Raw genomic sequence first — 72,089 nt, 5'->3', positions numbered from 1 at the left:
TTAATTTGCTTTTTACATATTTTATTTAATTTTCTATAATTATATAATGCCTCATCACTACCTACCCTCTTGCATTCTTTTAAGGCTGTTTTTCTTTTATTTCTTCCCTTACAGCTCTTTTTAGCCATAGGGGTTTCCTCCTATTTCTAGCATGTTTGTTCCCATAGGGTATATTTTCTGCACAAGCCCTATTCAGGATGCTCATAAATGTCTCCCATTTGCTTTGTGTACTTTTACTACTTAGTACATCATCCCAGTTTATTGAAATAAGATCATCTCTCAACCGTTTAAAATTTGCTTCCCTGAAGTTTAGTGTCCTTGTAGCCCCTCTACTAGACATCTTACTAAAGAATACATGAAAACTTATTATTTTGTGATCACTATTCCCCAAGTAACCCCCAACTTGTATATTTGATATGCGGTCTGGCCTATTGGTTAGTACAAGGTCTAGTAGTGTTCCCCCTCTTGTGGGGTCCTGTACCATTTGTGAAAGGTAATTATCTTTCATTGTTATCAAAAATCTATTTCCTTTGCTGGAACTACAAGTTTCTGTAACCCAATTTATATCAGGATAGTTAAAGTCCCCCATAATAATTACCTCTCCGAGACTCGCTGCTTTATCAATTTTCTTTATGAGGAGATTCTCTACCTTTCCCATAATATTCGGCGTCCTATAACACACCCCTATCAGTATTTTATTATTCATTCTCCCCCCACTTATCTCCACCCATAGGGACTCTACATTCTCAGTACCCTCACATATGTTGTCACGCAGGATGGGTTTTAAGAATGATTTTACATATAGACACACACCTCCCCCTCACTTATTTGTACGGTCATTCCTGAATAGGCTATAACCATGTAAATTAACAGCCCAGTCATAGCTCTCATCCAGCCATGTCTCTGATATCCCCACTACATCATAATTTTTTTCCAACAATATTAACTCTAATTTCTCCACCTTATTTGTGAGGCTTCGGGCATTAGTGTACATGCACGTTACGTATGACTCTGTACCTCTATTCCCGCTTACTGTATTAACTGTCCTAACCCTTCCCCCCATACCACCCCCAATTTCATTACTTGTGCCTTGGTCACTATCTGCACTACATTCCCCTTCTATAAAGTGAATACCCTCGCCCCCCCCCCCCCTTTCCATTACTTGTTTAAACACTCCAGGTAGCTTTTTTTTCAAAAGAATATCAGGAAAAATTGCACCATAAAATGTATGGTGCAATTTCTCCTGAGTACACAGAGACCTCATATGTGGTGGAAATCAAATGTTTGGGCGCACAGCAGGGCTCAGAAGGCAAGGAGCGTCATTTGACTTTTCAAACGCAAAATTGTCTGGAATAATTAGTGTATTCCATGTTGTGTTTGGAGGCCCCCTGAGGTGCCGAAACAGTGGACCCCATTTTGGAAAATAGACCCCCCCATGGCATAAAAAAAAAAAAAAAAAAATATCAGGACGCACGCACGGATGTGCTGCAAAAAGGGGGGGGGGACTAGGTGGGATGGAAAAAAGAATTCCTGTCCAAAGTCGAGTACGGCTGCAGGACGCTTGCTGATCAGATACCTAATTGTTCAAGTTTTGTCTTTTTTTTTTTTTTATTTGGGATGCACAAAAAAAAAGCAAAAACTCAAGCAACAATTACGTTCCTGATCAGCACTTGGCGGCAACAGGATGGATCAGAACAGCAGCAGAATCACAGGAGAGATCGAGGCAGATGGGGGGGCAGCGGTAGATAAAGGGAGCATCGGTGGATGTGAGACGGTGGCTGGGAGAGGGTGGCGGCGGATGGGAGAGGGCGCAGTGGATGCAGGAGCGGCGGATGATGGGGGGAAAGGGGGGGACAGGGGGGAAGGGGAGGTGAGATTGGGGATAGTTACCTTACAGGATGGATCTAGGCAGCAGGATCACAGGAGATGAAGGAGGCAGCAGATCGGGGAGGGTTGGAGAGGGGGCAGCAGATCACGGTGGGTGAGAGGTGGGGGGAGAGCGGACAGCAGATCACGGGGGTGAGAGGTGGGGGAGCGGGCAGCCGATCACAGGGGTGAGAGGTGACGGTGCGGGCAGCCGATCACGGGGGTGAGAGGTGAGGGGAGAGCAGACAGCTGATCACGGGGCTGAGAGGTAGGGGTGCGGGCAGTCGATCATGGAGGTGAGGGGGTGGACAGCCGATCACGGAGGGGAGGGGGAGGGGGAGAGCAGCCGATCACAGGGGTTAGAGCAGCAGATTGGGGAGAGCGGCAGCAGATGGAGGAGGGCGGCAGCGGATCAGGAGGCTTTCCGCCGGTTTGATACAGTACAATGGCAGCGCGGCAACTTCCAGGTCCCATGCTCCGGTCTCATGACAGCATGGGACCGGAGCTTTTCGCCCTGCCATTGTACTGTATACACTGTGCTTGCGTGCTCCAGGACCGACAAGTGAAGCTGAGGGGGGCGGTCACTGGCCCCAGGTCCACAGTGATTGGAGAGATCGGTCACAAGGCCGGTCTCTCCAATCAGAGCTGCTGGAGGGTGATCTAGCTGAGGTCACCCAACTCCAGCCAATGATCAGTGCTATACCTGCACTGATCATGGCTGGATTTCAATGTTTCAGCCATTTTCAATGACTGAAACATTACAGTGGCTGTGATTGGCTGACAAACTCCGCTCAGCCAATCACAGCCTCCGTAGGTTAGGGGAGGAGGCCCCACCCCTCCTGAGGTCAGGCACAGGTCCCCTCCTTCCCGAATCTGCGGTTTGTGTGAACCGATCGCAGTCACCGGGGCTCCGGTGCCGCGATTTCGCCATGACGGATATATCAGTCATGGGTCTTTAAGTACCAGGGCACCATGACTGATGTATCCATCAAAGGTCGTGAAGGGGTTAATCACATGTTGTGGGGAGACCTCACATCTGCTCCCCTCCTATTTTTACTGTTGGAATCCTTCTATCCATGCTAGCTATAGTTTATTCTGTGTTGGTCTGTGAAGTGTGGTGTCCCAGACTCTCTCTCAGGAGGGCTTTAAACTAGAAGAAGAGGGGATGGGAGAAAAAACAGCAGACAAGAACATGCAGCAGAAGGACAAACTAATCAAGGATACTAGATGCCGTAAAGAGGACCCAAGACAGGGTACTAAGAAGGAAGCTGAGAAAAGGGGAGCAAAACTTCTTTCCTGCATGCTGACCAATGCAAGAAGCCTGACCAATAAGATGGAGGAACTGGAGCTGGTAATGTATGAGGAGAAATACGACATAGTAGGAATAACTGAGACATGGTTAGATGATAGTTATGACTGGGCGGCTAACCTGCAAGGATATGAATTGTTTAGGAGGGATCGTAAAAAAAGGAAAGGGGGTGGAGTCTGTCTATATATAAAGTCCAGTTTAAAGCCCAGACTAAGAGAAGATATTCAAGAGGGAAATGAAGAGGTGGAGTCTCTATGGGTGGAGATACAAGGAGGGAAAACTAATAAAATCCTCATAGGGGTTTGTTATAAGCCACCAAATATAACAGAAACCACTGAAAATGTATTATTGAAACAAATAGACAAAGCAGCAAATCACAATGAGGTGATTATTATGGGGGACTTCAATTACCCCGATATAGACTGGGAAACTGAAACCTGTGTATCTCAGAAAGGAAACCGGTTTCTGTCAGTAACTAAGGATAATTATCTGTCCCAACTTGTGTCGGGCCCAACTAGAGGGGCAGCCCTTCTGGACTTAATTTTAAGCAACAGGCCAGATAGAATAACAGACGTACGAGTGGATGGGCACCTAGGGAATAGTGACCACAATATAATACAATTCCACTTGTCCTTTAGTAAGGTGCCTTGGAGGGGGGTTACAAAAACGCTGAATTTCAGGAAAGCAAAGTTTGATCAACTTAGAGAAGACCTTCGCCAAATTGATTGGGACAATGTCCTCAAAAATGGGAGCACAGAAAATAAGTGGGAAATTTTTAAATCGGTATTAAACACCCACTGCGAGCTAGCCATACCATACAGAAATAAAAGGGCTAGGAACAGGAGAAAACCAATGTGGCTTAATAAGGATGTAAAAGGGGCAATGAATAATAAGAAAAAGGCATTTAAAAAGCTAAAACAAGAAGGCAGCGAGGAAGCATTAAAAATATATAGAGAAAAAAATAAAATGTGTAAAAAACAAATATATTTAGCAAAAGTAGAAACTGAGAGACTCATTGCTAAGGAAAGCAAAACAAATCCCAAACTATTCTTTAATTATATAAACAGAAAAAAGATTAAAATTGATGGTGTTGGCCCTTTAAAGAATAATGAGGGTAAAATCATAGAAAGCGATGTGGGAAAAGCAAATGTTTTAAATACTTTTTTCTCAACTGTGTTCACACAGGAAAAGCATATGCCAGGGGAAATGCAGAGTGATCATGTAAATGCCCCATTAAGTATGACCTGCCTAACCCAGGAAGAAGTGCAGAACCGACTTAGTAACATTAAAATTGACAAATCACCAGGCCCTGATGGCATTCACCCTCGGGTATTAAGGGAGTTAAGTAATGTGATAGACAGGCCTCTATTCCTTTTATTTAAAGACTCTATAGAAACTGGGTCTGTTCCACTGGATTGGCGGCTAGCAAATGTGGTACCAATATTCAAAAAAGGGTGCAAAAGGGAACCTGGAAACTATAGGCCGGTAAGCTTAACATCTGTTGTGGGTAAAATGTTTGAAGGGTTTTTAAGGGATACTATTATGGAATGTCTCAATGTTAATAACTGTTTAACTCCATATCAACATGGATTTATGAAGGATCGCTCCTGTCAAACTAACCTGATCAGCTTCTATGAGGATGTAAGCTCTCACATGGACCGAGGAGAATCATTGGATGTCATTTATCTCGACTTCGGTAAAGCATTTGACACTGTCCCACATAAAAGACTGCTAAGTAAAATGAGAAAGCTTGGGCTCGGGGAAAATGTGTGTAGATGGGTAGGTAGCTGGCTTAGTGGTAGAAAACAAAGAGTGGTTATTAATGGTGCATACTCAGATTGGGCCAGGGTTACTAGTGGGGTGCCACAGGGGTCTGTATTGGGCCCCCTACTATTTAATATATTTATTAATGATCTGGTGGATGGTTTACAGAGTAAAATATCAGTATTTGCAGATGATACAAAACTATGTAAGGTAGTTAACACAAAGGAGGACAGTTTGCAACTACAGATGGACTTGAGTAAATTGGAGAATTGGGCTGAAAAATGGCAAATGAGGTTTAACACAGATAAGTGTAAGGTTATGCACATGGGAAGGAGAAACAGATGCTACGAATACTTACTAAATGGGAAACTGCTGGGGAAATCAGACATGGAAAAAGACTTAGGCATCTTAGTGAATAAGAATCTAAATTGGAGTGCCCAGTGTCAGGCAGCAGCCACCAAAGCAAATAGGGTGATGGGATGCATTAGAAGAGGTCTGGGGGCACGAGATGAAAACATCATTCTCCCTCTGTACAAATCACTAGTCAGACCACACTTGGAGTATTGTGTGCAATTTTGGGCGCCGGTGCTGAAGAAAGACATTACTGAACTTGAAAGGGTTCAGAGGCGGGCTACTAAAATAATAAATGGAATGGGTGCATTACAATACATGGAAAGGTTATCAAAATTAGGTCTATTTACTCTAGAAAAGAGAAGACTTAGGGGAGACCTAATAAATATGTACAAATATATCAGAGGGCCATATAGAGATCTCTCCCATGATCTGTTTGTACCAAGGACTATGACAAGAACAAGGGGGCATTCTTTTCGATTGGAGGAAAGAAAATTCCTACATCAGCATAGAAGAGGGTTCTTCACGGTAAGAGCAGTGAGGCTCTGGAACTCTCTTCCTGAGGAAGTGGTGATGGCCAACTCACTGAATGAATTTAAGAGAGGAATGGATGCATTTCTTGTTAGCAAAAGTATAGAAGGTTATAAATAGCATAATCTTACAGGTAGATAGAAGAGCGACCAAGATTATTAGAGGAATGGGTGGGCTGCAACACCAAGACAGGTTATTAAACTTGGGGTTAGTTAGTTAGGAAAAACAAAGGCTTAGGGGGATCTAATCACAATGTATAAATATATGAGGGGACAGTACAGAGACCTTTCCAAAGATCTCTTTACACCTAGGCCTGCGACTGGAACACGGGGGCATCCGCTACGTCTTGAGGAAAGAATGTTTAATCATAATCATAGATGAGGACTCTTTACTGTACGAGCAGTGAGACTATGGAGCTCTCTGCCGTATGATGTTGTATTGAGGGATTCACAAGTAAAATTTAAGCAGAGCCTGATCGCATTAATTGAAAAATATAATATTACCAGTTATGTATATTGGATTTTATGACAGGGTGTTGATCCAGGGAACTAGTCTGATTGCCGTATGTGGAGTCAGGAAGGAATTTTTTTCCCCATTGGAGCTTATTTGACACATTGGGGTTTTTTTGCCTTCCTCTGGATCAACATGTTAGGCTACGGGTTGAACTAGATGGACTTAGAGTCTCCCTTCAACCTTAAAAACTATGAAACTATGAAAGTGGTGTTTAATGGTGCTTTTTACTTGGTGCAGTTGTGGAGTGTACCATTCTTGTTTTGTACTTCCTTCCTGCTCTTGTTTTCCTCCTGAATCACTTATTGTCTTATCCTGTGTGTGTGTGTGACAGAGTTTTGGTTTATCCCTTTATGGATGTGACACAAAATATTAAATGTAGTACTTTGATGTTGGGTGTATTAACTTTTGGATAAACGAACTTGAGAATGGGTGCGTGCCCACGATTAGTATTTGAAGCGTTTTGGATCGAATGTGTTTTCGCTATGTCTAAAACACTGTGTTGTACAGTACAAGCACAGTGGATGGGATTTCTAGAAGTCTCATGCCCACTATGCTTGTTTTTTCCGCAGCAAACAATGACCTGCGGTGCAGCTTTCCAAGCCGTAGCATGTCAATTGTTTGCTGCGGATTCGCATGTGAACCCTGATTGTGGGTACGAGTAGCTGTGGTCTCCTGCGGAGGAGATTCACGGCCCTGCAGGTCAGGACCCTTTGCGTCAAGGACTCAGTGAGTCCTGATTGTGGGCACATACCCTAAAACGGAAGATTCTGTAATAAAAGTTATATTAACCTTACTTTCATATTAAGGTTTAAAAAAATGTTCTATGAAACTCAGTCTTGTCAAAATTTTGGAAATTATTTTTGAGCTTAGTAAGGTATTGATTCAAATCTTCCTTTTCAAAGGGGGTTTACTCATTTATGCTGAGCACCAATACATAAATAATCACAAAGGAGCACTAATCCACATGCAAACCACCAGGTCCACTGGCAAAATACATGTAGCAAAAATGGAGTTAGCACTTACTGTAATAAAATTTAGAAAGATCTTTCATGCCCAAGGTGTGTGACATTTCTGCTAGAACACTAGAAAGCATTGCATCATGACAAGCAGTCATTTTGGTAAAATATCCACTTACCCACCAGGCCCACATAAAAAAACTATACAAAATATATACAGTAGGTATGTCTTCTCAAATGTATAGCATATCCTCAGGATAAGCTAGAAGTATCTAATATTTAGAGGTACTATGGGTGGGATCTGCATGTATCTGGAGAATGTGTTCCAGTCTTGAAATTTGTTTGAATGAAAGCATCACTTCCCCAATCATGCTATTCTGTGGCTAGGATATACTGGATGTCCAAGATGAGAATGCATAATAGACCAAAAAGAAACACTCCTAAAAAGATACATTTGATTCAACTTTTACAATACAAATGTTAAAATGCTATGTGATATATTACATATAACTACAATTCAGACATAGTCATGTGAGGTAGGTGCAAGAGAGGGCAAACAGCTAGTAATTGGATGGTGAGGTATTCTCTGTATCAGTCGAATAGCTAAGCAGCCAGAATATTATTAAAGGGAACCAGACATCAAGTTTTTCGTGTATAAGGTGCAGCCAGTGCAGTACTGGCACTATCAGGCACATTGTGTACATACCATTAGTGGGCAGCTCGGGTGTTTAGGCAGCGAAATCCAACTTTATAAAGTTTGAAAATGTGTGCACCTCTTTCCTAATGTCCAGGCAGGTTATGCACGTGTTCCCCGCTTCCTGTTCCTGGAGGGTTATGAACGCGTTCCCCGCCCCCCCTCCCCCCGCTGCCTGTTCCTCCCTCTCTCTGGTTGTATTTAAATTTCCCTCTTCAGTGACATGTCGTCGGAGTTGGCGCCTGCGCATAGCGCTTATTTCCGGCGCCATGTTTCTGAAGCCCGCAGTACCGTTCAGCCGGGTGCACGAGAGAGCGGCGCATGCGCCCTCGCTTCTTCAGATCCCGTTGTGACCGCGGGAGCGCGCGCGGTTACATCAGGAGTGGAGATCAGCTGACAGGAGGACGCGATTGCTACGCTACCAGCACAGCAGCCGCCTAGGACACTGGGGCTCAGGTGAGGTGAGTTCACAATGCTGTGTGTGCGCCCCTGCGTTGACCTGGGCTCACTTTCTGAATGCCAGGTCCCCGCAGGAAAGCACTCACAGCTGTGTGTCTGTGCTATGTGTGTGTGCAGTGTGTGTGATTCTGTGCAGTGTGTGTGTGTGTGTGTGTGCAGTGTGTGTGTGCGCGCAGTGTGTGTGCGCAGTGTGGTGTGTGCGCACGCTGTGTGGGTGTGTGTGTGCGCGCAGTGGGGTGTGTGCGCACGCTGTGTGGTGTGTATGTGTGCGCACGCTGTGTGTGGTGTGTGTGCGCATGCTGTGTGGTGTGTGTGCGCGCACGCTGTGTGTGCGCTGTGTGTGTGCGTGCACGCTGTGTGTGGGGTGTGTGTGTGCACGCTGTGTGTGTGTGTGTGTGTGTGTGTGTCCTGAATTCAGGCCTGACATTACTGGAGTTTCCTCCGGTAGCCAGTCCGACGCTGCACTGAAGTGTGTTTGTTTTTTTTTTCTTCCAGATGATATTGGATCCGGATTGGACGGCGCGGGACCCTTGACCCAGGATTACTGCGGAGGGGGTTCTTTATTTCAATAAAGATGGATTCACTAATTGCGTTGTGTTTTATTTCTAATAAAGATATTTTTCTGTGTGTTGTGTTTTTTTTATCTTTACTAGAAATTCATGATGGCCATGTCTAATATTGGCATGACACCATGAATGTGGTGTCATTTTTTTTTGGTAGGTGGGAGGGGGGGGCAAAAATTCCTGCATACAGTCCTAGATGGAGGATGCTGAGCCTTGTAGTCTGGCAGCTGCTGTCTGCTCTCCTGCATCCACTAGTGGATGGAGTATGCTGAGCCTTGTAGTTCTGCTCCCCCTGCCTCTCCTATACAGTCCTCCATATAGTAATGTGCCCCATATAGTCGTCCGTATAATCTAATGCACCTCAGTCCTACATATATTATAAAGCGCACCATAATACTAAGTGTCTGAAAACTTCTACATGGGGGCAACAGAACCTATTCCCAAAAAACAATTAATTTAAAATGTTTGTTTTTTAATTTAAACAAAGGTATTGAAATATTGAGAAAATGTACAAGAACTTGAGCAGCTTTGCAGACAAATAACTCAATGGCTATGACAGCACGCTGCATCTTTTTTTACCTGTGGTCACAAAAACACAGCTTCTGACCCAAAAAAATATGAAAGATCAAGATTTTGGCCGCGTTTGTTAATGCATTTATCAACTCCTTAACAAATCCGTTTAAATATTTTCCGTCCCTGCACTCATTTTTGTAATCCACACTAGCAGGCGCAGCTAGCCAGCAGCGATCAACACAAATGTCAGCTGATTTGTGCAGCTGACGTGTGCCTTGCAGGCGCGAGTGGAAGCGCTATCCACCTGTACCTGTCAACCCCTTAAATAGCACTGTAAAAATCTCACAGCGCCATTTTAATGGCGATCGCTTTATTCGCATAATCACCAGCCTCCACAGGAAGTCACGTGATGGGATCACGTGGATCCGATGGTTGTCGTGTTAGCACTTGGTCTTGTGATTACTCCTGTAGCTCACGTGACGCAGGTCCTATAACCAGCAGCCGAGTACTGCAGGTTACAGGAGATGAGCATTTCTCCTGATCTGAGCGGTGCTGCTCTGATAGGGAGAAAAGAATGAGTGATCAGACAAAAACGCACACGTGGAAAAAAATGCATGCGTTTTTACCGCATTTTGGTGCATTTTTGCTCACTGCGTTTTTATGCGTTTTTTTAACAGTGAACAATGCAATTAAAGATTGTTAAAAAAAAAAAAAAAAAAAAAAAAAAGGTCTGATGTCATTTCCTTCAATATGTTCTTCATTCTCCACTAGTGTATGCAGGAGAGCAGACAGCTGCAGAACTACAAAGCTCAGCATGCTACATCCAGGACTGTATGCAGGAGGGAGAGGCAGGGGGAGGAGAACTACAAGGCTCAGCATACTAGTGGATGCAGGAGAGCAGACAGCAGCTGCCAAACTACAAGGCTCAGCATCCTCCATCTAGGACTGAATGCAGGAATTTTTGCCCCCCCCCAAAAAAAATGACATGGGCTTCACCATATTTTTGTATGCTAGCCAGGTACAGCAGGCAGCTACGGGCTGCCCCCAACCCCCAGCTGCCTATTTGTACCCGGCTGGGAACTAAAAAAATATAGGGAAGCCCCTTTTTAATTTTTTTATTTCATGAATTTCATGAAATAAAAAAAAAAAATATGACATGGGCTTCGCCCAATTTTTGAGTCCAGCCAGGCACACCTAGGCAGCTGAGGATTGGAGTCTGCAATGCAGAGTGCCCAAGCCTTCTGGGCACCCCAGATGCGAATTCAGTCCGCAGTCACCCCAGAAAATGGCGCTTTCATAGAAGCGCCATCTTCCGGCGCTGTGGCCAACTCTTCCAGCTGCCCTGATGCCAGATAGCTCACTGGGTAATAATGGGGTTAGGGCTAGGTGTGTATTATCAGCTAGCCCTAATCCTGAAATTCATGGTGTTACGCCAATATTAGACATAGCCACCATGAATTTCTAGTAAAGATAAAAAAAAAACAAAAAAAAAAAAAAGCACAAACATATTTTTATTAGAAATAAAACACAACACAATTAGTGACTCCATCTTTATTGAAATAAAGAACCCCTCTCCGCAGTAATCCTGGGTCAAGGATCCCGCGCCGTCCAATCCGGATCCAATATCATCTGGAAGAAAAAAAAACAACAACACACTTCAGTGCAGCGTCGGACTGGCTACCGGAGGAAACTCCAGTAATGCCAGGCCTGGATTCAGGACACACACACTGCACGCACACACACAGCGCACACACACAGCGCACACACACAGCGCACACTACACACACTCATAGCACAGACACACACTGCACACACACATAGCTGTGAGTGCTTTCCTGCGGTGACCTGGCATTGAGAAGGTGAGCCCAGGTCAACGCAGGGGCGCACTCACAGCATTGTGAACTCACCTCGAGCCCCGGTGTCCTAGGCTGCTGGAAGCGTAGCTGCAGCTAATCGCGTCCTCCTGTCAGCTGATCTCCAGTCCTGTTGTAACCGCGTGCACTCCTGCGGTCACAATGGGATCTGAAGAAGCGAGGGTGCATGCGCAGCCCTCTCGTGCACCCTGTTGAACGGTACTGCGGGCTTCAGAAACATGGCGCCGGAGATAAGCGCTGTGCGCAGGCGCCAACTCCGACGTCATGTCACTGAAGAGGGAAATTTAAATACAACCAGAGAGAGGGAGGAACAGGCAGCGGGGGGGGGGGGGGGGGCGGGGAACACGTGCATAACCCGCCCGGACATTAGGAGAGAGGTGCACACGTCAATCAAAAAGTGCACGAATTTTCAAACTTTATAAAGTTGGATTTCGCTGCCTAAACACCCGAGCTGCCCACTAATGGTAAGTAAACACTGTGCCTGATAGTGCCAGTACTGCACTGGCTGCATCTTATAGACGAAAAATCTGATGTTTGGTTCCCTTTAAGAATTGGCCAGGGGTAGTTTAACAAGGGACTAGCTGTTCCCTCCCTTTCCTCTACCTACCAACGGAGGTGCACCATACTTTTTTGGGCTGGGTGCCCCCTGTTCCTTGTCGGCTGCCCCTCCCCATCCCTAAAAACTGTTTTTGCCTAGAGTAGGGACCCGTCACCAAGATGTAAATAGAATAAAGTGGCAAATCGTTCCATGTCAAATTATAACATAGAACAAATATTCATCAAAGAGGAATAAGCTCAGGCAATAACCCAGAGAAAAAAAATCACTCAAGGGCTATAGCAAAATGGTTAATAAGATAAATGCCAATAACGGCAGCAATAAGCTTAAGCCTAATAAAGAACTAAACCAGAGAGAAATTGACGCGTTTCGCCCCATTTTTGGGGTTCATCAGAGGAAAATCAGTGGACTGGTAGTAGGTCTATAAAGCATAAGGTCATCTTAGTAAATGCACATGCTCATGCATCCAGTAGAAAAACGCCAGTGGCCCATTGTGTAATCCTCAGATGAGGCCACATGCCCATGGTATAATAACCGGACATCCCACCAACAGAGGACTAGACCGCCAACAACATGCTGGCTGTCTGTGGAATGGAGCGGGGCTGATGAGATGTGAATGCCCCTCTGTGCATCAAGTGTTTTTTTTATTTACTTGATTTAAAAAAAAAAAATGTAGCTTTCTAGTCGAGGTCAGACAGACATATTTCACAGCTCGTATACATGGACTTCAATGTGCAGATTGACCATGGGTCTTCTGACCCAAACTTACAGCCTCATAGAAATGTATCAGGTTGTATGTTAGGTTCAGGAGACCTGGGGAAAATTACGTATAAAAATCATCAAATATGGCCATCTGAACTCTGCCATACACAAGTTATTTATGGCAGGTCCACTGGATACACCACAAATGTATGACAGCTAGGGGGTGCTCTAGCACTTCCACCGATCGGCTGCATTGATAACATTCAAAAACTTAAAGAGCACTGCACACCTGCATGAACACCTCTTTATTCTACTGCCACCATAAATAAATATATGCAAAACAGAGTGTGAATTATTGAGAGAGAGAGAGAGAGAGACTTCAACGGAATGCCCATATGTATGCCCACCATACAAAGCTGCTTTTACTCTGCAGAAATAGGTTTACAATATTATAAACATATTCAAAGTAACTATAACTTACAGTGGTATTATGATTTCACAAAATACAGCTTATTCAGGGCATGACTAGAATTAGACAATTTTTTTTATTCAGTAGTGGCCAAAAATGTAAAATTAATGGCTTCATCTTGAGCTAAGACCAGGCCATAAAATGAGAACCTTTGCAGGCAGGAAGGAGTTGGGCACACAACCACTACAACTGGACTAAATGAAGCTTAGAATGGACATAAGTTTAAAAGATTTTCTTAGTTGCAGTAGTTTGCCTTGGTAAAGAAATCCATTGGAAAATGTGTGACAAGTTATTCCATCTTCTGATGGATGGAAAAAAAAACCCCCAAAAACAGTAAAATGCATAAAGACACAGTGTGGCCTAAACATTTTAATTCTGTCCAGTGTTACGGATTTCATACAAGGTAAATAACATGCACCTGTTTCTCAAGCTCAAAGCATTTAACATATGAGGCTGCTTTCACACATACGGTTTGAGCTGTGCGGCTCAATCCGGCTGTGAAGCCTATGCAACGGATGCGGTGAAAACACCGCATCCTTTGCATAAGTTTTTTACATGCGGCCGGTCCGGTTTTTGCCGCTTGCGGCATGCTACTGAGCATGCACAGTGGCAAAAACCGCATGTGGTGGCCGGATGCGGTTTTTGCCGCATCGCGCCGCATCTGGCATCCATAGGGATGCATTGGGAAAAGCGCCGCATCGGCCGAATGCGGCGCGATGCGTTTTTTTTTTGCCGGAGCAAAAAACGTGCCAGGGAACGTTCCATCCGGCCGCCGCATCGGCTAAATCTGCCGCATGCGGCAAAAACCGGACCGAACGCAAGCCCATGCGGCACAATGCGGCACTAATTAAAGTCTATGCAGGAAAAACGCAACCGGCAGCAAAAAAAAACGGTTGCGGTTTTCCTGCAAAGAGCCGGATTGTGCCGCATTGCAAAATCCGGATGTGTGAAAGCAGCCTTAGTGGGCTCCTTAACGAAGTTTGGTACCTTTAACACTAGAAGTCCCAGAGAGGGTTCATTTAACATTTCTACCTTTGGAACCCAGAGACGGGTCGAATGACCTGAAGGATTTTAGCTAACATCCTATAATCACCGTCTTTTGTTCTGTAATTAAGGCCATTACTGTCGCACCACAGGAGGTTGTTGTTTTCCATTGAGTTTAGCCATTTAGTTTCCAGTTAGTTCTATTCAGTTTAGACTAAGGGTCATTTGACCCTCTTTCGGGACTTCAGGGAGGAGCTCGAAATTTCTGGGACTTCTAGTGTTATATCTTCTAATATGAATGTTTTTTATAACATTTAAATATTTGTAATATTTTGAGTCTTTGCTCCTCGAGCCGAGATGTTGAGGACTGTGGATGTACAAAGATGCACTGAAGCTTGTGTGTACCCTACATCTATAAATTTCAGTACCGGAGGTGCACACTAAATGATTAAAGTACAGAATCTATTACACTCAAACATTTTCAAACAGTTCACATCATAAATAAAACTAGTGGTTCCCGGTGTTTCATTTTTCCTTATGGAGAAAGGTCTTTTCTAGAGTTTCTATAAACTTGTGTTTGACTTTTAATTTGAATTGTCTGTACCATTCTAGAATCTTTTTTCTTCTTTGAATCTTTTCTTGCAAGCTCGTGTTCTTTTCCTGGTTTAAGATAGCAGGAAGTTCTTTCCATGATTTGATAAAAATAAATGGAGCGCCGTAAGACTTCAGTAGTTGTAAAGGTGCATTACTGTAAACGGATGAGTTTCCACAATTTCCATGTGTCATCACATCTTCTACTACAGGAACAGAGCCATAGGAACAGGCCTCATAAAGTCTGTAGCACTCAGTGTTTACTCCCACTGGGCTCAATGTTAGGTCACTCTGTGCGAGTGCATCATGATAGCTCTTATAGCTTTCATTAGTCTCTTGTGGTTGCCACCTGTGGAAACAAACAGTTTAGTCTTGCAGGTAAAACTACTATTTGCTTGCAAAGTTAAGTGACAGTGAAGGGAAAGAGGAGAAATTGAAAATCTGCAAGGTTGTTGAGATTTTCAGCCACAGATTAACCTCTGGCATGTGAACACAACCCTAAAGCTCATTTGAATGGGAAAAGCAGAAAGTTATTGAGTTGTCCACTATGGACAGCCCCTTCTATGCATTCTATATGAGCCATATAGCAGCTACACTGGGGTCTCCCCCATTTGGCAACATGGCTATGTATTACAGCAGTGGTCCCCAACCTTTCTTGAAATGAAAGCCACATTCATCTCGGATAGAGGATTGCGAGCGGCATCCAGCAGGACCTCTCCCACTTACTCCATAGTGACACCTATAGCCCCATAGTCCCGATATGACAAAGATTTCTCACAGTAAGCAAACCGAAATCTTGTGCCCTCCTACCTTAGTCAGTTTACAGCCAATGATTCACGTTTTATCCCCTTTCGGTACTCTTGTATCAAGCACATTAACCAAACTATTGTGCCCAGTTAAGTGCCCCTCTAACTGGCAGTATTATTCTACCTTCAGTTCATATACACTGGAGATCAAAATTAGAGAACAATGTATGATCACTTGCTTTTTTCAGAAAAATGCAATCAAATTGATCAACAAATTTTTTTTGTAAGGGGTACACCATGCCAGAACAGTGTTTTACAAAAGATCCACAGTTTATCAACATAAAGAAAAGAATTTTGTTTACTTACCGTAAATTCCTTTTCTTCTAGATCCAATTGGGAGACCCAGACAATTGGGTGTATAGCTACTGCCTCCGGAGGCCACACAAAGTATTACACTAAAAGTGTAAGGCCCCTCCCCTTCTGGCTATACACCCCCCCGTGGGATCACGGGCTCCTCAGTTTTAGTGCAAAAGCAAGAAGGAGGAAAGCCAATAACTGTTTTAAAGACAAATTCAATCCGAGGAACAACATCGGAGAACTGAACTCTTCAACATGAACAACATGTGCACCCGAAAAAACAAAATCCCTAAGAAAACAGGGCGGGTGCTGGGTCTCCCAATTGGAGCTAGAAGAAAAGGAATTTACGGTAAGTAAACAAAATTCCCTTCTTCTTTGTCGCTCCTAATTGGGAGACCCAGACAATTGGGACGTCCAAAAGCAGTCCCTGGGTGGGTAAAAGAATACCTCGTGATAGGGCCGTCAAACAGCCCTTTCCTACAGGTGGGCCACCGCCGCCTGAAGGACTTGTCTACCTAGGCTGGCATCCGCCGAAGCGTAGGTATGCACCTGATAATGCTTGGTAAAAGTGTGCAGACTCGACCAGGTAGCCGCCTGGCACACCTGCTGAGCCGTAGCCTGGTGCCGTAATGCCCAGGACGCACCCACGGCTCTGGTAGAATGGGCCTTCAGTCCTGATGGAATCGGAAGCCCAGCAGAACGGTAGGTGTGAAGAATTGGTTCCTTGATCCACCGCGCCAGGGTGGATTTGGAAGCTTGCGACCCCTTACGCTGACCAGCGACAAGGATAAAGAGTGCCTCCGAGCGGCGCAGGGGCGCCGTGCGGGAAATGTAGATCCTGAGTGCTCTCACCAGATCCAATAAATGCAAACCTTTTTCAAATTGGTGAACTGGATGCGGACACAAAGACGGTAAAGTGATATCCTGGTTGAGATGAAAGGAGGATACCACCTTAGGAAGAAATTCTGGAATTGGACGCAGAACTACCTTGTCCTGGTGAAATACTAGGAAGGGAGATCTGCATGATAACGCCGCCAGCTCGGACACTCTCCGAAGAGACGTGACCGCCACTAGAAAGGCCACTTTCTGTGAAAGACGAGAAAGGGAAACATCCTTCAAAGGCTCGAAAGGCGGCTTCTGGAGAGCAATTAGGACCTTGTTCAGATCCCGGGGCTCCAACGGCCGCTTGTAAGGGGGGACGATATGACAAACCCCTTGCAGGAACGTGCGTACCTGAGGAAGTCGCGCTAGGCGCTTCTGAAAAAATACGGATAGCGCGGAGACTTGACCTTTAAGGGAGCCGAGCGACAAACCTTTTTCCAACCCAGACTGCAGGAAGGAAAGAAAAATAGGCAATGCAAATGGCCAGGGAGAAACTCCCTGAGCAGAGCACCAAGATAAGAATATCTTCCACGTCCTGTGGTAGATCTTGGCGGAGGATGGTTTCCTAGCCTGTCTCATGGTGGCAACCACTTCATGAGATAAACCTGAGGCCGCTAGGATCCAGGACTCAATGGCCACACAGTCAGGTTCAGGGCCGCAGAATTCAGATGGAAAAACGGCCCTTGAGACAGCAAGTCTGGACGGTCTGGCAGAGCCCACGGTTGGCCTACCGTGAGGTGCCACAGATCCGGGTACCACGACCTCCTTGGCCAGTCTGGAGCGACGAGGATGGCGCGGCGGCAGTCGGCCCTGATCTTGCGCAGCACCCTGGGCAACAACGCCAGAGGTGGGAACACATAAGGTAGCCTGAACTGCGACCAATCCTGAACTAGGGCGTCTGCCGCCAGAGCTCGGTAATCGTGGGATCGCGCCATGAAAACCGGGACCTTGTTGTTGTGCCGTGACCCCATCAGGTCGACGTCCGGCATCCCCCAGCGGCGACAGATCTCCTGAAACACGTCCGGGTGAAGGGACCATTCCCCTGCGTCCATGCCCTGGCGACTGAGAAAGTCTGCTTCCTAGTTTTCCACGCCTGGTATGTGAACTGCGGATATGGTGGATGCCGTGTCTTCCACCCACGTCAGAATCCGCCGGACTTCCTGGAAGGCCTGCCGACTGCGTGTTCCCCCTTGGTGGTTGATGTATGCCACCGCTGTGGAGTTGTCCGACTGAATTCGGATCTGCTTGCCTGCTAGCCACTGCTGGAAGGCTTGTAGGGCAAGATAGACTGCTCTGATTTCCAGAACATTGATTTGAAGGGTGGACTCTTTCCGAGTCCACGTACCGTGAGCCCTGTGGTGGAGAAACACTGCTCCCCACCCTGACAGGCTCGCGTCTGTCGTGACCACCGCCCAGGATGGGGGTAGGAACGACTTTCCTTTCGACAATGAGGTGGGAAGAAGCCACCACCGGAGAGAGTCCTTGGCTGTCTGAGAGAGGGAGACATCCCTGTCGAGGGATGTCGACTTCCCGTCCCATTGGCAGAGAATGTCCCATTGAAGTGGACGCAGATGAAACTGCGCGAAAGGAACTGCTTCCATTGCTGCTACCATCTTCCCTAGGAAGTGCATGAGGCGCCTCAAGGGGTGCGACTGGCCCTGAAGGAGAGATTGCACCCCTGTCTGTAGTGAACACTGTTTGTCCAGTGGAAGTTTCACTATCGCTGAGAGAGTATGAAACTCCATGCCAAGATATGTTAGTGATTGGGTCGGGGTTAGATTTGACTTTGAAAAGTTGATAATCCACCCGAAACCCTGGAGAGTCTTCAGTGCCACGTTCAGGCTGTGCTGGCATGCCTCTTGAGAGGGTGCCTTGATAAGTAGATCGTCCAAATACGGAATCACAGAGTGACCTTGCGAGTGCAGGACTGCCACTACTGCTGCCATAACCTTCGGTAAAGACCCGAGGGGCTGTCGCCAGCCCGAAAGGTAGAGCTACGAACTGCAGGTGTTCGCTTCCTACAACGAAGCGTAGAAAACGCTGATGCTCTGGCGCAATCGGCACGTGGAGATAAGCATCCTTGATGTCTATTGATGCTAGGAAATCTCCTTGAGACATTGAGGCGATGACGGAGCGGAGGGATTCCATCCGGAACCGCCTGGTTTTCACGTGTTTGTTGAGCAGCTTTAGATCCAGGACGGGACGGAACGACCCGTCCTTCTTTGGCACCACAAACAAATTGGAGTAAAAACCGCGACCTCGTTCCTGAAGAGGAACGGGAGTCACCACTCCTTCCGCCTTTAGGGCGGACACCGCTTGCAGAAGAGCATCTGCTCGGTCGGGAGGTGGAGAAGTTCTGAAGAAGCGAGTTGGAGGACGAGAACTGAACTCTATCCTGTACCCGTGAGACAGAATGTCTCTCACCCAACGGTCTTTGACCTGTGACAGCCAAATGTCGCCAAAGCGGGAGAGCCTGCCACCGACCGAGGATGCGGAGAGAGGAGGCTGACAGTCATGAGGAAGCCGTCTTGGTAACGGTTCTTCCGGCTGTCTTTTTTGGTCATGATTGAGTCCGCCAAGAATCTGAGCCCCTCTGATCCTTTTGAGTCCTTTTGGACGAGGAGAATTGGGACCTGCCTGAGCCTCGAAAGGACCGAAAACCAGACTGTCCCCTCCTCTGTTGGGGTTTGTTTTGTCTGGGTTGAGGTAAGGATGAATCCTTACCCTTGGAGTGTTTAATGATTTCATCCAAACGCTCACCAAACAGTCGGTCACGAGAAAAAGGCAAACTGGTTAAGCACTTCTTGGAAGCAGAATCTGCCTTCCATTCTCTCAACCACAAGGCTCTACGTAAAACCACGGAGTTGGCAGACGCCACTGCCGTACGGCTCATAGAGTCTAGGATAGCATTAATCGCGTAAGACGCGAATGCAGACATTTGAGAGGTCAAGGGCGCCACCTGCGGAGCAGATGTACGTGTGACCGTGTCGACCTGTGTAAGCCCAGCTGAAATAGCTTGGAGTGCCCATACGGCTGCGAATGCTGGCGCCAACGACGCTCCAATAGCTTCATAGATGGATTTCAACCAGAGCTCCATCTGTCTGTCAGTGGCATCTTTAAGTGCCGCCCCATCTTCCACTGCAACTAAGGATCTAGCTGCAAGCCTGGAGATTGGAGGGTCCACCTTGGGACACTGGGTCCAGCCCTTGACCACGTCAGGGGGAAAAGGATATCGTGTATCTTTAAGCCGTTTGGAGAAACGCTCATCTGGATAAGCGTGGTGTTTCTGGATAGCGTCTCTAAAGTCAGAGTGGTCCAGAAAAGTGCTCAATTTACGCTTGGGATACCTGAAATGGAATTTCTCCTGCTGTGAGGCTGACTCCTCCGCAGGAGGAGCTGGTGGAGAAATATCTAACATTCTATTGATGGACGCTATAAGATCATTCACTATGGCGTCACCATCAGGCGTATCCAGATTGAGAACGGTCCCAGGATCAGAATCCTGATCAGCCACATCCGCCTCATCACATAGAGAGTCGTCCAGCTGGGGCCCTGACCAGTGTGATGAAGTTGAGGGCCGCTCATAGCGAGCCCACTTAGGCCGTCTGGGACTGTCGTCCGAGTCAGAGTCGTCACCCTGGGGTGTATGCGACACCTCCTGAGCTCGGGAGTGTTCCAGCTGAGGGGGACCAGGGAGCAATGATTCAACAGTGCCCATGGTCTGAGTTACTGGTCTAGACTGCAATGTTTCAAGAATTTTAGACATAGTCATAGACAATCTGTCAGCAAAAACTGCAAACTCCGTCCCTGTCACCTGGACAGCATTCACAGGTGGTTCTCCCTGGGTCACCTCTAGCAGCGGCCCCGGCTGAGCAAGTGCCACAGGGGCCGAGCACTGCACACAATGGGGGTCAGTGGAACCTGCCGGTAGAGCAGCCCCACATGCGGTACAAGCAGCATATAAAGTCTGTGCCTTGGCACGTTTGCTTTTTGCGGACGACATGCTGTTGTCTGCCTTGAGTAACCTAGGAGGGTATATAGCAGAGAGTCACCAGCGACCGTACAGTGTAATGTATAGCATGCAAGCACAAAAATACAAAGTACACTTCGGCACAAGTGGGGGTGAGCCCTTGAGGGCTGCTTACCGCCCACTGAAAAGCGGGTGTGAGGTCGCAGAATCCCGTGTCTGGGTCTCCCAGTCTCCCCTCTCCAGCTCAGCGTGCAGACAGGAATGGCTGCCGGCGTCCTGTGAGGAGGGGCGGACCGTGGGCGTGCCACAAACAAAGTGCGGGAAACTGGCGTCCCACTGTGCCCAGTGTGAGGGCTGGAGTATGTAAAGCAGACTCCAGCCCTCAGCGCTGATGGTCTGTACAGCGTCCCGCCCTCCCCCTGACTGGCAGGTCTGGGGGCGGGAACGAAACGAACTAGGCCGCAAAAGCCGGGGACTGTAGTAATAAGCGCGGCCGTCATACATGCACGGCTAGCGCGGAAGTCCCCGGCGCACCACAAGTCCCAGCCGCGTCGCAGTGAAAACTGACCCCAGCGGCCGGCGCGGCCGTTCGTACTAAGTCTACTCACTCAGCAGCGCTGTAGTGAGGAATGGCACAAGCGCAGCAGCGCTGATGTCCCCGGCGCACTAACACGCCCAGCATGCTGCGGTGTGCGCGCGGTATGCCCGGGGACACAGAGTACCTTAACGAAGCAGGGCCCTGTCCCTGACGATACTCAGCTCCATATCCAGCCGATTCTCCGGGGGCTGTGGAAGGAGCACGGTCTCAGTGCCTGGAGACCGGTAAAGTCCCACTTCACCCAGAGCCCTAATGGGGATGGGGAAGGAATCAGCATGTGGGCTCCAGCCTCTGTACCCGCAATGGGTACCTCAACCTTAACAAACACCGCCGACAGAAAGTGGGGTGAGAAGGGAGCATGCTGGGGGCCCTAGTATGGGCCCTCTTTTCTTCCATCCGACATAGTCAGCAGCTGCTGCTGACTAAACAGTGGAGCTATGCGTGGATGTCTGACCTCCTTCGCACAAAGCATAAAACTGAGGAGCCCGTGATCCCACGGGGGGGTGTATAGCCAGAAGGGGAGGGGCCTTACACTTTTTAGTGTAATACTTTGTGTGGCCTCCGGAGGCAGTAGCTATACACCCAATTGTCTGGGTCTCCCAATTAGGAGCGACAAAGAAACCTTTATTTCGCCCAAAACGTGATGATCATAATTAGAGAACAATGCCTGTAGCACAGAGAAAGATTATAACTACCTTTTTTGAAGGTAACAGTCACCAATCAGTAGGAGGTGTACAGGCCTTTGCTTTGAATGACTTCAGCACATCTGCGGTCACAAGACATCACTAATATTCACACTGCTCTGGTGTGATTTTGGTCCACTCTTCTTCTTCTCTTCCACAGTTCTTTGACTGTTGTGAGTTTTTTGGCCATAACTTTGTCAAAGGATTTCCCATAGGTTTAGATCAGGTCTGGGCTGGCCATTTCATTGTTTCAATGTTTTCTGTTTCAACAAACTGCTTTACCAGTTATGCAGTGTGACAGGGGGCATTGTCCTGCATGAAAATTGCTGGCTGATTGATGAATGCAAGTGAGGATCCACGTATTGTTGAAGAAGGTTCTGATACACACTTGCATTTGCTCTGCGATGTAGCTGTATGAAAGGTCCAACTCCTGCTACAGAAAACATTCCCCAAACCATGACGCTTTCTCCACCATCTTTCACTGCCTTCTTAACACACTTTGGGTTCAATCTTTCCCAAGTTTCTTGGCGAACATAATGTTTCCCATCAGACCCAAATACATTAAACTTGTTTTCATCACTAAAATAAACTGTGGACCACTTCTCCTCTGTCCACACAACATGCTCCTCACCAAAGGTGAGTTTAGCCTTTTGATTCTTTCTGCTAATGAGAGGTTTGGTCACTCCAGAGTGGGCTTTCAGTCCAAATGCTCTTTATGTCGTGACACTATGATGAAACGATGATGAGCAATTCCAGCTGCAGTGTTGAAACGATTACCCATGGAGATTCTTCACGTTATCCTGTCCTCTCTTGCATTTCTCTTTCGAGGGTGACCAGCCTTCTTGGGGGACTTGAAAGCGTTTGTGATGTTGTAAAAATGCAATACTCTCAAAATCACAGACTTTGAACGACCAACTTCTCTTCCTATAACTGATAGGGTCAACTCTTTGGCCTTCATATGGACAACTTGCAGCCGTAGGGTTTCAGTCACTTTGCAGGAATCTGAAAGTATTCTCTAATTTTGATCAGTGTTCTTTTTCATTTATCTCGTTTACATTTTAGGCTAGGTTCACATTTCCGTTGTTTTGCATCAGTCACAATCCGCCGCTCTGATAAACAACGCAATCCGTTTGGCAGATTCCGTTGTTTCCCATAAACTTATATGAGCGGAAGATTGTGACTGATGCCCTTACGTTGCATCCTCCGCCCGACTCATCAGTCGTGGAACGACTGACCGTCGGGCGGCAGGAACGCAGACTAACGTTTTTCGAACAGCAGAATCCTTAGGATTTCGCTGCCCCTGCTCTGTCTCGGCGGCAGAACGATCAGCTGATCGCCCGGCGGCCGGCTGCTGTAAGCGATCAGCTGATCGCCCGGCGGCCGGCTGCTGTAAGCGATCAGCAGATCTCCCGGCGGCCAGCTGCTGTAAGTGATCAGCAGATCTCCCGGCGGCCGGCTGCTGTAAGCGATCAGCAGATCTCCCGGCGGCCGGCTGCTGTAAGCGATCAGCTGATCACCTGGCGGTCGGCTGCTGTGAGCAATCAGCTGATCTCCCGGCAGCCGGCTAATGAGAGCGATCAGCTGATCATTCACAATAGCCGGCCGCCAGGGGATCATATGATCGCTCTCAAAAGCCGGCCACCGAGAGATCATCTGATCGCTCTATTGTGAGCGATCAGCTGATCGTTCTCTCGCTCTCGTTTTACAACGGAATCTGCTTTCTAATTTCAATTATGGTCATCCGTTGTACAACGCATCAGTCACGAGCGTCAAGCAACGCATGTGACTGATGCAAAACAACGGAAATGTGAACCTAGCCTTAAGTATATGCTTCGGAATAAATTCAATGTATGCAATAAGCTTAAAATCCTGCAAGTTTACTCATGTTAGGATATAATCACATAGGACTACACAATGACCTTAACATTTAGGAAATTGAGTGTTGTTCTCTAATTTTGATCTCCAGTGTATTTATCCTACCCACCAGTGTATGCACAACCGGATATACTCTTCTACGTGGGCCACTCACAAAAGTCACCGTATGAGGATTTTCTCTTCCTAGTGGTTTACTAAACCTGGTGCTAATTCGCCAAGCTGGCACATAATATGAGCCACAGATTGGGGATGCCTGTATTAAAAAGGCAACCATGGCTTTCAGTGAGTAGCGGCAATACTTAATTTCCCTACAACGTAAACACTTTATTAATGCGAGCAGCTACAATATGTAGTTTTCCTACACTAGGGCCCCCTTTTGCTCAGCTCATCAATGGAAAAAGACTGTAGGAAAGAGGTTGCCCAGAGAGTCTGTAAGAAAACAATACTTACTCATTTCTGGATGAGATCCAACAGAATTGGTCAAGACCCTCGTTCCTTATAACCTCCATGAGAATCTCTCTAGACGAGTTGCCATATACTGTCCCTAAAAAGTTGCACAAGTATGGCCTTGAATCATGAACCAGAGACCAACTTGGATCAATGACTGGGAAGTTTCTGTATCTGAAATGTTAATATATTATGTAATTAGTGATTTTTGTTTATTTAAATTTTTAAATTTTGCACATTGTGCCCCCGCTAAGGACATAGAAGATCTTTGGAGGAGTATTTTTATGTTGTTATTTCCCCTGTAACCGAGGTTGGTATATTAGTCCCAGTTACAAGGAAAATGCAACCTCCTGGCTACAAATTAGAGTTGTATTTCTTTCCTATGACTTAGCAGCTCCTGCTTCCTCACTATACACAGCAATCACATGATCACTGTGTATGGAGCAGGAAGCAGTCAGCACTTCCCACTGACGTGTACATAGTAATAGGAAGCACTGTACACACAACGATACGGAGAGGTCACATAAAATAATGCACTGTCTATGCCTTCTCTAAGGAGACTCCGGATATCTCACAGCCGAATCCTGTTCCCTCAGCTACACGATCACGTACAGATACGGCTACTAAGAAGTGACAATTTAGAATGTCGCTGCAGAATAGGAGAGGTTGTCTGGACATTTAAAGTCTATGTATGGATTTATAAATCAATAGTCCACATGAAATTAGTCAACTGTATAATATATCATATTAGAGAAATTGTTTCTTTCACCTCCTGGACTGATCAGACACTCAATTAATGGGTAAAATCTGTATTCAGTGAAAACTGATTTTTCACATTACAGAGGTGGGAGATGACAGCTGGTGCTTTTTAAACTCTATGGAGAGAGCAGGAGGGGAACTAGACACCTAAACAGACATTTTGCTACAAGTTCTCATTAATTAATAGTTGTCCATAGAATTTTAATGCAGATTTCTCTAATAAGATATATTACAAAATTTCTTTTTCTCATGTGTATGGTTGATGTACAAAGGAAAATTAAAAAAAAAAAAAAAAAAAAAAGAAGACTTAACTGACTTATCTAATTAGTTTTTATTCAAGTTTTCCATTATGAGAAGTAGTAGAACGTAAGAGAAAGAAAACTTACGTGGCTACACCTAGCGGCCATTGGTAGACATCTTCCTCATTAATCCATGTATTGTCATAGACAAGGTAGAGTACCTCCACAAACCCTCTGTTCCTCTTCAGATAGGGAAGGATCCAGTCGTTACTGCATTGCTCACTTCCTAGCAGCACTACAGCAACATGTCGGAGTTTATGGTTTTCAATCAGAGTCTGTGTGTACTGAAGCCATTGGGTGGCAAAAGAAATCTTTGCTTGTTCTCTGCCATTGAGAACCAGAACTACATTGTGGGCTTCCACTGAAAAGTAACCTGGAACAACTGCGGGGCCAGTGATGAAGCTAGAGGAAAAAGGATAAAACAAAATATAGAGACGGATCTCACACCAATGTGTAACAGCCTGATCTTAAAGGAAATACTGGTTACCGAGGTTAAACGGGCTTTCCACTGTCCTATAATTGACATCAAAGGGGTAATCCCATCCTGTAATGCAGGGGTCACAAACTCAGTTGGGTATATTGGCCACACAAAAAAAAAAAAAATTGAAAAGGGGGGGGCGCATTCTTTGCAGGACAAAGTGACACTTTTGGATCACTTTTTTTTGCTTGTTTGTTATACCAAACATGCACTTTGTTTATTTAACATTTTAAATGGTTAAAAAAAAATATAAAAAATTGATGCTTTATTTTGAATTTTTTACATTTTATCCCCTTCTTGTACGTAATATTGTTTTACAATTAGCAGCATCATATAGTAATCGTGGCCAACATCCTGTAGTAATGTGCCCCATCCTTGTGCCCTGTAGTAAAGTGCCCCAACCTTGTGCCTTGTAGTAAAGTACCCATCCTTGTAACCTGTAGTAATATGCCCCATCCTTGTGCCTTGCAGTATTGTGCCCTGTAATTTGCCCCATCCTTGTGTCCTGTAATAATGTCCAACATCCTTGTGCCCTGTAGTAATGTCCCCCATCCTTGTGCCCTTTGTGTCCTCTTACATGCTTACGTGTAGTCCCCATGACGATCGCGGTCGTCAGCGATTCACTTCCTTAGAATCATTTGCGGTGCCAGGCCCTCCTCTGCACTCTACCAATGGCAGCCGCCGACCAATCAGAGGCAGGCAGGTGACGTCATAAACCGACGCAGTGGCGCGGCACCTAAAATGATTCAAGGGAAGTGAATTGCTGACGGCGCCGGTCCCTTGCATATGGCTGCGATCAGCACGGGGTCTACGGGCTATAAGAAGCATCCTCAGGGGCCGCATGCGGTCCGTGTGTTTGAGACCCCTGTTGTAATGTAACAAGTTACAAATGCCACTGTACAGGAAAAACTAAAAAGGGAACAGAGCGCTACACCAAATATTAACAAATATTGTGATAAGTCCACCTCTTTTTGACTACACACTGGTTGCAGACATTTTTATGTCTTAGTTCCACATATTGTGACCCTGACGTTATTATATAAAGCAATAACATTTATAGAAACTCCTTGGTGCTAATTAATTATTACGTTTGCATCTTTTTGTGTCTAGTTACCGATTTTTTGTTTTCGAATTGCGTATTTTTTATTTAAGTTTATTTTTATGTGTGTTCACCTTGTTCTTTTTATGATTGTTATTGTAAGCGGAGTTTGGGAATTCCAGAGGTTTTCAGCTGATACACAAATTGTGAATTTTATATACGCCTGGATTCTCTGATTCATTTTAGTGTAACACAGAAATGAAACATTAACAAAAAACAAAAAAAAAAAATAGAGAGTTCCAGGTCTCTGTTTTGGCCCCATTTCTCGGTTTGGCTTACAAATGTTTTTTGCTAAAAGTCGTAAAGAATTTGTACACAGATATTATTTTTTTAAAAACACAATTTACAAAGATTATACAGTTTAGCAAAAATTACAAGGTTCACAGCCAAACAACTCATGCAATTTATGTATATCCTTCAGGCCCCGTCACACACAGATAAATCTTTGGCAGATCTGTGGTTGCAGTGAAATCATGGACATATTGTTTCATTTGTACACAGCCACAAACCTGGCACTGATTGTCCACAATTTCACTGCAACCACAGATCTGCCGCAGATTTATCTCTGTGTGTGACAGGGCCTTTAGACTTCATTCACATCAGGTTATTTTTCACATATTAGAAAAACGGACTGAATTTTTTCAAAGCTTGGTCCGAGTTTCATCAGTTTTCCTTGTATGTATTTAACGTTTCTCCTTCTCCCAAAAGTCTGTGAAGAAGGGAATTTTGTTTACTTACCGTAAATTCCTTTTCTTCTAGCTCCTATTGGGAGACGCAGACAATTGGTGTATAGCTTCTGCCTCCGGAGGCCACACAAAGCATTACACTTTAAAAAGTGTAACCCCTCCCCTCTGCCTATACACCCTCCCGTGCATCACGGGCCCATCAGTTTTGGTGCCAAAGCAGGAAGGAGGAAACTTATAAATTGGTCTAAGGTAAACTCAATCCGAAGGATGTTCGGAGAACTGAACCATGAACCAAAGAACAATGCAACATGAACAACATGTGTACACAAAAAAACAACAGCCCGAAGGGAACAGGGGCGGGTGCTGGGTCTCCCAATAGGAGCTAGAAGAAAAGGAATTTACGGTAAGCAAACAAAATTCCCTTCTTCTTTGTCGCTCCATTGGGAGACCCAGACAATTGGGACGTCCAAAAGCAGTCCCTGGGTGGGTAAAAGAATACCTTGAATAAAAAGAGCCGTAAAACGGCCCCTTCCTACAGGTGGGCAACCGCCGCCTGAAGGACTCGCCTACCTAGGCTGGCATCTGCCGAAGCATAGGTATGCACCTGATAGTGTTTCGTGAAAGTGTGCAGACTCGACCAGGTAGCCGCCTGACATACCTGCTGAGCCGTAGCCTGGTGCCGCAATGCCCAGGACACACCCACGGCTCTGGTAGAATGGGCTTTCAGCCCTGAAGGGACCGGAAGCCCCGAAGAACGGTAGGCTTCAAGAATCGGTTCCTTGATCCACCGAGCCAAGGTTGACTTGGAAGCCTGTGACCCTTTACGCTGGCCAGCGACAAGGACAAAGAGCGCATCAGAACGGCGCAGGGGCGCCGTACAAGAAATGTAGAGTCTGAGTGCTCTCACAAGATCTAACAAGTGCAAATCCTTTTCACATTGGTGAACTGAATTAGGACAAAAAGAAGGTAAGGAGATATCCTGATTGAGATGAAAAGGAGATACCACCTTAGGGAGAAAATCCGGGACCGGACGCAGAACCACCTTATCCTGGTGAAACACCAGGAAGGGGGCTTTGCATGACAGCGCTGCTAGCTCAGACACTCTCCGAAGTGATGTGACTGCCACTAGGAAGACCACCTTCTGCGAAAGACGTGAAAGAGAAACATCCCTCATCGGCTCGAAGGGTGGTTTCTGAAGAGCCGTTAGCACCCTGTTAAGATCCCAGGGTTCTAGCGGACGCTTGTAAGGAGGGACTATGTGGCAAACCCCCTGCAGGAACGTGCGTACCTGCGGAAGCCTGGCTAGACGCTTTTGAAAAAACACGGAAAGCGCCGATACTTGTCCCTTGAGAGAGCCGAGAGACAAACCCTTGTCCATTCTGGATTGAAGGAAGGACAGAAAAGTGGGCAAAGCAAACGGCCAGGGAGTAAAACCCTGATCAGAGCACCAGGATAAGAAGATCCTCCACGTCCTGTGGTAGATCTTGGCGGACGTTGGTTTCCTGGCCTGTCTCATAGTGGCAATGACCGCTTGAGATAACCCTGAAGACGCTAGGATCCAGGACTCAATGGCCACACAGTCAGGTTGAGGGCCGCGGAATTCAGATGGAAAAATGGCCCTTGAGACAGCAAGTCTGGTCGGTCTGGTAGTGTCCACGGTTGACCCACCGTGAGATGCCACAGATCCGGGTACCACGACCTCCTCGGCCAGTCTGGGGCGATGAGGATGGCGCGGCGGCAGTCGGACCTGATCTTGCGTAACACTCTGGGCAGCAGTACCAGAGGAGGAAATACATAAGGCAGTCGAAACTGCGACCAATCCTGAACTAATGCGTCTGCCGCCAGAGCTCTGTGATCTTGAGACCGTGCCATGAATGCCGGGACCTTGTTGTTGTGCCGGGACGCCATTAGGTCGACGTCCGGCGTTCCCCAGCGGCAACAAATCTCTTGAAACACGTCCGGGTGAAGAGACCATTCCCCTGCGTCCATGCCCTGGCGACTGAGAAAGTCTGCTTCCCAGTTTTCTACGCCCGGGATGTGAACTGCGGAGATGGTGGAGGCTGTGGCTTCCACCCACAGCAGAATCCGCCGAACTTCCTGGAAGGCCTGACGACTGCGTGTGCCGCCTTGGTGATTGATGTACGCCACCGCCGTGGCGTTGTCCGACTGAATTCGGATCTGCCTGCCTTCCAGCCACGGCTGGAACGCCTTTAGGGCTAGATACACTGCCCTTATCTCCAGAACATTGATCTGAAGGGAGGACTCTGGCTGAGTCCAGGTGCCCTGAGCCCTGTGGTGGAGAAAGACCGCTCCCCACCCTGACAGACTCGCGTCCGTCGTGACCACAGCCCAGGATGGGGGCAGGAAGGATTTTCCTTTTGACAGAGAAGTGGGAAGAAGCCACCACTGAAGAGAGACTTTGGCTGCCCGAGAAAGGGAGACGTTCCTGTCGAGGGACGTCGACCTCCTGTCCCATTTGCGGAGAATGTCCCATTGGAGTGGACGCAAATGAAACTGCGCAAATGGAACTGCCTCCATTGCTGCCACCATCTTCCCTAGGAAGTGCATGAGGCGCCTCAAGGGGTGTGACTGGGCTTGAAGGAGAGATTGCACCCCTGTCTGTAGTGAACGCTGTTTGTCCAGCGGGAGCTTCACTATCGCTGAGAGAGTATGAAACTCCATCCCGAGGTAAGTTAGCGATTGAGTCGGAGTCAATTGTGACTTTGGGAAATTGATGATCCACCCGAACCTCTGGAGAGTCTCCAGAGCAGTATTCAGGCTGTGTTGGCATGCCACCCGGGAGGGTGCCCTGACTAGAAGATCGTCTAAATAAGGGATCACCGAGTGTCCCTGAGAGTGTAGGACTGCCACCACTGTTGCCATGACCTTGGTGAAGACCCGTGGGGCTGTCGCCAGGCCGAAAGGCAGAGCCACGAACTGAAGGTGTTCGTCTCCGATGGCGAAACGCAGGAAGCGCTGATGCTCTGGTGCAATCGGCACGTGGAGATAAGCATCCCTGATGTCGATTGATGCTAGAAAGTCTCCTTGGGACATTGAGGCGATGACGGAGCGGAGAGATTCCATCCGGAACCGTCTGGTTTTCACGTGTCTGTTGAGCAGTTTGAGGTCCAGAACGGGACGGAATGATCCGTCCTTTTTTGGCACCACAAACAAGTTGGAGTAAAAACCGCGACCACGTTCCTGAAGGGGAACTGGGATCACAACTCCTTCTGCCTTCAGAGTGCTCACCGCCTGAAAAAGAGCATCGGCTCGCTCGGGGGGCGGAGATGTTCTGAAGAAACGAGTCGGAGGACGAGAGCTGAGCTCTATCCTGTAACCGTAAGACAAAATGTCTCTCACCCATCAGTCTTGGACATGTGGCAACCAGGCGTCGCAAAAGCGGGAGAGCCTGCTACCGACCGAGGATGCGGTTTGGGGAGGCCGAAAGTCATGAGGAGGCCGCCTTGGGGGCGGTTCCTCTGGCGGTCTTTTTAGGACGTGACTTAGACCGCCATGGATCAGAGTTCCTCTGGCCCTTCTGTGGCCTGTTGGACGTGGAGAATTGAGACCTGGCTGAGGGCCGAAAGGACCGAAACCTCGGCTGTATCTTCCGTTGTTGAGGTCTGTTTGGTTTGGACTGGGGTAAGGACGAGTCCTTTCCCTTGGATTGTTTAATAATTTCATCCAATTGCTCGCCAAACAGACGGTCGCCAGAAAATGGCAAACCGGTTAAGAACTTCTTGGAAGCAGAGTCTGCCTTCCATTCGCGTAGCCACATGGCCCTGCGGACTGCCACTGAATTGGCGGATGCTACCGCTGTACGGCTCGCCGAGTCCAGGACGGCGTTCATGGCGTAGGACGAAAAAGCCGACGCCTGAGAGGTTAAAGACACAACCTGCGGAGTAGAGGCACGCGTGACTGCATTAATCTCAGACAGACAAGCTGAGATAGCTTGGAGTGCCCATACGGCTGCGAATGCCGGAGCAAAAGACGCGCCTATGGCTTCATAGATGGATTTCATCAGGAGCTCTATTTGCCTGTCAGTGGCATCCTTGAGCGATGAACCATCTGCCACTGCTACTATGGATCTAGCCGCCAGTCTAGAGACTGGAGGATCCACCTTGGGACACTGAGCCCAACCCTTAACTACGTCAGTGGGGAAGGGGTAACGTTTGTCATTAAGGCGCTTAGTAAAGCGCTTGTCCGGAAAAGCTCAGTGTTTCTGGACTGTATCTCTGAAGTTGGAGTGATCGAAAAACGCACTCCGTGTACGTTTGGGAAACCGAAATTGGAATTTCTCCTGCTGAGAAGCTGACTCCTCAATCGGAGGAGCTGGAGGAGAAAGTTCTAGCACCTGGTTGATGGACGCTATAAGGTCATTTACTATGGCGTCCCTTTCAGGTGTATCAAGATTGAGAGCAGCGTCAGGATCAGAGCCCTGATCTGCCACATCCGCTTCATCCTCCAGAGAGTCATCATGCTGAGACCCTGAGCAGTGTGATGAAGTCGAGGGAAGCTCCCAGCGAGCCCGCTTAGCCGGTCTGGGACTGCGGTCCGTGTCGGAGTCCTCACCGTGGGACCTAGGAGTCACCCCAGGAGCACTTTGCTGCTCTGACCGAGGGGGGCCTGGGGGCAATGAATCAACAGTGCCCGGGGCCTGTGTTACCGGTCTGTGCTGCAAAGCTTCAAGTATCTTAGCAGACCATCTATCCATAGACTGAGCCATGGATTGAGAAAGTGACTCAGAAAGTTTCTCAGCCAACACTGCAAACTCTGTCCCTGCCACCTGGACAGTGGTAGCCGGTGGTTCTACCTGAGCCGAGGGTCCCACCAGTGGCTGAGGCTCCGGCTGAGTGAGTGTCACAGGGGCCGAGCATTGCACACAATGAGGGTAGGTGGAACCTGCAGGTAACATAGCCGCACAAGAGGTACAGGTTGCAAAATAAGCCTGTGCCTTGGCACCCTTGCTTTTTGCGGACGACATGCTGTTGTCTCCTCTTAGAGCAAACAGTGAGGGTATATAGCCAAAAGCAAATAATGCGGCTGAACAGAGTAAATGTATACAATATAAGGATATATATATATACACTTCGGCACCCAGGGGGGCCAGCACCTAGTAACAGGTGCGGCTTACCGACCGCCCTCAGCGGAGCTCGGCTGAAGTTCTCCACCGGCAGAAGTGCTGATAGCAATGGCTGCCGGCGTTCTGAGAGGAGGAGGGAGCCGTGGGCGTGCCTCAGAAAGTGCGGGAATCTGGTGCCCCGCAGTGCTCAGTGAGGGGGGGGGAGGATAACTAAGTATGCTCCAGCCCTCACCGCTAACGTCCAGTATAGTGTCCAGCCCTTACCCCTGACTGGCAGGCCCGGGGGCGGGAGTATGCGGTACTAGGGCGCAAAAGCCGGGGACTAAAGTTAGTAACGTGGCCGGGAAACAAGCGCGGTCGGCGCGGTAGTCCCGGTGACAAAAACACCCAGCAGCTGCTGCAGCGTCCGTTACACAGGCGCTCTATGCGCCGTCCCCAAGGGGACACAGAGTACCTCAGAGTAGCAGGGCCTGTCCCTGATGATACCCGGTCTCCTGTCCGTCAGATTCCCCCAGGGGCTGCGGAGGGAGCCCGGTCCCAGTGTATGGTGACCGGTTAGGATCCCACTTCACCCAGAGCCCCTAAGGGATGGGGAAGGATAACGGCATGTGGCTCCAGCCTTTGTACCCGCAATGGGTACCTCGACCTTAACAGCACCGCCGACCAGAGTGGGGTGAGAAGGGAGCATGCCGGGAGCCCTGTTAGGGGCCCTCTTTTCTTCCATCCGATAAAGTCAGCAGCTGCTGCTGACTAAAATGTGGAGCTTGCGTGAACGTGTCTGCCTCCTTCAACACAAAGCAAAAAACTGATGGGCCCGTGATGCACGGGAGGGTGTATAGGCAGAGGGGAGGGGTTACACTTTTTAAAGTGTAATGCTTTGTGTGGCCTCCGGAGGCAGAAGCTATACACCAATTGTCTGGGTCTCCCAATGGAGCGACAAAGAAAATTGGATTGCATTCAGGTAGCATTGGAGGGCTGTCAGATTTTTTTTATACAAACCCATTGCCAATTTTGATTGAACACTCCGACCAATATCGGACAAGTTTCTGCAATTTTGCAGACTGCTCAGTCCATTAAAAAAAAAAAAAAAAAATGTCAGGCATATGGACAGCCCCATTCTCTATTATTGGTACAAGTGCTACCCAATAAAAACTGACGCAGGTTATCTTTAAGGCCTAGTTCCTATATCTTTTCTTCTGGGCTTTAAGTCCCATGCAGGAGATATCATTGCTTTCTAGTCACAAAATAGAAGATATATATATATATATATATATATATATATATATATTATATATATATATATATATATATATATATATCTTCTGTTTTGTGACTAGAAAGCAATGATATCTCCTGCATGGGACTTAAAGCCCAGAAGAAAAGATATAGGAACTAGGCCTTAAAGATAACCTGCGTCAGTTTTTATTGGGTAGCACTTGTACCAATAATAGAGAATGGGGCTGTGTGTGTATTATATATACACACATACACACACACACACACACACACACACACACACACACACACACACACACATGAATATATATAGAAGCACACACACACATATATATATTATATATAGTGTGTGTTGGGAGTAACAAGGGCTTACATTAAGTGTTTACAGTATAGTGGGATTGTCCAATTTTTACTTCCAGCTTGAGCTGTAGAGGAGTATTTTTACATACCGTATATACTGGCGTATAAGACGACTTTTTACCCCCTTAAAATAATGGCTACAGTGGGGGGTCGTCTTATACGCCGGATATACGGGGGGGGGGTGTGGGGTGTGTATGTACACTGCAGCGTCCATGGGAGGTGGGGGCAGCAGCTCTGGAGCACAGGGGAACGCTGCGGCCTGCATCCTTTGATCTCCTGCACCCGCTCATATAATATGCACAGCCGCTGTCCATCTCCGGTGGTGCTGAAATCGCACGCAGTGAGGGGCTGGGGCAGCGGTGCATATTATATGAGCCTGCGTCCCAGTGTGATCGCACATGTCCCCCCTGTGTTAGATTTGGCCCCCAGGCTGCTGCTCCTTCTAAAATAAAAAAGCTTTACTTACCCCTGCAGCGTTTCTCCCTGTGTCCCTGCTTCCACTGTGATCAGGCACACAGAGATCTCAGGCTGCTGTGCCGATCACATGACCGCACTGACAACCAGGAAGTGGAAGAACAGAAGCACGGAGCCAGACAGGAGATAAGGAAAGAGGGGTTTATTTTACTTTGGGCAGCAGCCTAGGGGCCATATCTGACACAGGGGGACTTGTGCGATCTATAGGGGCCATGGGCAGCACTATGGGGGCGATATCTGACACAGGGGGACTTGTGCGATCTATATAGGGGCCATGGGCAGCACTATGGGGGCGATATCTAACACAGGGGGACTTGTGCCCATTATGGGCCCCGGTGAGCTGCTTCTAACCCCCCAGATGTATGCCCTGCCAATCCCCCCCCCGCCGATGCCGCGGGTGCTGTACCCGCCGAGCCGCGGGTGCAGGCCCCACAGAGCAGCAGAGTTGTGTGTATTTGTCTGTATGTAGCAGAGTTGTATGTGTTTGTCTGTATGTAGCAGAGTTGTACGTGTTTGTCTGTATGTAGCAGAGTTGTACGTGTTTGTCTGTATGTAGCAGAGTTGTATGTGTTTGTCTGTATGTAGCAGAGTTGTATGTGTTTGTCTGTATGTAGCAGAGTTGTACGTGTTTGTCTGTATGTAGCAGAGTTGTATGTGTTTGTCTGTATGTAGCAGAGTTGTATGTGTTTGTCTGTATGTAGCAGAGTTGTACGTGTTTGTCTGTATGTAGCAGAGTTGTACGTGTTTGTCTGTATGTAGCAGAGTTGTACGTGTTTGTCTGTATGTAGCAGAGTTGTGTGTATTTGTCTGTATGTAGCAGAGTTGAACGTGTTTGTCTGTATGTAGCAGAGTTGTACGTGTTTGTCTGTATGTAGCAGAGTTGTACGTGTTTGTCTGTATGTAGCAGAGTTGTACGTGTTTGTCTGTATGTAGCAGAGTTGTACGTGTTTGTCTGTATGTAGCAGAGTTGTATGTGTTTGTCTGTATGTAGCAGAGTTGTATGTGTTTGTCTGTATGTAGCAGAGTTGTATGTGTTTGTCTGTATGTAGCAGAGTTGTATGTGTTTGTCTGTATGTAGCAGAGTTGTACGTGTTTGTCTGTATGTAGCAGAGTTGTATGTGTTTGTCTGTATGTAGCAGAGTTGTGTGTATTTGTCTGTATGTAGCAGAGTTGTACGTGTTTGTCTGTATGTAGCAGAGTTGTATGTGTTTGTCTGTATGTAGCAGAGTTGTATGTGTTTGTCTGTATGTAGCAGAGTTGTATGTGTTTGTCTGTATGTAGCAGAGTTGTATGTGTTTGTCTGTATGTAGCAGAGTTGTATGTGTTTGTCTGTATGTAGCAGAGTTGTGTTTGTCTGTTTGTAGCAGAGTTGTGTGTGTTTGTCTGTTTGTAGCAGAGTTGTGTGTGTTTGTCTGTTTGTAGCAGAGTTGTGTGTGTTTGTCTGTTTGTAGCAGAGTTGTGTGTGTTTGTCTGTTTGTAGCAGAGTTGTGTGTGTTTGTCTGTTTGTAGCAGAGTTGTGTGTGTCTGTTTGTAGCAGAGTGTAGTACCATTGTTTCAGTCCAGTTGTGGCTTTATACAGCAGGGAGGAGCATTCCTTGCTGTACTAAGTGAACATTGGAGCGATTGATCTGTCAATGGCCCTTTAAAAACATATTGTACGGCTCTCGCGGAATTAAAATTAACATGTTGCAATCAAAGCAGACTTTTTTTCATTTGGGAGCGGGGTAGTCTTATACAGTCAGTATATCCCAAATTCTATATTTTTAGGGCAGAAGTTGGGGGTCGTCTTATACGCCCAGTCGTCTTATACGCCGGCATATACGGTACATGGAACATACTTCACTCTGTAGACTGCAGAAGTCACTTAAAAAGATGCTCTACAAAAAATTTCCATGTAGCTTCTGCAAAAGTGATATATTAGGCAAGAAGTGAACAGTCAACTTTTGAAAGTGACGTGGTTTTAGCAGGGAAAATGGGCACGCGTAAAGTTCTATGCAACTGTGGGTCAGATACTGTATTTCCAAAATGGCAGGTGTTGTAACACATAGCACGGAAGGACAAGCTGGGAACTGATGATAGGGCCATACTTGTCCAAGACACACTGATGGGCATAGAAAGTCCTAGCCTATCTGGGTCCCATAGAACGAATTTGGTACAAAAATATCTAGCATCAGAGCACACAGTGCGATGCATATTCATAGATGTAGGATCTGTTTGCGGAGATGAAATAATGATATGGTCACAACTAAGCAAAGACTGCTGTAGACCAACATGTTTACATCTTGCTTTCAAAGACCCGACTATATTTTGCCAACTCCTGCAAAGTGGATATTTTTTTTTTTACTCGCTTATATAGCACGATTAATTCCACAGTGCTCTACAGACATCATCACTATCCCCACAATCTAATTCCAGGTAAGTCTTTGGAGGATGGGAGGAAACCCACGCAAACACAAGGAGAACACATCACTTTACATGCTTGTCTGGTACTACAGCGAACTAGGCTTCTTATCAAACTGTACTGTGGCCTCCTGAGAAGAAGCAGAGTATCATACCTGATATCCGTTCTTCCGATTTTGAGCTTTCCCTCCCTCCAATGAGCAGTATCTTCAACAGGATCCAGAGGTCCTTCCAATATATGCTGCCACAAATAATGCCCTGAAAAAAAATAGAAAAACAGTGAAGAACTATAGATGACATTTTCATTTGGCAGTATGGGATCCCTTCTTTTTTTGGATCTGGCTTCATAAGTAACCATAAGGCTATGTGCGCACTAGAGCAAAATACCCGCGGATTTACCCGCGGATTTGCCGCGGAAATTTCTTGAGAAATGTCTGCAATCTTTGTGCAGACATTTCCCATGAAATTCTATGAGAAAAAAAAAAAGCTGTGCGCACTGGTGCGGATTTTTCTCAAGAAAGTTTCTTGAGAAAAGTTTCTCTAGAAAGTTTCTTGAGAAAATGAACATGTCCATTAAATCCGCAGGTATCCCGCGGATTTCTGCAGTACAGACTGCAAAAATCCACAGGGAACCACCCGCGGGAAAATCGCGGCAAATCCGCGGCTAATCCGCGGCAAATCCGCATGCGGTTTTGCCGCGGATTTTTTCCGGAGGTCAGCAAATCTTCACTCCCAGAAGTTTCTCGAGAAGATTTTCTCGAGAAACTTCACATCTCTAGTGCGCACATAGCCTTAGTCTGCATTCACACATCCGCATGATACATTCGTGTTTTTTTTATGTCGGACAGCATACGGACCCAAAGTTTCACTCATCCCTATACAAAACCGTGAAAAGCATGAAAAGGTGTTGTGTGAGATCTGTTAGACTCAGAGCAGGTCTTATTCTGATCTCTGTTTGTGGATTAGAATTGGCCATTCATGTCTATGGGGAACTGGGAAACACAGATGCAAATCAGAAGCCTTCTGATTTGCACCTGGATCTTGCAGATTGTTTAGAGCTTAATTTGAAGGAAAACGTTATCTTACAGGGTTCTATTTATTGGGAGGGGAACTAAAGTAACAGTTAAGGCCCCGTCACACTAAGCAACATCGCTAGCAACATCGCTGGTAACGAACAACTTTTGTGACGTTGCTAGCGATGTTGCTGTGTGTGACATCCAGCAACAACCTGGCCCCTGCTGTGAGGTCGTTGGTTGTTGCTGAATGTCCTGGGCCATTTTTTAGTTGTTGCTGTCCTGCTGTGAAGCACAGATCGCTGTGTGTGACAGCGAGACAGCAACAACTAAATGTGCAGGCAGCTGGAGCCGGCTTCTGCTGAGGCTGGTAACTAATGTAAACATCGGGTAACCAAGAAGCCCTGTCCTTGGTTACCCGATATTTACCTTTGATACCAGCCTCCTCCGCTCTCACTGCCTGTGCTGCCGGCTCCTGCTCTGTGCACAGATAGCTGCAGCACACATCAGGCAATTAACCCGATGTGTGCTGTAACTAGGAGAGCAAGGAGCCAGCGCTCAGTGTGCGCTGCTCCCTGCTCTGTGCACATTTAGCTGCAGCACACATCGGGTTAATTAACCTGATGTGTGCTGTAACTAGGAGACTGGGGGCTGGTCACTGGTTGCTGGTGAGCTCACCAGCAACTCGTGTAGCCACGCTCCAGCGATCCCTGCCAGGTCAGGTTGCTGGTGGGATCGCTGGAGCGTCGCAGTGTGACAGCTCACCAGCAACCTCCTAGCAACTTACCAGCGATCCCTATCGTTGTTGGGATCGCTGGTAAGTTGCTTAGTGTGACTGGACCTTTAGACACATGACTCATTCAGTGATAAGAAGACCGTTTCTCAGGTATAGTAAAATTCTTACGGATGTGTTAATGTACCTTAAAGGGAACCTGTCATCAGAAATTTCGCCCAAAAGCTAAAAGATTCCCCCTCTGCAGCTCCTGGGCTGCATTCTAGGAAGGTCCCTGTTATTATTGTGCCCCATGTGAGACCAAAATAAAGCCTTTATAAAGTTCTACCTTTTTGTATGCAGCTTCTGTAAATCCGTCACGGGGGCGGGCTCTCTGCCGTCCGTTATTCTGCCCCCTGGTCCTGTATGCCGCCCCCATCGCTCCTTTCCATATCTGATGCACCGCCCACTGCTCCAGCCATCCCCGCGCATGCCCAGTGCCAGTCTCACAGGACTGAGCAGTGTGACCGCTGGTGACGTGTGCGCAGGCAAGTGATTATGGACGGGACTGTGACTGTTATCAGCAAGTACCCGGCCATAATCTCTTGAGCGCGCAAACCTCTCCAGCATTCACACTGAGCTGAGAGGTTTGCGCGCTCAAGAGATTATGGGCGGGTACTTGCTGATAACAGTCACAGTCCCGTCCATAATCACTTGCCTGCGCACATGTCACCAGCAGTCACACTGCTCAGTCCTGTGAGACTGGCACTGGGCATGCGCGGGGATGGCTGGAGCAGTGGGCGGTGCATCAGATATGGAAAGGAGCGATGGGGGCGGCATACAGGACCAGGGGCAGAATAACGGACGGCAGAGAGCCCGCCCCCGTGACGGATTTACAGAAGCTGCATACAAAAAGGTAGAACTTTATAAAGGCTTTATTTTGGTCTCACATGGGGCACAATAATAACAGGGACCTTCCTAGAATGCAGCCCAGGAGCTGCAGAGGGGGAAGCTTTTAGGTTTTGGGCGAAATTTCTGATGACAGGTTCCCTTTAAGAGTATCAAGGAGCCTGAGGTTTCAGATGCATGAACGCTGAAAGATTAATATTCACACTTATCTTGTTCTGTAAACAAGTTGAAAATCACCTGATGAACAAGCAAAATGCTCGCTTAGGGAGGTGAGACGATCGCACCGCAAAAGATCTTCATTCTCAGCGGCACATCAACAGGTGTAAACAGGACTCGCACTGCTGAGAACCATGGCCTAGGTGTACTGAGGGATACAGCAGTGTAGGTCGCTCAGAGCGTATCATTTACTTTTGGTATGTCTGTTGTCATACGGTGTTTGGCTCTTACGTTGCAGAGTCATGGCAGAATTAGAGTCTGTACAGACTAATACTCCATACTGTGGTTTATCTGGTGCTCTTGAGTTGTAGAGGAAGGCTCGCGCGTCAACCAGCCGTGTGCTCATTAGTGATTAGGCTAGCAGAAGTTAATGTCTGCAGGTTACATTTTGGATCACATGCAGCAGGAGACCTATCACAGTTACTCTCCGCCCTTGTTAAGATGGAGGGATCTGTCTTGCCATGACACCTATAGCTTTCACTAAACCAGTCCGTGTGCTGTTGTGTTCCAGTAACTGGCGATTTACTGCATGCTCCTTGGTGTGCTGTGGAATTCCTCCTGTCTTCTGGTTATTTCCTCCCTGCTCTTTATTTTTCTCCTTATTTGTTGTCTGATTACTCTGTGTGAGCGTGCTGCGTGATAAGAGTTTTGGTTTCCCCAGTTTGTCCTTATCTGTGCTTTCAACCATTATTATCCTGCCCCGGTCTTCCCCTGGGGTGGGGGAGAGGGGTTATTAGATCAGGAGCAGGGAAAGGAAGGCGGCCCAGACATCACCATTAGACGCATCTCTGGGAATAGGGATAGCTAGGGTCCCTTAGCCTGAGCCCCAGTTCAGTGTTATCCCCTCACACCCCATGACACCTGTGTAAAACAGGCTATTCAATGATCAACAGTCGTTTAGAGCTGGCGGTCTTTCCATGTTTACAAAAGTTAAGTGTGCATTTCAAAAATTGTTCAGGAAATCCATGATCATATGGAGTAAATATATATACTAAACAAAAATATAAACGCAACACTTTTGTTTTTGCTCCCATTTTCATGAGCTGAATTCAAAGATCTAAGACTTTTTCTATGTTCAAAAGGCCTGTCTCAAATATTGTTTTCACATTTGTGTAAATCTGTTTTGGTAAGAACTTCCACTTTGCAGAGATATAATCCAACCACATCACATTGCACAGGTGTGCCTTAGGCTGGTCACAATAAAATGTGCAGTTTTACCACACAGCACAATGCCACAGATGTTGCAAGTTTTGATGGAGTGTGCAATTGACATGGTGACTGCAGGAATGTCCTCCAGAGCTGTTACCTGTGAATAGAATGTTAATTTCTCTGTAGACCTGTAGAAGTGCAGCAATGCAAAATGGCTGTCATCCTCCGGGGTGGTCTCGAACCGGCTCACCTTTTATACATTGATAATAAAGCAAGGACTTTTACACAACAGTGTGTGCCACGGTTCTACCGTCTCTTATGATGATTACTCTACAATAAGCCATCTCTAAAGACGTTCCAGAGAATTTGGCAGTTCATCCAACTGGCCTCACAACCATAGACCATGCGTAACCACACCAGCCCAGGACCTCAACATCCACATCCAGCATCTTCAACTAAAAGATCATTTGAGTCCAGTCACCCGGACAGCTGCTGCAAAAGTCAGTCTGCACGACCAGAGAATTTCTGCACAAACTGCCTCAGTGAACCTCATCTGGATGCTGGCTGTCCTCATCGGGTTCTCCACCTGACTGCAGTTCGTTGTCGTAGCCGATTGAGTGGCCAAATTCTCACAGCCTATGGAGTCTGGCATGATTCAGAAATGTTCTCCTCATGGATGAATCCCAGTTTTCACTGTACAGGGTAGATACTGAATTGTTTTCTGACCCCCCCGAATTCTCCCAATACTGTAAAACTTTACATTTTACAGTGGCCTTTTAATGTAGCCAGCCTAAGGCACACCTGTGCAACAATCATGCTGTCTAATCAGCATCTTGCTAGGCCACACCTGTGAGGTGGATAGATTTTCTCGGCAAAGGAGAGGTGCTCACTATCAGATTTAGACAAATTTGTGAATAATACTTGGGAGAAAAAGGTTTTTTTGTGTACATAGAAAAAGTCTTACGGCTCATTGAAATGACCGTTCCGTCTGTCCTTTTCAGTTCCTGTTTTTTTGCGGACCTACTGACAGGACCATCTTTTCAATGTCTTTTGTGTAGGATCGGATGACACACGGAAGCACTTCCGTCTGCATAAGCTCCTACAAAAAAAAAACACATCAGATGCCGTATATCTGTTCCGTTATTATGGAACATGTCCTATTCTGTTCCGCAATTGCGGACAGTGACACAATACAAGTCAATGGGTCGGCAAATTTCCTGGAAGCCAGAAGGAAGCACTTCCGTGTGACCTCCGTTGGGTGCTCCTGCAGTCTGTGTTCCGCTAGCAAGGAAAAAAAGTCTTTTTCAGCTCACCCACAAGATCATTTCTCCTGGCTCCAAGACCCAGAACGGTGCAAGGACATAAACTCCGTGTTCAGGAATACAAAGCAACAAGTAGTGGAAATTCCTTTCCCAATCCAGAAACACGTCCGAGATTGTAGATGTGAATTAAAAGTTCATTTTATTGAAGGGATTATTAAAAATGACAATCGTTAGAAGGACATCCAAAAAAATTGATTTTTTATTTATTTTTTTAAAACAAAGTGTCTTATGCGTTTCTGGCCATTGTGGCCCTTAGTCATAGACATATGCTATCTAAATGAAACACATAATATATAGAAAAAAACCTCATCACTTCCCGGAGTGCTACATCCGGTCAAACATGCACAGGTTCGCCTAATTATATCAGCAAGGCAGCAGCCTAAAGCATTGCAAGAATTTTGTTTCTTGTAGCCAGCGGGAGTCTATTTCCTTTCTAGACCTCACCCTTGTTGGTGACTCAGTGAATAAACGAGTCAACTCTGAACTCTACAGGAAGGATGTATCAGGGAATTCCCTTCCTTATGCGACTAGTAATCATCCTAAACACATAGTAAGGAATATACCTGTAGGAGAATACGTTAGGGCCAGGAGATCCTGTAGTACTGAGGCAGCCTATGTAAAAGAATGTGAAGTCATTGATGGTAGACTGCGGAACAGGGGTTATGGTGGAGCAATGATTAATAGGGCCAAGAATAAAGTAAATCTTGAGTGCAGAGCACACTATTTGAAACAGAAAATCCCTATGGAAGGAACAAATCAGAATAGTGTCCCAGTATTTTCCACCCAATATATTAATAGTTTTTGGAAAATCACTGAAATTGTACGCAAGTTTTTGCCCATTCTATCTGTAGATAAAAAAAACTCTTAAAAATATTTTGGACACAGGCTGCAGATTTGCTTCTAGACGTGCCCCTACAATCGGCAGTCTTATCTCCCCTAGTGATCCATACCTGGCAAAACCTGCATGTAGTTCAATAAAAAATTTGTTACATGCGGCTCCTATAAGTGCGGCAAAAAGCAATGTGGGACATGCTCTCATATGTATAACACCAAACAGAGTGTCAGTTCCACTACTGGGAAACGCGATAAAATCAATTCTTTCATCAACTGCAGTTCAGACCACTGCGTTTATATTATAACTTGCGAAAAATGTCGCAAGCAGTATGTAGGCTCCACAAGCCGCACTTTAAGGAGACGCATTGGGGAACATTTATATGATGATATGAATCCCGCTTCGAGAAACCTGTCAGGGGCTTCACAGCATTTTTTATACAATCATAATGGGGATGTTAGTTCCTTTAAAGTGAATGCTGTGGAGCAGATTCCAGTCCCCAGAAGAGGTGGTGACCTTATTCAGATACTGCGGGACAGGGAAGCCAGGTGGATTTTGACATATAACACTTGCATGCCAATAGGCATGAACATCAAAAGTGATTTAATGTATATATACTGATATACTGATTATTGTTCTAAATGCTTCTGGTATTTATTGCATATAGGTATATTCATGATAATAATTATTCATAATTGATCTGCTTTTTGAGAAATGTTAATTTATGGAGAGTAATGGGTATAAATATTTCCTCCATGGGATCTTATGGAATTTAATGGATTATACTTAGCGCACCCCAAAGAGTTAAATTGATTCTGGAAGTCTTCCTTTTGCAATGCTTTAGGCTGCTGCCTTGCTGATATAATTAGGCGAACCTGTGCATGTTTGACCGGCTGTAGCACTCCGGGAAGTGATGAGGTTTTTTTCTATATATTATGTGTTTCATTTAGATAGTCATAGACATATGCTAAGTGCCACAATGGCCAGAAACGCGTAAGACGCTTTGTTTTTAAACATTTTATTGGATGTCCTTCTAACGTCATTTTTAATAATCTCTTCAATAAAATGAACTTTTAATTCACATTTACAATCTTGGATGTGTTGCTGGATTGGGAAAGGAATTTCCACTACTTGTTAGTCTGTGTCCCGCTCCCCGCAGCTGCTCACACTGCAGTGTGTCAGCATCTGCCCGCACAGCAGTGTCAGCAGCTGCGGGGGATGACGAGCGCCGACATTAGGAGGTTAGCAAAGTTCATTACCTTTGGTGATGAAGTCTACTGCACTCCTGACGTCAGCGCTCGTCACTGACTTCCATGCATGCCGCGTTCTCACATCAAGTCTCGCGGGCGGCCCAAGACTGTTTCTAGTGGTGACATCACAGGCCGCTTGCGATACTTCACTTGTGAACGTGGCGGATAATGTAAGTCAGTGACGAGCGCTGACATCAGGAGTGCAGCAGCGTTCATCACAGCAGGTAATGAGCTCGTCTAACATCATGAATTCAGCGCTTGTCATGCCCTGCAGTGACCTGGCCTGACCTCATGATGTTAGCTCCGGTCACTGCATTGCTCTACTAGCCAATAGGGAACATTCTGTTCTTCATTGACTGGGACAGTGAGTATGGTATGGATAGTCATGGGACCCCCTTGTTGGATTACGCCGGACCCGGATTTGCTTTTTTCTTACCAATAAATTGGTGAAAGAGGGAGTATGTTGGGGAGTGCGTTTTCAAATCAAAATTTGTCTGTCTATTTTTTTTTTTTATTACTGACTGGGTTTGTGATGTCGGGTATCTGACAGATGCCGTGACATCACTAACCCCAGGGCTTGATGCCAGGTGACATTACAAAGCTGGTATCAATCCCATATATTAACCCGATTGCCACTGCACCAGGGCATTCGGTAAGAGCCGGGTAAAGTCCCGGGACTGTCGCATCTAATGGATCAGGCAATTCCGGGCAGCTGCTGGCTGATATTTTTAGGCTGGGGTACTCACAATAACGTGGGTCTCCTCAGCCTGAGAATACCAGCCAATTAAAAAAAAAAAACAGCCAGCAGCTGTGAAGCTTTATCTTGGTTGGTATAAAAATTTAGGGGAATGCACGCCATTTTTTTTTTTTTTAATTATTTATTGTACTGTACGATATAGACCCACTCCCCGGTGACTGTGATTGTTTGCAGTCAGACAGCTGTCACTCAGCATGGGGGCGTGTCTGACTACAACCAATCACAGACGCCGGTGAGCAGGGAAGCAGTGAATATGAAATGAGCCTAATGAGCGGCTGGCTCGTAATGAACAAAGAGCTGCTGCAGGAGCAGCGTGCCAGCGAGTATGTAGCGCTTACTCCTACCCCTTTACGCCGAATTCTGTTCCCCATAGACCTTATAAGGGGCCAAAATCTGGCCAGATACCCTGGACTGTATATAACTATCCTTCCGTTTTTTTGTTTTTGCGGTCCGCAAAAAAACAAACAAAAAAAAAAAAAAAAAAAGGAAGTCACACAGACCGTACATGGAACGGACAGATGCATCCGTGGAAAAACATGTCCATAAAAATGGAATGGTCGTGTGAATGTAGTCTTAAGGGTACTTTACACGCTGCGACATCGCTAGCGATCTCACTAGCGATGTGAAATTCTAGATCACAAGTGCGATCTTTCGAGGTCGCACATGAGTAAAGAAGGGAATTTTGTTTACTTACCGTAAATTCCTTTTCTTCTAGCTCCTATTGGGAGACCCAGACAATTGGGGTGTATAGCTTCTGCCTCCGGAGGCCACACAAAGTATTACACTTTAAAAAGTGTAACCCCTCCCCTCTGCCTATACACCCCCCCCGTGCATCACGGGCTCCTCAGTTTTGGTGCAAAAGCAGGAAGGAGGAAACTTATAAATTGGTCTAAGGTAAATTCAATCCGAAGGATGTTCGGAGAACTGAAAACCATGAACCAAAAGAACAATTCAACATGAACAACATGTGTACACAAAAGAACAAACAGCCCGAAGGGCACAGGGGCGGGTGCTGGGTCTCCCAATAGGAGCTAGAAGAAAAGGAATTTACGGTAAGTAAACAAAATTCCCTTCTTCTTTGTCGCTCCATTGGGAGACCCAGACAATTGGGACGTCCAAAAGCAGTCCCTGGGTGGGTAAAGAATACCTCAGTAAAAAGAGCCGAAACGGCCCCCTCTTACAGGTGGGCAACCGCCGCCTGAAGGACTCGCCTACCTAGACTGGCGTCTGCCGAAGCATAGGTATGCACCTGATAGTGTGCAGACTAGACCAGGTAGCTGCCTGACACACCTGCTGAGCCGTAGCCCGGTGCCGCAATGCCCAGGACGCACCCACGGCTCTGGTAGAATGGGCTTTCAGCCCTGAAGGAATCGGAAGCCCAGAAGAACGGTAGGCTTCAAAAATCGGTTCCTTGATCCACCGAGCCAAGGTTGACTTGGAAGCCTGCGACCCCTTACGCTGGCCAGCGACAAGGACAAAGAGCGCATCAGAACGGCGCAGTGGCGCCGTGCGAGACACGTAGATCCGGAGTGCTCTCACTAGATCTAACAAATGCAAATCCTTTTCACATTGGTGAATTGGATGAGGGCAAAATGAAGGTAAGGAGATATCCTGATTGAGATGAAAAGGAGATACCACCTTAGGGAGAAATTCCGGGACCGGACGCAGAACCACCTTATCCTGGTGAAAAACCAGGAAGGGGGCTTTGCATGACAGCGCTGCAAGCTCTGACACTCTTCGGAGTGATGTAACTGCCACTAGAAATGCCACCTTCTGCGAAAGACGTGATAGAGAGACATCCCGCAGCGGCTCAAATGGTGATTTCTGAAGAGCCCGTAGAACCCTGTTGAGATCCCAGGGTTCCAGCGGCCGCTTGTAAGGTGGGACTATGTGGCAAACTCCCTGCAGGAACGTGCGGACCTGCGGAAGCCTGGCTAGACGCTTTTGAAAAAACACGGAAAGCGCCGATACTTGTCCCTTGAGAGAGCCGAGAGACAAACCCTTGTCCATTCCGGATTGAAGGAAGGAAAGAAAAGTGGGTAAGGCAAACGGCCAGGGGGTAAACCCCTTATCAGAGCACCAGGCTAAGAAGATCCTCCAAGCCCTGTGATAGATCTTGGCGGACGTTGGTTTCCTGGCCTGTCTCATAGTGGCAATGACCTCTTGAGATAATCCTGAGGACGCTAGGAGCCAGGACTCAATGGCCACACAGTCAGGTTGAGGGCCGCAGAATTCAGATGGAAAAATGGCCCTTGAGACAGCAAGTCTGGCCGGTCTGGGAGCGCCCACGGTTGACCCACCGTGAGGTGCCACAGGTCCGGGTACCACGACCTCCTCGGCCAGTCTGGAGCGACGAGGATGGCGCGGCGGCAGTCGGACCTGATCTTGCGCAACACTCTGGGCAGCATTGCCAGAGGAGGAAGAAATACATAAGGCAGTCGAAACTGCGACCAATCCTGAACTAAGGCGTCCGCCGCCAGAGCTCTGTGATCCTGAGACCGTGCCATGAATGCCGGGACCTTGTTGTTGTGCCGAGACGCCATGAGATCGACGTCCGGCGTTCCCCAGCGGCAACAAATCTCTTGAAACACGTCCGGGTGAAGAGACCATTCCCCTGCGTCCATGCCCTGGCGACTGAGAAAGTCTGCTTCCCAGTTTTCTACGCCCGGGATGTGAACCGCGGAGATGGTGGAGGCTGTGGCCTCCGCCCACAGCAGAATCCGCCGAACTTCTTGGAAGGCTTGACGACTGCGAGTGCCGCCCTGGTGGTTGATGTACGCGACCGCCGTGGCGTTGTCCGACTGTATGCGGATCTGCCTGCCCTCCAGCCACCGATGGAACGCCTTTAGGGCTAGATACACTGCCCTTATCTCCAGAACATTGATCTGAAGGGAGGACTCTGTCGGAGTCCAGGTTCCCTGAGCCTTGTGGTGGAGAAAAAACGCTCCCCACCCTGACAGACTCGCGTCCGTCGTGACCACAGCCCAGGATGGGGGCAGGAAAGATTTTCCCTTCGACAGAGAAGTGGGAAGAAGCCACCACTGAAGAGAGGTCTTGGCTGCCAGAGAAAGAGACGTTCCTGTCTAGGGACGTCGACCTCCTGTCCCATTTGCGGAGAATGTCCCATTGGAGTGGACGCAGATGAAACTGCGCAAAGGGAACTGCCTCCATTGCTGCCACCATCTTCCCCAGGAAGTGCATGAGGCGCCTCAAGGGGTGTGACTGGGCCCGAAGGAGAGATTGCACCCCTGTTTGCAGCGAACGCTGTTTGTCCAGCGGTAGCTTGACTATCGCTGAGAGAGTGTGAAACTCCATCCCGAGGTAAGTCAGTGATTGGGTCGGAGTCAATTTTAACTTTGGGAAATTGATGATCCACCCGAACCTCTGGAGAGTCTCCAGAGCAACGGTCAGACTGTGTTGACATGCCACCCGGGAGGGTGCCTTGACTAGGAGATCGTCTAAGTACGGGATCACCGAGTGGCCCTGAGAGTGCAGGACTGCCACAACGGATGCCATGACCTTGGTGAAGACCCGTGGGGCTGTCGCCAGGCCGAAAGGCAGTGCCACAAACTGAAGGTGTTCGTCCCCAATGGCGAAACGCAGGAAGCGTTGATGCTCTGGTGCGATCGGCACATGGAGATAGGCATCCCTGATGTCGATTGATGCTAGGAAGTCTCCTTGGGACATCGAAGCGATGACAGAGCGGAGGGATTCCATGCGAAACCGCCTGGTTCTCACATGTCTGTTGAGCAATTTGAGGTCCAAAACGGGACGAATGAACCGTCCTTTTTTGGCACCACGAACAGGTTGGAGTAAAAACCGCGACCACGTTCCTGAAGGGGAACGGGGATCACAACTCCTTCTGTTTTCAGAGTGTCCACCGCCTGAAAAAGTGCAATGGTTCGCTCGGGGGGCGGAGATGTTCTGAAAAAACGAGTCGGAGGACGAGAGCTGAACTCTATCCTGTAACCGTGAGACAGAATGTCTCTCACCCATCGGTCGTGGACATGTGGCCACCAGGCGTCGCAAAAGCGGGAGAGCCTGCCACCGACCAAGGATGCGGTTTGGGGAGGTCGAAAGTCATGAGGAGGCCGCCTTGGAGATGGTGCCTCCGGCGGTCTTTGGAGGACGTGACTTAGACCGCCATGCAGAAGAGTTCCTCTGGCTCTTCTGTGGCCTGTTGGACGAGGAGGATTGGGATCTGGCTGAGGGCCGAAAGGACCGAAACCTCGCTTGAATTTTTCGTTGCTGAGGTCTCTTTGGTTTGGGCTGGGGTAAGGACGAGTCCTTTCCCTTGGATTGCTTAATAATTTCATCCAATTGCTTGCCAAACAATCGGTCGCCAGAAAAAGGCAAACCGGTCAAGAACTTCTTGGAAGCAGAGTCTGCCTTCCATTCGCGTAGCCACATGGCCCTGCGGACCGCCACCGAATTGGCGGATGCTACGGCTGTACGGCTAGCCGAGTCTAGGACAGCATTCATGGCGTAGGATGAAAATACTGACGCCTGAGAAGTCAAAGACGCTACTTGCGGAGCAGAGGTACGGGTGACCGCATTAATCTCAGACAGACAAGCTGAGATAGCCTGGAGTGCCCACACTGCTGCAAAGGCTGGGGCAAAAGACGCGCCTATGGCTTCATAGATGGATTTCATTGGGAGCTCTATCTGCCTGTCCGTGGCATCCTTGAGCGATGAACAGTCAGCCACTGCTACTACGGATCTAGCCGCCAGTCTAGAGACTGGAGGATCCACCTTGGGACATTGAGCCCAACCCTTAACTACGTCAGAGGGGAAGGGGTAACGTGTGTCATTAAGGCGTTTAGTAAAGCGCTTGTCCGGAAAAGCTCTGTGCTTCTGGACAGCATCTCTGAAGTTAGAGTGATCGAAGAAAGCACTCCGAGTACGTTTGGGAAACCTAAACTGGTGTTTCTCCTGCTGTGAAGCCGACTCCTCCACAGGTAGAGGCGGGGGAGATAGATCTAGCACCTGGTTGATGGACGCTATAAGGTCATTGACTATGGCGTCCCCTTCAGGTGTATCAAGATTGAGAGCAACGTCAGGGTCAGAGTCCTGGGCTGCGACCTCCGCCTCATCCTCCAGAGAGTCCTCAAGCTGAGACCCCGAACAGCGTGATGAAGTCGGGGAAGATTCTAAGCGAGCCCGCTTAGCCGGTCTGGGACTGCGGTCCGTGCCGGAGTCCTCCACGTAATAGCTAGAGGCCACCCCAGAAGCACGCTTCGTCGCAGACCAAGAGGGGCCTGGGGGCGATCCCGCAGTGCCCGGGGCCTGTGTAAGGGCCGGTCTGGACTGCAGGGCCTCTAGTATCTTAGCAGACCATTTGTCCATAGACTGAGCCATGGATTGTGAAAGTGACTCAGAGTTTCTCAGCTAAAACTGCAAACTCCGTCCCTGCCACCTGGACAGGGGAAGCCGGCCACAAGCTAACAGTACAGCCGAACCGATAAAATGTATACAAATATAATATATATATATATATATATATATATATATATATATATATATATATATATATATATATATATATATACAGTTCGGCACCCTAGGGGGACCAGCACCGGGTGACCGGTGTGGCTTACCGACCGCTCAAGCGGTGTGTGGCCACAAGATTCCCTGCCTCGGGTCTCCCAGAGCTGCAGCCAGAAGTCCTCCACCGGCAGAATGAGCTTAAAACATGGCTGTCGGCGTTCACAGGGGAGGAGGGAGCCGTGGGCGTAACTAAAAAAGTGCGGGAATCTGGTGCCCCAGAGTGATTAGTGAGGGGGGAGGAGGACACCTAAGTGTGCTCCAGCCCTCACTGTCGGCGTCAGGCCGACCGTCCCGCCCTTACCCCTGACTGGCAGGCCCGGGGGCGGGAGTTTAAGGCACTAGGCCGCAAAAGCCGGGGACTAAATTTAAAACCGCGGCCGGAAAGCAGGCGCGGTAGTCCCGGTCGTCATTCTAACACAGCGGCCGCTGCAGCGTCTGAGGCCAAGGTGCTCCATGCACCGTCCCCAAGGGGACACAGAGTACCTGTAGATGCAGGGCCCTGTCCCTGATGATACTCAGTCTCCTGTCCGTCAGAATCCCACAGGGGCTGCAGAGGGAGCCCGGTCCCAGTGCCTGGATGACCGGTTAGGATCCCACTTCTCCCAGAGCCCCTAAGGGATGGGGAAGGAAAACGGCATGTGGCTCCAGCCTTTGTACCCGCAATGGGTACCTCAACCTTAACAACACCGCCGACTCAGTGGGGTGAGAAGGGAGCATGCCGGGGGCCCTGTTAGGGGCCCTCTTTTATTCCATCCGATACAATCAGCAGCTGCTGCTGACTAAAATGGGAGCATGAGTGAATGTGTGCCTCCTTCAACACAAAGCATAAAAACTGAGGAGCCTGTGATGCACGGGGGGGTGTATAGGCAGAGGGGAGGGGTTACACTTTTTAAAGTGTAATACTTTGTGTGGCCTCCGGAGGCAGAAGCTATACACCCAATTGTCTGGGTCTCCCAATGGAGCGACAAAGAAATGACCTATGTGCGATCTCAAGAGATCGCACTTGCGATCTAGAATTTCACATCGCTAACGAGATCGCTAGCGATGTCGCAGTGGGCAAAGTACCCTTTAGAGTTCAGCTCATGAAGCATGGGAGCAAAAACAGTGTTCTGTTTATATTTTTTTCAGTGTGTATGTGTATGTATAATATATATATTATATACACACACACTTTTATGCACTACAAACCCATATATTAAAAATGGTGAATGCCTCATTGTGTAAAATTACATGAACAGCATTTTAGATCCATCACTTACCAATAGCAGCTTTGCCCCAAATTTGCACATGGAGTTCTGCTTGTTCTTGATGGGAGTTCTGATTAAATAGGTCTTTCCAGTTATTTTCTACTTTTTGCAATCGTGAGCCCTTATGTCCCTTTTCATCTTCTTCCCAGGGATTCCATTGTTCGTTGCCAAAATAGAGAGACCCTGACAAGTTAGGAAAGGTTTCATTTAGAGAAACAAGGAATATCCTATTGGGAAAAATCCTTTAAAGGGAACCAAACATCAGGATTTTCGTGTATAAGGCGCAGCCAGTGCAGTACTGGCACTATCAGGCACAGGCTGTACATACCATCAGGGGGCAGCTCGGGTGTTTAGGCTGTGAAATCCAACTTTATAAAGTATGAAAATCCGTGCACTTTTTGATTGACGTGTGCACCTCGCTGCTAATGTGCGGGCAGGTTATGCACATGTATCCCCGCCCCCCCCGCCACCTGTTCCTCCCTCTCACTGGCCGTATGTAAATTTCTCTCTTCAGAAACTGGGCGCCTGCGCATAGCGCTCATCTCCGGCGCCATGTTTCTGAAGCCCACTGTACTTACTGCATACTTACTTAGGTGCAGGTAATTGCGTCCTCCCATCAGCTGTTCTGCAGTCCTGTTGTGACCACGCGCGCTCCTGCGGTCACAACGGGATCTGAAGAAGTGAGGGCGCATGCGCCGCCCTCTCTTGCAAAATACAAAGTACAGCGGCCTTCAGAAACATGGCGCCGGAGATAAGCGCTATGCGCAGGCGCCAACCCTGGCGCCATGTTTCTGAACAGAGAAATTTACATACGTCCATAACACGCCCGGACATTAGGAGAGAGGTGCACACGTCAATCAAAAAGTGCACGAATTTTCAAACTTTATAAAGTTGGATTTCACTGACTAAACACCCGAGCTGCACCCTGATGGTATGTACACACTGTGCCTGATAGTGCCAGTGCTGCACTGGCTGCAGCTTATACACGAAAATCCTGATGTTTGGTTCCCTTTAAAAAGAATTATCCCATCACAGACATATCCCATACATGTTCCCATGTGTGAAAACACCTTGTTTTTGTTCAAGTGTCCTCACCAAAATATGCAATAATCTGCTCTAAATATTGTGTTTCTTTCTGCATTTGTTTTCACAGTTTTGATGCATTTTTTTTAAACGGGTTATTGGGAGTTTCAGGGTCACTATAGAGAAAAGCGCAATAAAATGTACCGTTTAGTGGCGTTGGCATGAATTTTCACGACATCACATCTACCTCGCTTCATTACAATGGATTTTCTCACAAAACATACAGCTATGTGGGGACTCAGATCTATTTTTAGGATTGGTGTCCACTGAGCCACCCAGTGAAGAAATAAGGCTGCTTTCACACATCCGGTTTTTGCTGAGCGGCACAATACGGCGCTCTGCAGAAAAACCGCAACCATTTTTTTTTTGCCGCCGGTTGCGTTTTTTTCCCGCATAGACTTGCATTAGCGCCGTATTGTGCCACAGGGCCTTGCATTGTGTCCGGTTTTTGCCGGATGCGGCATATTTAGCCCATGCGGCGGCCGGATGGAACGTTGTCTGGCACGTTTTTTGGTGCGGCGAAAAAACGCATCGCACCGGCGCAATTTACAATGCAAGCCTATGGACGCCGGATGCGGCGTCCTGCGGCAAAAAACGCATCCGGACCCGGAAGTGTTTTTTTGCACAGTGCATGCTCAATATCAAGCCTCCTCCGTCAAAAAACGGACGGGCCGCATGGAAAAACGTATGCAACGGATCTGTTTTTTTCGCCGCATCCGTTGCATAGGTTTTTGAGCTGGATTGAGCCGCACTGCTAAAAACAGATGTGTGAAAGCAGCTGAAGGGCTGCCGCATGAGTAAACGGAGAATTAGCTGTTACTAGTGATCAGAGGGGGTGCTCGCCAGTGTTTGTTACTCGATCGAGCATCAAGGACCTAGATTCTACATTCTCAGGCGGAACTCGAGTACCGAGTATAATGGAAGTCAGTGGGAAGCGAGAGCATTGTTAAACTCTGATGCTCAATGGAGTAATGAGAAGTGGCAAGCACATTCGCTCATCACTAGCTGCTACACATTTTACTCTTTTTATGGAGTTAGTGAGACAGCTGATCAAGCACACACCTTCATTTATTGCTTGCCTGCATGGATCAGGGTTCCCCAACTCCAGTCTTCGGGGCCGCCAACAGTGCATGTTTTCAGGATTTCCTTAGCATTGCATGGGTGTTGGAATCATCAACTGTGCAGGTGATTAAATTATCACCTGTGCAATACTAAGGAAACCCATGGATTAGATGGTGCCTGCAAAGAAGTACACCTAGCTCATGAAAGGAACAACCCTTTAAAGAGACTAAGCCCATGGCTGTACAAACCAACTATAACCGCTTAGTGCATCATGGCGGAGCTAAACATTTAAGGGCACTTTCCCACCTGCTTATTTTCCATCTCTCTCTACCCTCCTCGTTTTCGTTGATTGACAGTTGACTTCAAAGAGCCAGAAAAGAGCAGAGCTAGATGGGAAAACATGCAGGTGGGTGCTGCATCTACATACCAGGTGTACATTCTATCGCAAAAGTAAGTACACCCCTCACATTTTTGTAAATATTTTATTAGATCTTCTCATGGGACAACACTGTATATCACACTTTTATACAATGTAAAGTAGTCCGTGTACAGCTTGTATAACCGTAAATTCGATGTGCCCTCTACATAACTCAACACAGCCATTAATGTCTAAACCACTGACAACAAAAGTGAGTACACCCCTAAATGAAAAATGGCCATGTCCATATTTTGTGTCACTACTAGTGATGAGCGAGCATTACCATGATTGGGTGCTCTGTACTCGTAACAAGCAGTTGGATGTTTGGATGGGCGCCACTCTAGTACCTGAGTATAATGGATGTCAATGGGGGACTCGAGCATTTTCCCCGATTTCCTGGAAAAATGCTCGAGTCCCTCATTGACTTCCATTATACTTCAGTCCCACCCATCTGAGCATCCAACTGCTTGTTATGGGTACAGAACACCTGAGCATGGTAGTGCTCATCATCACTAGTGGCCACCATTATTTCCAAACACCGCCTTTATTCTCTTGGGCATGGAATTCACGAGAGCTTCACAGAAGCCACTGGAATCCTCTTCCACTCCACCATGACGACATCACTGAGCTGGTGGATGTTAGAGACCTTGCACTCCTTCACCTTCCGTGTGAAGATGCCGCCCCACTGATGCTCAATAGAGTTTAGGACTTAAGACATGCTTAGCCAGTTCTGCACCTTTACCCTCAGTTTCTTTAGCAAGACAATGGGAATGTCTTGGAGGTGTTTTAGAGTCATTATGTTGGAATATGAAGGCATCATGCTCTGCTTCAGTATGTAACAGTACATGTTGGCATTCAATGAACTGTAGTTCCCTGCATTCGGCAGCACTCATGCAGCCCCAAACCATAACACTCTCACCAACACGCTTGACTGTAGGTAAGACACACTTGTCTTTGTACTCCTCACCTGGTTGCCGCCAAAAAAGCTTGACACCATTTGAACCAAATAGGTTTATCTTGGACTCATCAGACCAGAGGACATGGTTTCAGTAGTCCATGACTTTAGTCTGCTTGTCTTCAGCAAACTGTTTGCAGGCTTTCTTGTGTATCAGCTGTAGAAGAGGCTTCCTTCTGGGACAACAGCCATATAGACCAATTTGATGCAGTGTGCAGCTTATGGTCTGAGCACTGACAGGCTGACCCCCAAACCCCTTTAACCTCTTCAGTAATACTGGCAGCACTCATTATTTTGAAAAGACAACCTCTGGATAGGATACTGAGCACATGCACTCAACTTCTTCTGAGTGGAACCTGTCTTGTTAAACCACTGTATGGTCTTGGCCACCATGCTGCAGATCAGATTCAGGGTGTTGGCAATCTTTATGTAGAGCAACAATTATTTTTTTCAGATCCTCAGAGAATTCTTTGCCATGAGGTGCCATGTTGATCTTCCAATGACCAGTATGAGAGAGTGTGAGCCATGATACGCCCAACTACAGGGCCGGGGGTACTTTGAATCAGGCCGGACTAGTCCGGGGATGTCAGCGGTGGCGGGGTCCGACTCCGTGACCCTGGCGGAGTCATTTAATGAATAAAGGGGATGATGATGGGAGTTGTATTTTTAATAAAATAAAGTTTGTGACGCCACCTGTGGTTTTGTGTTTAAATGGGCTGCTGCTGCGCTGTGTGTTCCCCGAGGCAGGTGATGAGGGCGCAGCTGAGGTGTTCTTGCTCCCCACAGGTGGAGCAGGACCCCGGGGCGACCGTTGGTGATTTAAAAAGTCTGTCAGGGCAGGTTGTGACACAGGAGGAATGGAGACGACACCAGGGCTTTGCAACAAGTCTTTTACTCACTGTATTGATTGAAGCTTGACAGCCTTTTTAGTCCATGCACAGTGTGCTGGGATCCCCAGTGATGGGCAACCACCCATCCCGAGTAAGTCCGAGGCCAGTACAGGTTCTCCCTTTTGTTTGCCTTTCCTGGCCGTCTCTCTGCGCTGACTTTCTCCCTCCTGTCCTGCGCCTCCACACACAGTGCCCTGAGCCACGGGCCGCGGACCTGCAATGGGACTTCTGTCTGCCTGGCTCCCTAGTCCTCTGTAGCACCTTTCCAGTTCCAGTGGATTTGTGTGCTGCTTGTGGCCCAAAGGTGCGTACAGCCACCCTGGCCTCTGGCGTTACTAGGAAGTCCTGAAGTATCGTCCTAGCCTAGGGTCCAAAACCCAGTTTGCGACCAATCCCTTCACCTTGAGCAATTGTCTGTGAAACGTGACTATAGGGGTATCTGACACTTCCCCTAGGTCACTGGGATTCTTCCTTCCATCTCCTCAGTTGAGCAAGACCCCTGGGGCCCTCACCCCTAGTCGGTCTCCTCCCTCCTCCTGACTGACTCTCCTAACCGACAATTTTCAAAGCTCCGTCCATTTTACCTCACACAGCTCACCCACTAAGCTCCACCCCCTGGATGGTTCTAGAGACAGTGCACCGGGCTTAAGTGCCATAACCAGACTACTGGTCGCTATGCGGCATTAATGGGACCTGCCCCGGCCCTGATCTAATGTGTGAGCTAACTATTGGGTGTCTGCAGGTTTTTGGTGCGTGAACCAATAGATGGCCTCTTTCTTACCCAGGATGGGGCACCACACATCTGGCTGAGGTGCAGTACTTCTGTTGCAACGTAACCTCAGGGGCGCCACAATAACACCAAATTTATCACACCTGCTCCCCATTCACACATAAGACCTTGTATGAATAATGAGTCACAAGACACCAGGGAGGAAAAATGGCCAATTGTGCACAATTTTGCCATTTTCACTTAGGGGTGTACTCACTTTTGTTGCCAGCGGTTTAGACATTAATGGCTGTGTGTTGAGTTAGGCTAGGTCCACATTTCCGTTGTTTATGATCAGTTACAATCCGCCGCTCTGATAAACGCAATCCGTTTGGCGGATTCCGTTGTTTCCCATAGACTTGTACGCGCAGCGGATTGTGACTGATGCCCTTGCGATGCATCCGCCGCCCGACTGATCAGTCGTGGAACGCCTGACCATCGGTCGGCAGGAACGCAGCATGTAGCGTTTTGAGCAGCGGAATTCTTTTGCTTTTGCTGCGCATGCTCTCTCTCTCGGCGGCCGATCAGCTGATCACCTGGCGGCCGGCTTCTGTGAGCGATCGGCTGATCACCCGGCTTCCGTGAGCGATCGGCTGATCACCCGGCGGCCGGCTTCTGTGAGCGATCAGCTGATCATTCACAATAGCCGGCCGCCGGGAGATCATCTGATCGCTCTCAAAAGCCGGCAGCCGGCTATTGTGAACGATCACTCGTTTTACAACGGAATCCGCTTTCTTGTGACGATGCATTCCAATTCTTGTCACCCGTTGTACAACGCATCAGTGACAAGCATCAAGCAACGCATGTGACTGATGCAAAACAACGGAAATGTGAACCTAGCCTTAGGTGGGCTTTGCACATTGCGACATCGCAAGCCGATGCTGTGATGCCGCACGCGATAGTCCCCGCCCCCGTCGCAGGTACGATATCCTTGTGATAGCTGGCGTAGCGAACATTATCACTACGGCAGCTTCACATGGACACACCTGTCCTGGGACGTCTCTCTGGCCGGCGACCCGCCTCCTTATTAAGGGGGCGGGTCGTGCGGCATCACACGGCAGGCGGCCAATAGGAGCGGAGATGAGCGGGATGTAAACATCCCGCCCACCTCCTTCCTTCCGCATATCCTACGGAAGCCGCGGTGACGCCGGTAGATGTTCCTCGCTCCTGCAACTTCACACAGCGATGTGTGCTGCCGCAGGAACGAGGGACAACATCGGACCGTCGCGTCAGCGTAATTATGGATTACGCCGACGCTGCACCGATGATACGATTACGACGCTTTTGCGCTCATTAATCGTATCATCGAGCCTTTACACACTACGATGTCGCATGCGATGCCGGAAGTACATCATTTTCAATTTGACCCCACCGACATCGCACCTGCGATGTCGTAGTGTACAAAGCCCACCTTAGGGCGGCTTTGCACACTACGACATCGCAGGTGCGATGTCGGTGGGGTCAAATCGAAAGTGATGCACATCCGGCGCCACTTGCGATGTCGTAGTGTGTAAATTCTAGATGATACGATAAACGAGCGCAAAAGCGTCGTTATCGTATCATCGGTACAGGCTCCGACATTTCCGTAATGCCGGTGCAGAGAGGTACGATGTTGTTCCTCGTTCCTGCGGCAGCACACATCGCTGTGTGTAAAGCCGCAGGAGCGAGGAACATCTCCTTACCTGCCGCCAGCGGCTATACGGAAGGAAGGAGGTGGGCGGGATGTTTACATCCTGCTCATCTCCGCCCCTCTGCCGCTATTGGCCGCCTGCCGTGTGACGTCGCTGTGACGCCGCACGACCCGCCCCCTTAGGAAAGAGGCGGGTCGCCGGCCAGAGCGACGGTCGCAGCGCAGGTGAGTGCATGTGAAGCTGGCGTAGCGATAATTTTCGCTACGCCAGCTATCACAAAATATCGTACCTGCGACGGGGGCGGGGACTATCGCGTGCGACATCGCAGCATCGCCTTGCGATGTCGCAACGTGCAAAGCCCGCTTTAGAGGGCACACCAAATTTACACTGTTATACAAGCTGTACACTGACTACTTTACATTGTATCAAACTGTCATATCTTCAGTGCTGTCCCATGAAAAAATATAAAATATTTACAAAAACGTGAGGGGTATACTCACTTTTGTGATATACTGTATGTATCTAAGGGCCCGAAATAAATAGCCATTAGTATCAAAAGTATAAAGACAGAATGGCAGACAACAGCTCTAAAATCCTATACATATCCAAATAGTCCATATGTAAAGGTTACCACATATAAACCGCTGACATGCGCACTTCAGTAACCACGTATTGTGAAGCATAGTCTGCGTCCTCTGGGCAGGAGTACCGCCATTCCTGGGCAGGGGTAATTACACCTCGCCTTCCTGTACAATACGACCTGCTATAGGCAGTGTCCCCCTCACACCCGCAGGACTGCGCTCCCGGCTACGTGCACACTACACCCTCAGGACTGAATTACACAGACCAATCAGGGCACTGCGCTCATTCATGTTTTCGGAAATGACAGCGGTGACGTGGTTGGTTACTCTCCTCCGTTACATACTGGGAACCATCGGCCGTTCTCATACACCATGGCACGGTGCAGCGCTGCACACATCGTTACCTCTGCTGCCCGCTTCCTTTTTGCTCACTACCCTGTGCACCCGTGACACCTGTGGCGGTCGGAAGAAGACATTATAGGCGGCGTAGAAGGAGAAGGCGCAGTACAGGAGCACTAGGACGGAACAGCAGAACTTCTTTCGGGTGAATCTCATGCTGCTGCAGCCGCCATATTCTGCTCCTGTGCTAGCAGACTCCGCCCCCTCCCCGTGCTCTGATTGGTAGGGGCTGGGACAGGCTGCTGGACCGAGCAGTATAAAGGGGCCTGACTTCCGGTTACAAGCAAAGCGGCGCGTTCATGCGCTGCGCGCACAGCTTCTTACGTATAATCACACTGAGTATGCGCGTGGTTTTTGAGGCCCTAGTTTTCGCTGGTCAAAAACGCTGTATATTACAGTACAAGCACAGTGGTTGGGATGTATAGACCTCTCATGACCACTGTGCTTGTGTTTTACTGTGTAAACACCTGTTGAGCATTTTTCCAAGCAGCGGCAACAAGTCAATTTCTGTGAGGAATTTCCACATAGATTTGCATTTGGCCTCCTTCACACGTCCGTGTTTGGTCCGTTTCCTCACGTACTGGAGACACAGGCACACTAGACCCATTACGCTCATGTGCGTATTCTGCCATGGACCGTGTGTACGTGTGGAGCAGACGTGTGCCCGTGTGCTCCACACGTAGACATGTCCGTTATTCTCCGGCATCACGGGTGTCACACGGAACGCAAATGGGTCACGCGGAACGCAAACGGACCACATAGATGTGTTCCGTGAGCACGTGTCTGCGAGAAAAAAAAACTTTACTCACCTTCTCCAGCCCTCCTGTCTCTGCCGCAGCTGTCACTTGCTTCCGACCGCTGCTCATTGCATATTCACTTCACTGCGGCCGGAAGCAGCAGCAGCGGGGAGTCGGCAGGACCGGCGATGAAGATGAGCACCACGGACAGCGAAGCCAGGGACAGGTGAGTAGAAAGTTCTCGTTCTCCGTGTGTTATCACAGATAACACACAGAACACACGTGTGCCATAAACACGGCACACGGAGGGCAATGCGCACCTCTGACACGTCCGTGAAAAATGTGCGTGATTTTCACGGACGTGTAAAAGAGGCCTTAGGGTGGGTGCACATTATCAGAACACGCTGTGCCCTGGACGCAGCAAGGCTTCTGCAGAAACATTTTTGTGGGAGAATGCAGCGTCCATGCCCACGATCCGGGTTCTGGGTGCTGTATATTTTCAGTGTTCTCCCCAAGCATAAATTGACATGTTACAGCTTGGAAAGCCATTGCAGGTCAGTTTATGGTGTGGAGAAAAGAAGCACAGTTGGCATGGGATTTCTATAAATCCATCCACTGTGCTTGTACTATACAATGCAGAGTTTTGGACGCAGCAACAATACGCTGAGTCCAAAACGCTGCTATTCCTGATTGTGGGCACTTATCGTAAGGCTGCATGCCCGCGATCAGGGTTCACAACATTTTGGACACAGCATGTTTTTGCTGCTTCCAAAACGCTGCGTTGTACAGTACAAACACAGTTAATGGATTTATAGAAATCTTGTGCCCTCTGCTTGTGTTTTCCGCAGTGTAAACTGACCTGCGGTGAGTCTTTCCGAGCCGCGGCATATAAATTTATTGCTGCAGAGCCGTGAGTGTTCTCCGCAATGAAAACAGAGAGAAAGTCTGCAGCTTCCCAAAGCCTGATCGTGGGCACAGGCAGCTGCGTTCTCCTGCGGGGAACACTCACGGCCCGACAGGAGAAGATATGCTGTGTCCAGGATGCAGCAAGTCCGGATCGTGGGCACATACCCTAAGATGCCTAAATTTCACAGGTTAAAACGCACGTCCGCCTTTGGTACCCTAAAGGGCGCTTTACACGCTACAATATATCTTACGATGTGTCGGCGGGGTCACGTCGTAAGTGACGCACATCCGGCATCGTAAGTTACATTGCAATGTGTGACAGGTACGTGCGATTGCGATTGAACGGTAAAACGTTCATCGCATGCACGTCGTTTAATTCCTAAAAATTGAATGTCAGATTGTTCATCGTACCCGGGGTAGCGCACATCGCAGTGTGTGACACCCCGGGAACGATGAACAGATCTTACCTGCGTCCTGCGGCTCCCGGCCGGCTATGTGGAAGGAAGGAGGTGGGCGGGATGTTTACGTCCCGCTCATCTCCGCCCCTCCGCTTCTATTGTCCGGCTGCCGCGTGACGTCGATGTGACGCTGAGCATCCCTCCCACTTCAGGAAGTGGACGTTCGCCGCCCACATCGAGGTCGTATGGACGGGTAAGTACGCGTGACGGGGGGGTTATTCGTTTGTGCGACACATTCAACAAATTGAACGGGCTGCACATACAATGGGGGCGGGTACGATCGCATATGATATAGAAATCTACTGCCCACTGTGCTTCTATTCTCAGCAGTATAAACTGACCTGCGGCATGGCTTCCCGAGCTGAAGCATGTCAAATTATTTTTGCGGAGATGCGAATGTTCTCAGTGGACAGAACACAGCGAAAATATGCAGCGGCAACATCTCTGACCATGGGCACTGACGCTGAGTTCTCCTGTTGACAACACCCGCTTGTAGAACGCAGTGTGCTCGGATTGTGGGAACGTATCCTAAAGGTACAAGCAAATGATCCGGTCACGCTGCATTCTAGACGCAGTGTTGTTCCTCTTGCAGAGGCGCTAATGTTGTCCACTGGAAAACACAGCATTTGTGTCTACAATCAGGATTCTGGGTACAGTGGATTTTTGCTGTGTTCTGCCACTGAGAACACTTGCGTCTCCACAAGCATAAATTGATATGCTGCGGCTCGGAAAGTCACACCGCCTAACAGTTTACGCTGCAGAAAAAAGAAGCACAGTGGGCATGAGATTTCTCGAAATCCCATCCACTCTGCTTGTACTGTACAGCACATAATTTTGGACGCAGCGAAAACATGCGTCAAAATGCTGCTATTTCTGGTCATGAGAACATACCTTTAGGGGCAGAAACGAATCAAAAACACATGTAACCCACACTTAACAATGTCAATACCAGGAAGCTTCAAAAAACTAAATAGTTTTATTTAAAGGATGGCACGCCAAATAGACACAAAAAAGGCAGCGTCAAAAACGCAATGAAACTTAAGGCTTGGAGATGGTGCAGAAGTAAGTCTATAAGTCTCTCCAGCTTCAAAAAAATCACGCACATGTCAATTTATTTTATAGACAAATATAAGTGCAATATATTTATGGCCTGTCCAGTTATTTCTCGATGGTTGGCTGACTATATGTATGCGTTTTGCATACTTACAATCACATACTGACTGGTCTTATCTTGCTTCAATCAATAAAACAGTAGTACTGTAGGAGTCTAGTTGTCACATGACCACAAGTATACTAATCACATACATACAACCCCCCCCCCCCCCCCCACTCGTGCAGTGCATACAGGGGAATCACACACTGTCACAATTCTGCAGTCATATCAGTCATATACAGTGCTGGACAAAAGTATTGGCACCCCTGCAATTCTGTCAGAGAATACTCAGTTTCTTCCTGTAAATGATTGCAATCACAAATTCTTTGGTATTATTATCTTCATTTAATTTGTCTTCAATGAAAAAAAAAAGTTAAAATTTGTGATAAAGCCAAATTGGATATAATTCCACAACAAATATAAAAAAGGGGGTGGACAAAAGTATTGGCACTGTATGAAAAATCATGTGATGCTTCTTTAATTTGTGTAATTAACAGCCCCTGTAACTTACCTGTGGCACCTAACAGGTGTTGGCAATAACTAAATCACACTTGCAGCCAGTTAACATGGATTAAAGTTGACTCAACCTCTGTCCTGTGTCCTTGTCTGTACCACATTGAGCATGGAGAAAAGAAAGAAGACCAAAGAACTGTCTGAGGACTTGAGAATCCAAATTGTGAGGAAGCACGAGCAATCTCAAGGCTACAAGTCCATCTCCAAAGACCTGAAAGTTCCTTTGTCTACGGTGTGCAGTGTCATCAAGAGGTTTAAAGCCCATGGCACTGTGGCTAACCTCCTGTTAGGGCCAGATGGACGGGCAGACCCGGGAGGTGGATCCACTGGGCCGAACTCCCCGATGAGGGAAAGGAGTCCGGTAGCCGGAGCACTTTAGGTAGCAGGACAGTCCGTGCACTGGAACACAATGGAGAAGTCCCTGGGACCACGAGGTCACTGATGGTGGTCCGGGTGACGGAGCTCAGGTTCGGAAGCCGTGATGATGTCAGGCGGGGTCCGGAACCGTTGGAGCGAGATGACGGGTCACCGCAGGGAACCGAGATGGTACGGACTGTCAGGATGGCAGATGGGCAGCGTTCGGGGTTCGAGATACAGCAGGACCGGATGGCGATGCAGGATCGGCTATAGAAGACAGAGAGGTAAGTATCTCACAGAACACAAGGAGACCTGACTCCTAGCTTGGGAAAACACGAAGAACAGGCCCCGCTCCCTTGGACATTAACCCCCTTTATACCCTGTACCTGTATGCATCATTTCCTGTCAGTGGACACTGGCCCTTTAAGAAAGGGTCAGTGACCGCGCGCGCGCCCTAATGCGCATGCGCGCGGCCCGGGTGCCAGAAGCCAGGGCAGGAAGCTGAGAGGAGGACGCAGCAGAGCCGGCCAGGGACTGGGAAGCCGACGGGCGCCGGGAGCGGGGACCAGGAGGCCTGGGAAGCGCGGGCACTGGAGGCTGGGGAGCGGGGAGCGTGGCAGGTGAGCCGGGGAGCGGAGCAGAGGACCCGGGGAGCGGAGCAGAGGACCCGGGGAGCGTGACAGTACCCCCCCCCACGGCCTCCTCCCCGCAACCGGGACAGGAAGGCACGGATCAGAGGAGTGCCCACGTTCTCCCTGGGCTCCCAGGACCTATCCTCAGGACCATACCCTTCCCAGTCCACCAGGAAGAACTGTCGACCTCGTACGGTCTTCATGGCCACGATATCCCTTACCGCATAGATGTTGTCCTCAGCAATAGGAGGAGGAGCCGGACTGGTGGCAGCGGAGAAGGGACCAAGGACAACCGGCTTGAGCAGAGACACGTGGAAGGAGTTGGGTATCCTCATCGTGGCCGGGAGCTGTAGTTTGTAGGAGACCTCATTGATCTTGCCGAGGACTTTAAATGGTCCGATGTAGCGAGGTCCCAGCTTGTAGGATGGTATCTTCAGTCGGATGTATTTGGAAGCAAGCCAGACGAGATCTCCCGGAGAGAAACACGGAGGATCCAGACGTCTCTTGTCCGCGTGTCTCTTCATCCGCAGGGATGCACGTGCAAGGGAGGCCTTAACTGAGTCCCAAATGGTTGTAAAGTCACGGAGTACTGCATCAGCAGCAGGGATGTCCGAGGAAGAGGATACAGGCAAGGGGACAGACGGCTGAAGTCCGTAGACAACATGGAAGGGAGAACTGGAGGAGGACTCACTGACGTGGTGGTTATGGGAGAATTCAGCCCAAGGAAGAAGCGTAGACCAATCGTCATGATGGGCGTTGACGTAGTGTCGTAAGAAAGAGGTCAATATCTGATTGACCCGTTCCACTTGGCCGTTCGACTGAGGGTGGTAGGCCGAAGAAAAGTCCAGAGTCACTCTCAGATGTTTGCAGAGAGCCCTCCAGAAGCAGGAGGTGAACTGAGTTCCTCTGTCGGACACTATGTGTGATGGAAAGCCATGCAAGCGGAAGATGTGATGTATATAGGCGTCCGCGAGTTCCTGAGCAGAGGGCAGTCCAGCCATAAGAACGAAATGGGCCATTTTAGAGAACCGATCCACCACGACCCATATGACTGTGTGTCCGGAGGACAATGGCAAGTCCGTAATAAAGTCCATCGCTATGTGTTGCCAGGGAACTGAGGGTATGGGCAGAGGCAGAAGACGGCCATATGGCAGGTGTTTGGGAGTCTTGTTCCTGGCACAGGAGGAGCAGGCAGAGACAAAAGAGGCGACGTCCGTGCGAAGAGATGGCCACCAGTAATGACGTGCAATCGCACTCCATGTTCTTTTTTGACCTGCATGACCGGCTGTTTTCGAGGCATGGCCCCAGTGTAACACTTTTTGCCTGTCAGTCTCAGAGACATAAGTCTTCCCAGGCGGTATCTGGGCCAGGGTGACAGGAGCCACCGGAATGATCTTGCTAGGGCAGATGATGGGTTGGGATGTCTCTTCCTCCTGCTCCATGGGCATGAAAGACCTAGACAAGGCATCAGCGCGTACATTCTTGTTAGCGGGTCGGAAATGGAGCTGGAAGTCGAACCGGGCAAAGAACAAGGACCACCTGGCTTGCCGTGGGTTCAGTCGCTGAGCAGTCCGCAGGTATTCCAGGTTTTTGTGGTCCGTGTAAATAATGACTGGGTACACAGCTCCTTCCAGAAGATAGCGCCATTCCTCCAGAGCCAGTTTGACTGCCAATAGCTCTCGGTCACCGATGGTGTAGTTGCGTTCAGGCGCTGAGAAGCTCTTGGAGAAGAAACCGCATGTCACCATCTTCCCGGAGGAGGACTTCTGCATGAGCACTGCTCCGGCTCCCGAGGAGGAGGCATCCACCTCCAAGGTGAACTGGCGGTTTAACTCTGGACGGTGGAGTACAGGAGAAGAGACAAAGGCTCGCTTTAGAGAGCCAAACGCGGCGTCGGCCACAGGTGACCAGTCCTTTGGATTAGCCCCCTTCTTGTTCAAGGCGGAAGAGGAGCAGTCAGGGCCGAGAAGTGAGGAATAAACTGGCGGTAATAGTTGGCGAATCCCAGAAAGCGTTGGATTGCCTTCAGTCCAGAAGGAGGAGGCCAGTTGAGAACGGAAGAGACCTTCTTTGGATCCATCTGCAGTCCGGTATCGGTGATGAGGTATCCCAGGAAGGGGAGAGAAGACTGTTCGAAGACGCACTTCTCGTACTTGGCGTACAGACGATTCTCTCTCAGTCTTTGTAGAACCAGTTGCACGTTCTCTCGGTGGGTCTGGAGGTCCGGAGAGAAGACAAGGATGTCATCCAGATATACCACCACACAGACGTAGAGAAGGTCCCGGAACACATCGTTCACTAATTCTTGGAAGACTGCTGGTGCGTTACACAGGCCGAAGGGCATCACGCAGTATTCATAGTGCCCATCGCGAGTGTTGAACGCGGTCTTCCATTCATCCCCTGAGCGGATACGGACCAGGTTGTAGGCACCCCGAAGATCCAACTTGGTGAACACACGAGCTCCTCTGAGCCGATCAAACAATTCGGGGATGAGCGGCAGGGGGTCCTTGTTTTTTACGGTGATTAGGTTCAATCCCCGGTAGTCTATACATGGGCGTAGGTCGCCCTCTTTCTTCTTTACGAAGAAGAAGCCTGCTCCAGCAGGAGAGGAGGATCTCCGAATGAATCCCTTAGCCAAGCTCTCTGTGATGTACGTAGACATGGCCCTTGTTTCGACTGGAGACAGTGGATATATCCGTCCTCGAGGTGGTGTAGTTCCCGGGAGCAGGTCAATGGCACAATCGTAAGGACGATGTGGCGGAAGTACTTCGGACTCCTTCTTATCAAACACGTCCACGAAGGACCAATAGGCTGAGGGCAGTCCCGGTAGGGACTCGGGAACCGGAGGTCGCCGGATAGGTTGTATGGTCTTCAGACAGTTTTCATGGCAAGAAGACCCCCATCGAGTGATATCGCCAGTGCCCCAGCTGACTGAAGGCTCGTGTGTCCGCAACCAAGGAAGGCCCAGCAGGATTTGATGTGACATATGTGGGAGGACGTAGAGAGCGATGTTCTCGGTGTGCAGAGCACCGATACGCAGTTCAAGCGGCTTGGTGATCCAGGAGATGGTGTCAGAGAGGGGTCTCCCATCCACAGAGGCAATCACAAGAGGTTTGGCGAGTGGAGTAACAGGCACCTGGTACTTGTCCACCGTGGCCTGCTGGAAGAAATTGCCTGCTGCCCCCGAATCGAGGTACGCCTCAGCCGTAAACCGCGTCTCTCCCGTTGTCACTTGCACAGTCCATGTAACTGGGTCTGAGAGAGTCCCAGCACCTAGGGTGGCCTCTCCTACCAACCCTAGGCTTTGAAGTTTCCCGGCCTCTCTGGACAGGCGCGTAGCAGGTGTGTGCCCTCTCCGCAGTAGAAGCAGAGACCCTTGGCGAGCCGCTCTGCTCGACGTTGTTCAGACTGTCGCACACGGTCGATCTGCATGGGCTCATGGACGGAGACACCAGAGGCCGTTGACTGGAGTACGGCGGGCTTCTGTGGAGGAGAGGAATGCCTTACCGGACGTCTCTCACGGGACACCTCTTTGGACCGCTCCTGAAAGCGTATGTCCACTCGAGTCGCTAGGGTAATCAGGGCGTCCAGGGTGGAGGGTACGTCACGTCCAGCCAGCTCATCTTTGATTCGACCCGAGAGTCCTTCCCAGAAGGCGGCGGTTAGGGCCTCGTTATTCCACCCGAGTTCTGAAGCCAAGGTGCGGAAACGGATGGCGTATTGACCCACCGTCAGAGTTCCCTGACATAACCGGAGAAGAGATGAAGCAGACGCGGAGGCGCGTCCGGGTTCGTCAAAGATGCTGCGAAAGGCCTGCAGGAACTCCTGGAGGTTCTTGGTCATAGGGTCCTCCTTCTCCCACAAGGGGTTTATCCACGCCAGTGCCTCGCCCTCTAGGTGAGACATGATGAAGGCGACCTTGGCTTGGTCGGAGGCAAACAAATGTGGCAGCTGCGTGAAATGGAGGGAGCATTGGTTTATAAACCCCCTGCAGGTCTTGGGATCTCCGGCGTACCAGGGTGGTGAGGCCAAACGCAGTCTGGAAGCATCCGAGGAGGCTGCCACGGGAGTGGGAGCCGTGGATTGACTAGTGGAGGCTCGGGATGTTGAAGACGTGACTGCCGCTTGTAGCATGGTCAGGCGGGTGTCCACGGAAGTCATAAAGTTCAGCATGCGGGTCTGGACTTCACGCTGGCGTTGGAGTTCCTCATGCAAGGCCGCTAGTGCTTCGGCGGGATCCATGGCCTGTTCTTACTGTTAGGGCCAGATGCATGGGCAGACCCGGGAGGTGGATCCACTGGGCCGAACTCCCCGATGAGGGAAAGGAGTCCGGTAGCCGGAGCACTTTAGGTAGCAGGACAGTCCGTGCATTGGAACACAATGGAGAAGTCCCTGGGACCACGAGGTCACTGATGGTGGTCCGGGTGACGGAGCTCAGGTTCGGAAGCCGTGATGATGTCAGGCGGGGTCCGGAACCGTTGGAGCGAGATGACGGGTCACCGCAGGGAACCGAGATGGTACGGACTGTCAGGATGGCAGATGGGCAGCGTTCGGGGTTCGAGATACAGCAGGACCGGATGGCGATGCAGGATCGGCTCTAGAAGACAGAGAGGTAAGTATCTCACAGAACACAAGGAGACCTGACTCCTAGCTTGGGAAAACACGAAGAACAGGCCCCGCTCCCTTGGACATTAACCCCCTTTATACCCTGTACCTGTATGCATCATTTCCTGTCAGTGGACACTGGCCCTTTAAGAAAGGGTCAGTGACCGCGCGCGCGCCCTAATGCGCATGCGCGCGGCCCGGGTGCCAGAAGCCAGGGCAGGAAGCTGAGAGGAGGACGCAGCAGAGCCGGCCAGGGACTGGGAAGCCGACGGGCGCCGGGAGCGGGGACCAGGAGGCCTGGGAAGCGCGGGCACTGGAGGCTGGGGAGCGTGGCAGGTGAGCCGGGGAGCGGAGCAGAGGACCCGGGGAGCGGAGCAGAGGACCCGGGGAGCGTGACACCTCCCTAGATGTGGAAGGAAAAGAAAAATTGACAGAGATTTCAACGCAAGATTGTGCGGATGGTGGATAAAGAACCTCGACTAACATCCAAACAAGTTCAAGCTGCCCTGCAGTCCGAGGGTACAACAGTGTCAACCTGTACTATCCGTCGGCGTCTGAATGAAAAGGGACTGTATGGTAGGATACCCAGGAAGACCCCAATTCTTACCCCGAGACATAAAAAAGCCAGGCTGGAGTTTGCCAAAACTTACCTGAGAAAGCCTAAAACGTTTTGGAAGAATGTTCTCTGGTCAGATGAGACAAAAGTAGAGCTTTTTGGGAAAAGCCATCAACATAGAGTTTACAGGAAAAAAAAAAGATGCATTCAAAGAAAAGAACACTGTCCCTACAGTCAAACATGGCGGAGGTTCCCTGATGTTTTGGGGTTGCTTTACTGCCTCTGGCACTGGACTGCTTGACCGTGTGCATGGCATTATGAAGTCTGAAGACTACCAACAAATTTTGCAGCATAATGTAGGGCCCAGTGTGAGAAAGCTGGGTCTTCCTCAGAGGTCATGGGTCTTCCAGCAGGACAATGACCCAAAACACACTTCAAAAAGCACTAGAAAATGGTTTGATAGAAAGCACTGGAGACTACTAAAGTGGCCAGCAATGAGTCCATACCTGAATCCTATAGAACACCTGTGGAGAGATCTCAAAATGGCAGTTTGGAGAAGGCCCCCTTCAAATCTCAGGGACCTAGAGCAGTTTGCCAAAGAAGAATGGTCTAAAATTCCAGCAGAGCATTGTAAGAAACTCATTGATGGTTACCGGAAGCGGTTGTGCGCAGTTATTTTGGCTAAATGTTGTACAACCAAGTATTAGGCTAAGGGTGCCAATACTTTTGTCTGGCCCATTTTTGTGTGAAATGATCAATGATTTGATTTTTGTTTCATTCTCTTTTGTGTTTTTTCATTGCAAGCAAAATAAATGAAGATAATAATACCAAAGAATTTGTGATTGCCATCATTTTCAGGAAGAAACTGAGTATTCTCTGACAGAATTGCAGGGGTGCCAATACTTTTGGCCAGCACTGTAGAGTGATTGGCAATTTAGACAATTCCATGTGCCAGTAATATTGACAAGATGTTGTGTCACTTGACCATTGCAGCTAATCAGCAGGCGCTGATTGGCTTCAAGTTATCAATATTTCATCAATACAGACGTCTGCTTGGTCAAAATAGTGAAGGCTGCAGCCACTCAGTGGCAGTAGTCACATGAAAACAATGTCACGTCACCCACCAGGAACAACAACTCTGACATTGCTGGGACGACACTATTGTAAGAGGTGAATTTAGGTTTGTTTTTTTTCATTTTTATGAGTCCCTGATTTGATTAAGCAGGGTTGTCTACTAGTGGACCACCCAGAAACAAAGTGTATAAAGCAAGAGTTTTCCAAAAATGCAAAGAGTTTTATTACACCAGAAAAGACATGCTGAAAAATTCTAAAAACATTTACACATAACATAGAAGGATGTGGCTATATTTTGCCATATTTCCTACCACCCACTCCACTATGAAGGTCCAAAACAGCTGCCTTGGTTATTCAATAAGCTCAATATAACAGGCAAAATCCTCCTCCCCATGCCAACCCCCCCCCACACACACACACACACACAAGATAAATGAAAAGTGCAGAGATCAGTACTGTTGTATATCATCCAATGTAAATAAAGAACACAAGATCTACTATAATAAGGTACATACTGAGCACGTAGGATCAAAGTCTAACATGCAAAATGCCTGTAGAATACAAGAGTATGTATGAGCACTCAAATAAAAAAGAAAATGTACACATCTGAATGAATGAGGTACAGTCATATGAAAACGTTTGGGCACCCCTATTAATGTTAACCTTTTTTCTTCATAACAATTTGGGTTTTTGCAACAGCTATTTCAGTTTCATATATCTAATAATTGGTGGACTGAGTAATATTTCAGCAAGACAATGATCCAAAACACCGCTTCAAATCTACTCAGACATTCATGCAGAGGAACAATTACAATGTTCTGGAATGGCCATCCCAGTCCCCAGACCTGAATATCATTGAAAATCTGTGGGATGATTTAAAGCGTGCTGTCCATGCTCGGCGACCATCAAACTTAACTGAACTGGAATTGTTTTGTAAACAGGAATGGTCATATATACCTTCATCCAGGATCCAGGAACTCATTAAAAGCTACAGGAAGCGACTAGAGGCTGTTATTTTTGCAAAAGGAGGATCTACAAAATATTAATGTCACTTTTATGTTGAAGTGCCCATACTTTTGCACCGGTCAAATTTTGTTTAAATGCGGATTGCACATTTTCTGTTAGTACAATAAACCTCATTTCAATCCAGAAATATTACTGAGTCCATCAGTTATTAGATATATGAAACTGAAATAGCTGTTGCAAAAACCCAAATTGTTATAAAGAAAAAA

General features: G+C 48.2%; 1 protein-coding gene across 2 annotated transcripts; it reads right to left on the bottom strand.

The window, feature by feature from the left end:
* Positions 1 to 12,941: 12,941 nt before the first annotated feature.
* Positions 12,942 to 60,064, bottom strand: RXYLT1 (ribitol xylosyltransferase 1). Of its 2 annotated transcripts, none has more exons than XM_075344818.1 (6): positions 59,872 to 60,064; positions 52,094 to 52,264; positions 37,283 to 37,385; positions 25,399 to 25,713; positions 24,257 to 24,427; positions 12,942 to 15,044 (listed from the first exon to the last, which is right to left on the bottom strand). In XM_075344818.1, exons 1-6 carry the CDS (start codon positions 60,020 to 60,022, stop codon positions 14,630 to 14,632), a joined length of 1,326 nt encoding a protein of 441 aa, XP_075200933.1. In that variant the 5' UTR covers positions 60,023 to 60,064; the 3' UTR covers positions 12,942 to 14,629. The 2 variants fall into 2 exon arrangements, with proteins under 2 accessions (XP_075200933.1, XP_075200934.1); XM_075344819.1 differs by lacking the exon at positions 59,872 to 60,064 and adding an exon at positions 59,518 to 59,698.
* Between the last annotated feature and the right edge of the window lie 12,025 nt (positions 60,065 to 72,089).

Source organism: Anomaloglossus baeobatrachus, chromosome 4, assembly GCF_048569485.1.
Source record: "Anomaloglossus baeobatrachus isolate aAnoBae1 chromosome 4, aAnoBae1.hap1, whole genome shotgun sequence".
NCBI lineage: Eukaryota > Metazoa > Chordata > Amphibia > Anura > Aromobatidae > Anomaloglossus > Anomaloglossus baeobatrachus.
Note: the sequence above shows the minus strand (reverse complement) of the source record. Positions and strands in the feature narration are given on the sequence as shown.

Coding starts and splice junctions, on each gene's coding strand:
- RXYLT1 (XM_075344818.1), bottom strand. CDS start 60,022: ATGAGATTCACCCGAAAGAAGTTCTGCTGTTCCGTCCTAGTGCTCCTG. Junction 52,265..59,871: donor AAAGGAAGCGGGCAGCAGAG/GTAACGATGTGT, acceptor CTAACTTGTCAG/GGTCTCTCTATTTTGGCAAC. Junction 15,045..24,256: donor TGGATCTCATCCAGAAATGA/GTAAGTATTGTT, acceptor TTGTTTCCACAG/GTGGCAACCACAAGAGACTA.